The sequence below is a fragment of the Musca vetustissima genome, unplaced genomic scaffold (genome assembly GCF_032173495.1).
Source record: "Musca vetustissima isolate MV318-11 ecotype Yass unplaced genomic scaffold, APGP_CSIRO_Mvet_v1 utg4859, whole genome shotgun sequence".
In the NCBI taxonomy this organism is placed as follows: domain Eukaryota; kingdom Metazoa; phylum Arthropoda; class Insecta; order Diptera; family Muscidae; genus Musca; species Musca vetustissima.
This window is the reverse complement of record NW_026881021.1, coordinates 44,919-106,583: the sequence shown is the minus strand read 5'-3', so window position 1 is coordinate 106,583 and position 61,665 is coordinate 44,919. Positions and strand designations below refer to the sequence as shown.

The 61,665-nt window shown below is 34.5% G+C and overlaps 7 protein-coding genes across 7 annotated transcripts in view; 2 read left to right on the top strand and 5 right to left on the bottom strand.

The window, feature by feature from the left end:
* The first annotated feature begins 2,145 nt into the window (after nucleotides 1-2,145).
* LOC133327081 (mitochondrial uncoupling protein 4) lies at nucleotides 2,146-9,357 on the top strand. Its single transcript, XM_061535658.1, has 5 exons — nucleotides 2,146-2,430; nucleotides 4,973-5,082; nucleotides 5,178-5,494; nucleotides 5,561-5,741; nucleotides 9,183-9,357. The coding sequence occupies exons 1-5, from the start codon at nucleotides 2,146-2,148 to the stop codon at nucleotides 9,355-9,357; spliced, it is 1,068 nt and encodes a 355-aa protein (XP_061391642.1).
* A 4,154-nt stretch (nucleotides 9,358-13,511) lies between these two features.
* Nucleotides 13,512-16,346, bottom strand: LOC133327080 (E3 ubiquitin ligase Rnf121). Its single transcript, XM_061535657.1, has 7 exons — nucleotides 16,285-16,346; nucleotides 16,165-16,199; nucleotides 15,919-16,060; nucleotides 14,353-14,507; nucleotides 14,052-14,280; nucleotides 13,745-13,980; nucleotides 13,512-13,667 (listed from the first exon to the last, which is right to left on the bottom strand). The coding sequence occupies exons 1-7, from the start codon at nucleotides 16,324-16,326 to the stop codon at nucleotides 13,547-13,549; spliced, it is 960 nt and encodes a 319-aa protein (XP_061391641.1). The 5' UTR covers nucleotides 16,327-16,346; the 3' UTR covers nucleotides 13,512-13,546.
* Nucleotides 16,347-18,110: 1,764 nt separating this feature from the next.
* LOC133327088 (uncharacterized) lies at nucleotides 18,111-18,899 on the bottom strand. Its single transcript, XM_061535664.1, has 2 exons — nucleotides 18,730-18,899; nucleotides 18,111-18,649 (listed from the first exon to the last, which is right to left on the bottom strand). The coding sequence occupies exons 1-2, from the start codon at nucleotides 18,890-18,892 to the stop codon at nucleotides 18,111-18,113; spliced, it is 702 nt and encodes a 233-aa protein (XP_061391648.1). The 5' UTR covers nucleotides 18,893-18,899.
* Nucleotides 18,900-21,203: 2,304 nt separating this feature from the next.
* Nucleotides 21,204-21,795, bottom strand: LOC133327084 (gametocyte-specific factor 1 homolog). The gene is made up of 3 exons (XM_061535661.1): nucleotides 21,707-21,795; nucleotides 21,546-21,641; nucleotides 21,204-21,470 (listed from the first exon to the last, which is right to left on the bottom strand). Exons 1-3 carry the CDS (start codon nucleotides 21,782-21,784, stop codon nucleotides 21,204-21,206), a joined length of 441 nt encoding a protein of 146 aa, XP_061391645.1. The 5' UTR covers nucleotides 21,785-21,795.
* Nucleotides 21,796-24,686: 2,891 nt separating this feature from the next.
* LOC133327086 (ankyrin repeat and LEM domain-containing protein 2 homolog) lies at nucleotides 24,687-36,117 on the top strand. The gene is made up of 10 exons (XM_061535663.1): nucleotides 24,687-24,789; nucleotides 30,779-30,937; nucleotides 32,326-32,804; nucleotides 32,873-33,022; nucleotides 33,099-33,176; nucleotides 33,238-34,537; nucleotides 34,606-34,880; nucleotides 34,950-35,077; nucleotides 35,143-35,274; nucleotides 35,454-36,117. The coding sequence occupies exons 1-10, from the start codon at nucleotides 24,687-24,689 to the stop codon at nucleotides 36,115-36,117; spliced, it is 3,468 nt and encodes a 1,155-aa protein (XP_061391647.1).
* Nucleotides 36,118-43,141: 7,024 nt separating this feature from the next.
* On the bottom strand, nucleotides 43,142-48,193 carry LOC133327085 (uncharacterized). The gene is made up of 7 exons (XM_061535662.1): nucleotides 47,950-48,193; nucleotides 46,554-46,705; nucleotides 46,314-46,496; nucleotides 45,857-46,243; nucleotides 43,793-44,085; nucleotides 43,592-43,737; nucleotides 43,142-43,506 (listed from the first exon to the last, which is right to left on the bottom strand). The coding sequence occupies exons 1-7, from the start codon at nucleotides 48,191-48,193 to the stop codon at nucleotides 43,142-43,144; spliced, it is 1,770 nt and encodes a 589-aa protein (XP_061391646.1).
* Nucleotides 48,194-56,568: 8,375 nt separating this feature from the next.
* LOC133327082 (uncharacterized) overlaps nucleotides 56,569-61,665 on the bottom strand; it is a 7,873-nt gene continuing 2,776 nt past the window's right edge. The window contains exons 2-4 of the mRNA XM_061535659.1: nucleotides 59,180-60,342; nucleotides 56,766-56,945; nucleotides 56,569-56,686 (exon numbers count right to left, since the gene is read on the bottom strand). Of these exons, the coding sequence (XP_061391643.1) occupies nucleotides 56,576-56,686; nucleotides 56,766-56,945; nucleotides 59,180-60,342 (1,454 nt within the window). The 3' untranslated portion in view covers nucleotides 56,569-56,575. The remainder of the gene's footprint in view (nucleotides 56,687-56,765; nucleotides 56,946-59,179; nucleotides 60,343-61,665) is intronic.

Here is a 61,665-nt window from a genome sequence, read left to right as displayed (position 1 = left end):
ACAACAGCTGTAAATTAAAATAGGGCTACCAACTGGCTAAGTATGTAAAATCTTAAGGTAAGGTCACATCAGGCAAATTTTGACAAAAAGTGTCAAATATTTCTTTGCCACAATCTGACCATGACCAGCAATGGCAAACAAAAAATCAGCTGAAAACAAAAGTAATGTGAACAACTAAAGGCAAATATTTGCTGTTTTTCGGGCAAACATTCGGTTCGTTCGTTTACTTTCCCAGTAACATTTTCTCAGTACGAAATTCTCGTTCTCAGGAAAGGAAAATTTGCAAAAAGTAAACGAACATCTAGTCAAAAAACTGGGGTTTGGTCCCCGATTTTTTTGAAAACTGCCTAAAAGTAGAACTTGGGTCCATTATGGTCCCTCTCCAATCCTGAATCAAATGATAGACCACAAATTGCCCTTTTCCAAAATGGTGCAATATGTGGCTGTATTTGTTTTAGATCAAAAGATATGGGTCTTAAAAGCCTACAAAAACAAGGAAATTCTGTCCCGTAGCCGGTGTTGATATCTTTCCATAAGATAAAGTGTTAAAACCCCGGCCGAAGGCCGGCCACCCCGAGGACTATTCTATTTGAAAGAAGATACTGTAGCGTAGGCGCTGTAGGTATGTGTCCATAGGAGAAAGTCTTAAAAAACCGGCCGCACCGGCCATCAAAAGAAAAAAAAAACATTTTGATTAAAGGAGATTCTGTCATGTAGAAAAAATTCCTTGTTTTTATAGGGTTCTAAGGCCCATATATTTTGATCGACAACATATATTGCCACATATCGCACCATTTTGGAAAGGAAAAATTGTAATCTGTCATCGGGATCCAAAACCCAGTTCTTTGACTGCATATTTAAAACGGTTTAAGATAAGCCCATCATAGTCCATCACCACTCAATGGAAAGGTATTTTTTAAGCATTAAAATGATAGCCATTTTATATTAACCGGATATAAATAAATTATTTATTTTGTCATTTAATTTTTTCTTCAGTGTATATTGAAAAAATCTTCCCATATTTTTACAACCCGACAACAAATCAGGTGTTCGCTCAAAAACAGCTGTTGTGTCGGTCTTTTTTTCATTGTTCATTTGTTATTGTTGTGTTTTTTATTGAACTGATAAGACGTACGAAATATTCGCCAACCAAAATACCAATACGAGGAGGAAATTATAACGCGCATTATTCCGACGATTCCGACAAAGATCATAATAACGCGGCGGCACACCAACAATCGAATGCAGAAGCGAGTGAACAAATTGTAGTTAAAAAAATAGACCCGAAAGTTATGTAAAACGTTTGAGAGACGGGAAACGAACGAACGCGATGGCAACATAAAAGGACAACAACAAATGCGAAAAGAAATTGCTTAAAAAATTGAAATATAAAAAATATTTGGAAAATTGCATGCATCCAACAATTTATTTATCGTGAGTGAGTGTTGTGATAAAAACAATGAAAGCGAAAGTTTTTTGTTTGTAATAACTATGCATTTGGCAGCGTCACAGTGTGTTTGTGTGGGTGATTGTGCATAGCATGTCGAGTTGTGTTATATTTTGCAATGATTTCAATCAAATAGTGTCTGATGTCTGACGAACCAAAGGATATTGTATGCAATTGATGTGATCCATTCCATAATCCTTTATATCGAGAGAGATAAATGCCATGATTTCATCAAGAAGAACTAGTGTAATAATCATCAGCCAATTAAATGACATAAATGACATAGGCTATCTATATCTTCTATGCCAAATTTTTTAAGTGATTTGTGAAATTATTCAATACTTGGCGCGTTTTTGTTTTGTTTGGTATTTCATTTTTTGTTGTTCAATTTTGTGATTATTTTTGGGAATTTCTTCTCAGGCTAAACAAAAAAAAATATTGTCTCATGACCACTCACTACTGCCTTTTTTGTAATCACTATTACCAACGTGTCGTCGTCGTAATCGCCACATGAATGCCGAGCCAAAGGCCAAACATAAACACAAAGAACTAGTTTTTCTTTTTTTTTTGGTTTTGTTTCCTTCCTATCTCTTCCTTTCGTTTGTTTGTTTTGTTTATAACCAAAAACAGCAGCAAAGTGAACTTAAAGGCCATTCACCAATACCGCACCAACTATCGTCGTCACCGCCGCCACAACAATGCAAAAGCAAGCGGTGCCAAAGACTTCGGCAGCAACAGCTGCGACCGCTGCATCAGCAGCAGCTGATGATCCTAATGTAGTTCCTCCACCCGGCGGTACCCGCAATCAATTACGTCCTGTCATTTCATTTGCCGATAGTTTCGCCTGTACATACATTGTGTCAGTGGTTGGAGCGGCAAATGCCGAACTTGTTACATATCCATTGGATTTGACAAAAACCCGCCTACAAATACAAGGAGAAGCAACGAGTAAAAATGTTGTTGCTGGAAAAGGTCAGGCGCCGGTAAGTAGTGAACTTTGTACTGAAATATTTATACCCATATGCATTGGTACATAATACATATGTATACACATACATTCATTCATCTTGCTATTGTTTTGTTTGTTTGTAATTATTTTTAGAAGCTACACTAGACAACAATTTTTTACACAAGACAACAATACAGGTTATTATATATTTGTGGTTATGATTGAAAGGCACAGAAAGATAGGCCCATAGTATACATCACAAATATCCAAAAAAATCCCCGCCTATTGCTAGTTGAACACATCAAAAAAATACACGCCTGTGAATCTTGAAAAAAAGAAAAAAAAAAAACAGTAAGGATAGAAGTAAAGTCGGATTGAGCCGACTATATGATACCCTTCACCACTTTGGGTATATTCTACATATGTCTCCTAACAGACGTCGCCTTTTCGAAAGAACATTGTCATGAAATTGAACGAACTTGAATATGTGCGTTTCTGGAACCTATGCTAAATTTCATTTCAATTGGAGTCTTTCGCGTACAAAGGGACACATTTATGTAAATCGATTTAGATCAAATTTTATACACGCTATTCGATTGGCTGCACTCTTCAAAATTTAATCTCAATCAGAAGCCCGTTTGAAATATATATGAAAGTTGTATCTGCATATGTCTAAATTCAATACGTTGTGCACAATTTCGTGTCAATCGTTGCAACATTTACCTAAAATCAAACAAATATATATATCGATTTATCAAATTTTATACCCGCTATTCGATTGGCTGCACTCTTCAAAATTTAATCTCAATCTATATATGAAAGCTGTATCAATTTTCAATACGTTGTGCAATATTTCGTGTCAATCGTTGCAACATTTACCTAAAATGCTACTTTTGTTAGTTTTCGTTCTGATAATTAGTGTTTAATTAATAAGTCAATTTTAAAATGTAGATTATTAATTTCTTCAATGTGGTCTGCAGAAAAATAAAAAAAGCAAAAAATCAACAATGTCAAACAAAAATATATATCGAGTGAGTGGCTGAACCAATTTCAAAAAAAAAAAAAAAAAAATTGCCAGAAATTATTCTATATTAACTGTGACTAAATTATATTAACAAAATTTGTGTCATATTTTTAATGTTTGTAAGTGCACAATTTACATAAAGTCATGTATATATTGAAAAAGGTAAACCAAAGACGAAGAATTTGTTCCTTTAATTGTGCTTACGTAAAGGCAAAAAATAAAAAGAAAGACCACATTTGTTATTTTTTCTTTTGTGGCTTTTATGCAAAATCAAAAGTCCTTCGCAAATAAAGAATAGTAAGTGCAATAATAATGCTTGGTATCTCTTATTCATGTAAATAATATTAAAAGTTTAAAATATTCACACAATTCGCAGTACTCCTAATAGTTGTCTACAAAAAAACCGTCTTTTATGGCTTTTAAAAAGTTAAGAATTCTCTACTCCTAAAGTTCTAAAAAATTTTTGTTTTATTTAATATTTAAATTTTGATTTTGTCTCTGAAAGTCGTGTAAGCGACTGCGGAAGTGGCCATATGTGAGTTATATATAAATCTGAACCGATTTTCACGAAACTTAACACACATCATTTCAGACTTAATTCATTACGCTATGCCAAATTTCGTGTACATTGAAGGATATAAAAAGACTTTGGTGCACTATCTACCTAAATCGGACTATATCTAAATCTGAACCGATTTTCACAAAATTTAAAACAAGTCTTTCTAGACTCAATTCATCATACTATGCCAAATTTCGTGTACATCGAAGGATATAAAGGGACTTTGGTGAACTATTTACCTAGCATCGGACGAAAATATATGTATATGGGAGTTATATAAATCTGAACCGATTTTCACGAAACTTAAGACACATCATTCTAGACTCAATTCATTACGCTATTCCAAATTTCGTGCAAATCGAAGGATATAAGGTGCACTATTTACCTAAAATCGGACGAAAATATATATGGGAGCTATATCTAAATCTGAACCGATTTACCCAATTTCAATATGGTTCGTCCTTGGGCAAAATAAATGAGCTGTGCTAAATTTCATCCAATTGGGATCAAAAATGCGACCTGTACAACCCATACAGTTTTATTCTAATCGATAATATCTACTTTTTAGAGATTATTTCGAAATAAAGCATTATAAAAATATTCTTTCATCGAAATAATCCTCATTTTCCGTATTCATTAGATCAAGTCCCTGACGACTATTTCCTGCTCCAAGATATCAAAAGAATGGAATCTAAAAATGTTGGAGGTTCGGTTCGCTATAACCATTGTATCAGGATATTATTTTGAATAAAAAGCCATTTTGCCAATAATTGAGTTTTATAGGTTAGAAACACTGTATTGTAAATTTCCCAAGAAAAAAAAACCAATTTGTAAATTTTTAATTGTCACCATCGAGTGACTGACGTACATTGGTCGAATGTTGTCCATTCATTTGCCTCTTCATTCAGTTATTAACAATTAACTTGCATCTATATTTCGTTGAGTATAACTTTTTATAATAATAACAACAAATATAAAAAAATATGTCTGTAGGTTCAATATCGTGGTATGATGGCAACAGCGGCTGGCATTGTCAAAGAAGAAGGCCCCCTCAAGTTATGGCAAGGTGTTACTCCAGCCTTATATAGACACATTGTATATAGGTAAGTACCCAAACAAAAGAAAACCTAACTAACATTTCAAATACCATTTCATATATGTAATGAGATTTTATTTTCTCTTGTAATTTATATTGCAGTGGTGTACGAATATGTACTTACGATTTTTTACGCAAAGAATTGGGCAAAAACGATAAAGGCCAAAATGTAGCACTACCCCTGTGGAAATCAGCACTGTGTGGTGTTTCCTCTGGCGGTCTGGCACAGTGGCTGGCCTCTCCAGCCGATTTAGTTAAAGTACAAATACAAATGGAAGGTAAACGTCGCCTCATGGGTGAGCCACCAAGAGTTCATGGTGCTGCTCATGCCTTCCGCGAGATTGTTCGTCGTGGTGGTATCAAGGGTCTGTGGAAAGGCAGTATACCGAATGTACAGCGTGCCGCTTTAGTTAATTTAGGTAAATAAAGAAAAATTTTATTTTTTATTTGTTTATTTATTTGATTTGCATTTTTTCGCCTGCCAGGTGATCTAACCACTTATGATACAATTAAACATATGATTATGAATAAATTACACATGCCCGATTGTCATACGGTTCACGTATTGGCATCAATATGTGCCGGCTTTGTTGCAGCATTTTTGGGCACACCTGCCGATGTGGTCAAAACAAGAGTTATGAATCAGCCGACAGATGAAAAGGGCAGGTATGTATTTTGCGACCAGCAAATATTTTTAATTGTATTTGCATATAGTCTGGTTCATTAACTTTGTATAAATTGTTAATTTTTACATCGTCTCGATATACATTAACAACTTAAATGGACGCTTTATATTTGGTATAAATTGTTTATAAATAATGTGAATAATTTAAGAATCGGAAAACACTAGTAATGTGAATAATTTAATAATCGGAAAACACTAGTTGACAAAATTTCAAAGAAAATCTTTTCATGTTCGTGCTGTTGTTAATGATATGGGAGCCATATCTAAATCTGAACCGATTTTCAGGAACCTTGCGCACTTCATTTTAGGCTTAATTCAGTACGATGTGCGAAATTGCGTGCAAATATACATAGGAAAGAATATATAGGATCTATGGAGCATAATTTACCTTAAATCGTACGAACCGATTTTCAAGAAATATATTGTCTATAATATCGAGAAATATATCGAGTCTATATTGTTCAGGATTATATATATACGCCATAGAATACAAATTTTGAAATTTTTCACACTAAAGTCATTTGACCCGCTAAATATTGACCAAATCAAAACAAGCACGCTTATTCTTTAGCCCGATCCCCTTCTCCATGTAAAAATTCGTGATGTTCGGGCCATAATTGCAGCCTCTGGAGCGACCAGAAAATCAGACAAAAATCATTGGCCAGAATCCACCCTACATGCAAAATTTCGTGAATAATTGTGGCCTGTATCGTGTTTACAAATTATAATGGACAGACGGACGGACGGACACACATGTCTAGATCGCTAGTGGATATATGACGATCAGTATAAAGGAGAGGGGGGCACCTTTGAACGTGGGGCGCCTTTGAACAGCGCTCATAAAATCTTGGTTTAATATTTTTCCGACCCGCAACCACATTTTTGTATATTGCAATCTTGTTCTCAATATGCGTAAACCACTTTGGCTTGCTTTTTCAGTTGTCGAAAAATTGTGCATGGGTGACCATGTTTTCTCAGTGTCATTGTAAACTTTTATTCACTTGGTTGTAAGGGCGCAGGAAGAATTTTGTGATTGTTTTCTCTCGTCAAACAATTTTTTTGCATTCCAACAATCGTTTCAAACATAACAAATGTAATTTTTTTCATATATATTTATTACAAAAAAGTTATTTTAAATTTCCGTAAAACGCCATGGGTGGGGCACCTTTGAACATGCCCATTAAACTCGAGTAAAAAAATGAGTTTTTAACTTTTGGCTTCGATTTCTCAAAATTTCAAATGGGCCAATAAGATTACGAAATTAACTGTATTTTTCACCATATTAATTTTTGTTTTTAAGTCATTTAATGTTTTAATAACTTTTGATCTAAATTTTTTAAATTTTGAACATTTTTTATATATTTTTTAATGAATTAATGTATTTATGATATATATGAATAAAATACATACATATTTGAACATAAACACTGTAAAAAACATGTCGTTCAAAAATGTCAACCTTTGTTCAAACCTGCCCCCCTGGGGGGCAGTTTTGAACACTTTGAGTTCGTCCATTAAAACAGTAATAAAATATATTTATCAAGCTTATAGTATATCATATGAATATTCATTTTAAAGGTTACATATGTACCTATTAGTTAAAATTTATAAGAAACCAAAAATTATAAAATAAAAAATTTTATAAGGCTTGAAAGCAAAAAGTGTTCAAAGGAGAGGGGGGCCCCTACTTAAAGGCGGGTCTAGGACCAATATTTCGCGGCGTTACAAACTCTCGGGGCTTCACAAAGCAATAATACCCTGACAATATTGTTGTGTAGGGTATAAAAATCGGTTCAGATTTAGACATAGCTCCTATATATATATTTTGGTCCGATTTAAGGTAAATGGTGCCCCAAAGTCCTATATATCCTTCTCCCTATTCGTTCAGAATAAGGCGAGAAACTGAAAGCGAAAATTGTTCACAAGAGAGATCTCTCACTAGCGGACATCCAGAATAAGGCTGTAATCACAGATTTTTTCTTATATTATCTATCCCAAAAAATTAAAATAAAAATTCCACATTACTTCGTAGTGAATAATAAACATTCCATATGTGAAATGAAACCTTCCCATCATTGTTTTGAATTCTTATCACCGATAAATAATGATCTACGCAAAAAAAAGAAAACGTAACAGATTATAAATTTGGCTATTTATTATCAAATGTTTGAAAAAAGTAAATAATTTATATATATTTGTCAAGATTAATAAACGCCACTACTGCGGTAATTAGCACTTTTTACCTCTTCTTCTTCTGGTTAATGTTTGGCTTATCACAACAATATGTTTTTCTCTTTGTCTAATAATGGAGGCACGGTTTGTTTTCGTTGCCAAAAACATCTCTATGATTTGATTGATTGCTAATCAGTAAAAAAATCTTTGATAAAAAACCAAACAAAAATTGGCAAAAACAACAAGAAAAACATGATTATTTTTATAAACTTTTAACAGTCGGCAGGCAACATGTCGGTCAAATTGATGTTGTATTTATGACAAATAATGACCCATTATTATTTTGTTCTGGAAAAGAATAAGGAAAATTTTAACTTGTCAACAACTATCGGTAGGCAGACCAGACCTAACGACAGACAGTATGTTTGCATGCGAAACTATATAGCAAAAAAAAGAGTAATTGAAATGTTAGCTCATAATTTTGATTATCGTCTGGGCTATAAAATTTATTATTGTGTGTGAGTTAATAAAACCACGCGACACTCTTTTTCCATTATTTGCCACTATTTTCAATGTGTTATTTTAGTTGTATTAAAAATAATAACTGTATACGATTTTTTTTTTTTTTTGTGAACAATTGTTTTGGGAATACAAGGTTAGGTAATCTCACACCTCATGTGTCTCAAATGTATGCCTAAGAAAATATTATCTAATCTTTTACAATAGTCTGGGATTTTTTGAAATTTCCTTTTGGAAAGTTACTATTTTTCTGTTTAAATTAAACGCAAATAAATTGATGACAATAAACTTCAATTTTTTATGATTTATTTTTGACGGGCTTTCAGAGCATTTTTCTTAAATTTATTTTTAAAGTTAATCGAAGCGAAATAACAGTATTTTTTAAGAATATTGTAAAGGGACTATGTGGAATTTTTAAGAATTCTTTTGATAGCTAATAAGGTCAGATTTTTAAAGAGCGTAGATATTTCATACAAATTTTTGAGGACCATCAGAGCAATAACAATGGTTAATTCAGAACTATTTTCTAAAGCAATAAATGTGGGCATTTTAAAACAATTTCTAAAGAAACTATCAGGACAAAAAGATTGGATTTTTAATTTAATGTAAATGGTGCACCAAAGTCCCTATATATTCTTTGATTTGCACGACATTTGGCTCCCATATATATTTTCCTGTTTTTTATTTCCATTTTACTTTAATACTATCCAATTTGTTTATTACTCTTGCAGAGGACTATTGTATAAGGGTTCCATAGACTGTCTACGCCAAACTGTCAACAAAGAAGGTTTTACGGCGCTCTATAAAGGTTTCTTGCCCTGTTGGATTCGCATGGCCCCTTGGTCTCTGACATTCTGGCTGTCGTTCGAACAAATACGCACAATGATCGGAGCTTCTAGTTATTAAGTTCCCTTTTTTGTTATTTTTATTCCTTTTGATTTTTGTTTTCTTTATTTTTAAATATTAGAATTTGTTTTTACAGAACTATTGCTGAGCATCACTGAAATTATAAATACTTAACTGTTCTAAAACAGCAACAGAGAAATTGTAAAAAATATATGACATAAATATTATTATTACTTATATTCTGTATGTACTATGCTTTGTATAATTTGCTGCAACCAACTCCTATTTTTATTACTATTTTTAAATTTCTGAAACACACACAATATTTCATAAATTTTCAGTGCCTCTATATACATATAGATATTTATAAAGACTACTATATATAAAAGTATGATGTGTATAAACATTACATTGTTGATATTCCTGCGAAATAAAAATTAAGTTCATTGTTGCTGCACACAACGCTTTAACAAAAACATAAAAAAAAGAAAGCCAATAACAAATACCCCCGTTGTGATTATTTGTTTTATTTTTCCTACTTCTATTCCCTCGAACTGAGTTCATGCTATATATTAAAAAAAGTAAAAATTAGCCCATTTTAATTGTTTTTATTTTATATATATATTTTTTGTTTTGTAGCAATTATTTAAAAATAAAATGACTGTTATTTGTTAATTTATAATTAAAAAAAGAAAAATGTTAGACATATACATATATATTTCGAAAATAAAAAAGAGATACAGTGAAACTTTAAAAGCAATTTTGAAATGTGAGCTAATGACAATATATCAATATATACTACATACATATTTATTTATAATACCAAATAAAAATCAGCGCATAATTGTACAAAATGGAAAAAATGCAGAAAATCGTATATTATTTTGACATGCATTAGTTAAAAAGTTTGAAGGAATTTTTCATCGCTGTTTCGAATGCAAAAATATTCGTTGACTTTTTAAATATTTTAAAAGAAGTATTGTATTGTTTTTTTCTCTAATCCTTTACCTCTGATGATTTTTTTTTTGGGTCCCGACGATTTTTTTTCATAGAAAAAAAGGACCTTGGGTCTCGACGATTTTTTTCTATATAAAAAACGGACCTAGCGTCCCGGCGAATGTTTTTCTATAGGAAAAAACGGACCTAGAGTCCCGACGAGTTTTTTTTTCTACAGAAAAAACGGACCTAGGGTCCCGACGAATTTTTTTCTGAACTTTTTATAACATCCTCTATTTGTTGTATTTTAAAAATTCATAAAAAAGTTCGGGACATTTATAGAGACCATGATCTTAGAAAATTAAGTACCAAATTATAGACATCTAAGTTGGAAAACTAGGCTAGGAACCGAAAATTCGGCAAACATGATTTATTTTTTTTTAATCCGAAAGCTACTTTGGTGGGAAAATGCGCTTTAAAACCTAAAAACTCGGAATGTGGGTTGGGACTTTTATATAGATGTCAGCCTCAAAAAATCCAGACTGCCAAATTTCACAGTACCTATGTGGAGCCTATATGAAAATAGAGATCTCTATTGATAATTTTCTGCCTAGATGTATTGCAGCCTCTAAAATTCCGCAATGCCAAATTACAGTTCATTGGGTGCGGAAATGTGGCTAATGCCATTAAAATATCAAAAATGTGGCAGGACATCGAAAATTCTTTAAAAAATCTCGCATTTACGCGGTATATAACTTTAAAAATATTCTTCCGAAAATCATCGCTTATGGCTGGTACAGTACCTCAAAAAGATTCCTTTAAAATCAATGTTTTATAACCTAAAAATATTCGCATTTACGCGGTATATAACTTATAAAAATATTCTTCCGAAAATCACGCCTATAGATTTGATATAATCTCAGAATATTCTTTAAAAAATCCACTTTAAAATCAATGTTTTATAACCTAAAAATATTAGTTAAAATGTTTTTTAATCGGTATATAATATATAATATTCTATTAGAAATTCACGCTTTTAGCCGTATTATATATTTGATTTGATATAATCTCAAAAGAATATTCTTTAAAAAATCCACGCCTATAGATTTGATATAATCTCAAAAGAATATTCTTTAAAAAATCCACGCCTATAGATTTGATATAATCTCAAAAGAATATTCTTTAAAAAATCTACGCCTATAGATTTGATATAACCTCAAAAAATATTCTTTAAAAAATCCACACCTATAGATTTGATATAACCTCAAAAAATATTGTTTATATAACCTCAAAAAAATATTCTTAAAAAAATCCACGCGTATAGATTTGATATAACCTCAAAAAATATTCTTTAAAAAATCCACGCGTATAGATTTGATATAACCTCAAAAAAATATTCTTTAAAAAATCCACGCGTATAGATTTGATATAACCTCAAAAAAATATTCTTTAAAAAATCCACGCGTATAGATTTGATATAACCTCAAAAAAATATTCTTTAAAAAATCCACGCCTATAGATTTGATATAACCTCAAAAAAATATTCTTTAAAAAATCCACGCGTATAGATTTGATATAACCTCAAAAAATATTCTTTAAAAAATCCACGCCTATAGATTTGATAAAACCTCAAAAAATATTCTTTGAAAAATCCACGCCTATAGATTTGATATAACCTCAAAAAAATATTCTTAAAAAAACACGCCTATAGATTTGATATAACCTCAAAAAATATTCTTTAAAAAATCCACGCCTATGGATTTGATATAACCTCAAAAAATATTCTTTAAAGAATCCACGCCTATAGATTTGATATAACCTCAAAAAAATATTCTTTAAAAAATCCACGCCTATAGATTTGATATAACCTCAAAAAAATATTCTTTAAAAACTCCACGCCTATAGATTTGAATAACCTCAAAAAAATATTCTTTAAAAAATCCACGCCTATAGATTTGATATAACCTCAAAAAAATATTCTTTAAAAAATCCACGCCTATAGATTTGATATAACCTCAAAAAATATTCTTTAAAAAATCCACGCCTATAGATTTGATATAACCTCAAAAAATATTCTTTAAAAAATCCACGCCTATAGATTTGATATAACCTCAAAAAATATTCTTTAAAAAATCCACGCCTATAGATTTGATATAACCTCAAAAAAATATTCTTTAAAAAATCCACGCCCATAGATTTGATATTACCTCAAAAAAATATTCTTTAAAAACTCCACGCCTATAGATTTGATATAACCTCGAAAAAATATTCTTTAAAAAATCCACGCCTATAGATTTGATATAACCTATAAAAATATTCTTTAAAAAATCCACGCCTATAGATTTGATATAACCTAAAAAAAAAATCTTTAAAAAATCCACGCCTATAGATTTGATATAACCTCAAAAAAATATTCTTTAAAAACTCCACGCCTATAGATTTGATATAACCTCAAAAAAATATTCTTTAAAAAATACACGCCTATAGATTTGATATAACCTCAAAAAAATATTCTTTAAAAAATTCACGCCTATAGATTTGATATAACCTAAAAAAAAATAATCTTTAAAAAATCCACGCCTATAGATTTGATATAACCTCAAAAAAATATTCTTTAAAAAATTCACGCCTGTAATTTGATATAACCTCAATAACATTCTTTAAAAAATCCACGATTATAGACATGATTTAACCTCAAAAATATACTTTAAAAAAACCCACGCTTATATATTTCATATTACCTCAAAAATATTCTTCAAAAAATGCACACTTTTAGCCGGTATATGACCTCAAAAACATTCTCTAAAAATCCACGTTTATATTTCTGATATCACCTCAAAAATTTTATTTAAAAAATCGTATATATATTTTCTTTAAACTTCTTTCTTTGTATTGATGACTTTATGCTAAGGTCCTGATGGCATATGAAAGTACATCGTAACATCCGACATAAATTCTAAGGAAATTTGAAGAATGTAAAGTTTCACGAATTTATTAAGACAATAAATTTTTTTCGAAAGGCATTGTTTTATTTTATTTGTTTTTTATTTTGTTTGTATAAAATTAAATTATACACACTTTCTGTTGACTTTATACCTTATCTAAATAACTTATAAAAGAAAAAAGTTTGCATTTGTTTTTTTGGTGGGAACAAAAATAAATAATGGACAAACAAAAATTAATCAAAACGAGAAAAAAATGGCATGTAAAAATATTTTCTATTTTTTATATATATAAATGTATATAATTATAGGTATGAGTTGGTGTGTGTGTGTACAACTACAGCTTGACTAGAATTTTAGGGAATTGATTACTATTCTAAGCCTAAAGCATAATTGATTCCCTGAACAATGAAAAATATTAATGGTTGCCATGCCACCAAAAAGCGTATCCAATCCAATAAACGGCCATAGAGGACATGAGGGCGTTCCCAGCTAAAAAGAAAACAAAAGGAAGTACAATAATTAAAATCAAGTTTCGATACGTTTAAATTTGTTGTTTTTTAACTTACGGATTACAAAACATTTTCTTAAGATCAACTTTCTCCTTGCAATAAGGACACGTTTGTTTTTTACCCACAATACACCAGCCACGTATACAGAATTCATGAAATACATGATTACATGACAGCTTGTAGGTATTCTCGATTATGCCTTCTTCTTTTTCACTAACCAACAACTGATTACCACACACGGCACAAACATTTTCCTCCAAATGTCTAGTGGGGATTCCTTGGGGGGTGTAGTACTGCAAAAGGGAAAATTATAAAAAAAATAAAATTACATTTATAAAATTATTGTTGATATTTATTTACATACCCCCACTAACGATGCCATTCTTTCGGAACAAATCTCTGAAATATCTCTACCCAAGACACCAATATAAAGGCCATAGAATACAAACATTAGGCCAACATCCATCCAAACATTCGGAGCCTGATTAAATATGAAATTAAAGCCCAAAAATGTGGCCATCATTATCAGATAGCCGACAATACCCAAACCATAACTTAATTTATAGATGAAATAAAACCATTTGTAGACCAATCTGAAATAAGAACAAAACATAAACAAATTAGTAAAAAAATTATAAGATTATTTAATTTTAATATATTTTTACCTTGGCGTTGATCCTTCAATTGGTTTACTTATAGCTTTTCTTATTACTACGGCTGTAATAATCGAAAATATCGACCAAATAATTATAAAACGTATGAAACCATAGAAGAATGATATGCCTAATGGTATAATCCACATTGCCAGCAATGTGACAGCCTGAAAAGAAATAAACAACATATTTTAATTAATATATTCTATATTAAAATAGGTCCTAAACTACATATCCTTAAACAATCTGGTTAATAGCGTTGATACTCCATCAAAAATTCCTGATAAACCTTAACGAATTCTTAAAATATGTATGTCTTTAATATGTTCAAAATATCGATACTTGATTACCTCTCGAAAACTACGCTTTAAAGTTCAGATATCTGCTCAAAAATATTTCCAAAATATTTACACTTTTAGTTTATAGTCCCTTGAACATTTTTCTTAAAACAACCATAAAATTATTCTCAAAAATATTCTAGTTTACGATTTGATATAACCTCAAAAATATTCTTAAAAATCCACTCTTAAAGATCCACTCAAAAATATTCTTTAAAAAATCTTTTTATCTTTTTATGCCCTCCACTATGAGGATGACAATCAAAATATCTAAAATTAATGGGAGCTCTTTGGAGAAAGCTCATGTCATTAAAGGAAAAATACGTGACAAAAATATGATTGAAATTGTCAAAATATCTAATAGGGGGACTACCGTTATATGGGACTATAATAAAACGTAGATCAATATTGATATTTTTGGGGTGTACCGTTATATGGGAGCTACCCTGAAATTTGGGTCAATATTTATAGTTTTTGGTACAGTTATTCAATGAGAAACCAAAATGCCAAATTACAACCAATTCGATTGAAACCCCTGTTCAAATCCCAAAAGTGGGGACCACCGATATATCTTATTTGCAATACCAAAATCCTAGGAGTGCAAAATTTCAGAGCACTATCATATCTATATCGTGATTTCAACAGACGGGCATGTGTAAATCGACATACAATTTTATTGTGATCAAAAATATATAATTTGTGGGGTCTCCACCTTATGGTGGATGGTATAAAAATACAGGTGGTCCCTTGGACTTTTTAATATATTACCCTTTATAGTCCTGACAGAACCTCAAAAATTATTCCTAAAATATCCATTATTCACAGCTCTGATTGCAGCTCAAAAATGATGCATTAGTGTTTTCTTTTTTAAATACTATTCCATATATAGGCTATCGACATATCCCAATTTAAGTAGGATCAAACGTTTGAATTAACTAATTTTTAGATCTAAAAATTATTTTTAAATTAATGGAATATTTATTCCGGCCATTAGGAATTTTAAGTTCCATTTCCCGAACTATCTACATTAAAAATGTATCACTTTATACAAAATAAAATATCCAAATTAAAAGTATAGTTTCCGCACACTCTTGCTGTGCTGAATTTCGTTTCAATATAAACAAATACCTTGACGGTTGAAGTCTTCTTATCTTATCTCCTGAATCGTGACAACGAATTTTGTTACCAAAATTAAAAACCCCAAACACACACACGCATTTGTTTCCAAAAACCAACTTACCGAATATGATCTATAATGTTTCGTTTTCCATTGTACTAAAGCGATTTGTGCTATAATTAATGTTACAAATAAAATTAGCACAATTTCCGAGTGCATTGCTTCATGACCCTTGTGTTTTTCGTGCATCATCTGGTGATCATATCTAATCAAAGGAAACAATGAAAAAACAAAAAGAAAACATTACATTTTTGTATGTTTCTTGGCTGACCCAGTTTATGGGCAGCATAATTTGTTTGTTAATTATACCTTAGTTTCTCCTCTGGTGTCATCTCATCGATGGACTAAAAATAAAAAGAAAACACAAATGTTGGGGTAGTTTTTCTTCATTCCAAAGAAATATTGTAAAGGTGTTGTGTTGGGCCTTACCTTATTAAAGTCGACAGGAGCATGCAGACTCCTGTGATCCATTTTTGTTCACTTTCACTCTAACTACTTGACGGCTGAGGGGATATGCGACAATAAATTTATTAACATTTATTTAATTAAATGTTTAAAACTAACAAATTAGCGTTTCCTTTCTAAATGTAATTCATGAAGATTAGAAAATTTACCAATCACAATAGACATTCGATGACAGTTCATTTGTTTACGCTGACGTTGATGTTTGTGTAAAAAAAGTTGAAATTAGTCAATGTCGTAACGTACGTTGTATTAAACAGCTGATTGTTGATAGGGGTTATTGTGAATGCAGTTGTACATTTTTTCTATGTTTATTGTGAATGAATTAATTTAGAAATAAATATATTTTGAAGGCCTATCTTATTTATTAATAAATTTGAATGGACTTTTAGAAGTGCTTTCGTTATATGACTAATAAAGCTGTGAGCGTGAATACTTAAAGAATGTTTTCAAGGCAACTGGACAGCATTTATATTTATTCAGAATTTACAATTTAATAAATAATAATAATATCGGCGCAATAGGATTTGAAAAGTATTCTCTAAGGGTAGTTAGCGTGATTTTTTATATATTCTTTTTTGAGGAACTATCAGCACAATAAGCGTGGATTTGAAAAGAACATTTCTGAGGGACTATCTGACCAATAAGAATAGCCGTTTTAAGAGCATATCTGAGTGACTATAAGAACAATAAGCGTAACTTTTTTGACATATTTCTGAGGGACTTAATCTGGGTTTATACATGCAACTTTTATAAGCAACTCTGCTGAGTTCTTAGAAGTGAGAGGTATAAAAAGTGACAAGGAGAAGATATTAAAAAAAAATCGCAGAGAGCAGCAGCAGAGTTGCTTAAAAAAGTTGCATGTATAAACCTAGACTTAATAATCGTAGATTTTTTGAAACAAAAATTTAACTGTGCATATTTTGTTTACAATAACAAAAAAAAACTCCCGATCAAATACCCGATAATCTTCCAAATTTCAGATCAAATTCTGATATTTTTTTTTAACTTTTGAAAGCGTATCCGAAAATCGTCATATTTTCTGCCCATTTTCGAATGTCCCTTTAGAGTTTTTTTTCGAATTTGTTAAGAATATCGAAAATTCCCCGTTTTTTTTCTTCGAGTTCGTTAAGAAACTCGAATAATCCTTTCGATTTTTTCGATAAAACTTTCCTAATTCTTGGGCACCTTTACACAATTTTGTTCTGATTTGTGCAGAGTTTCGAAAAAATAGGAAGAAATTGTTAGCTGGGCATTTACATTTAATAATTTGTATTTGTGGAGTTTGGCTTTGGTTTTCAATAAAACTGTACACGCCATTTAAGGCCAATTCCTTCTATAGGTATTTTCGTTGTCCTAGGCGCATTTTCCATTTTAGAATTACGTAGTGGCTGTAATTTAAAATTCAGAGACTTTGGTGGTTCTTCAAGTGAACTTTTCTTCATATCAAATGGTCTGTACCCATACTGCAAGAATATACTACTTGTTACTTCGATAATAAATTTTCCTTTATAATAGCGTAGAGAATAGTAAAATATAGTAGATTCTTGCAGTACGGGAACAGGCCAAAAGTTTTACCTTGTTATTTATTCATAAATTTCAATATTTGAAAACAATTGACCTGCTCCTATTTCTTTCTATTTTTTTGAAAGACAAAATCCTTATTTTAGTAAAAAGTTGTAAATTTTTGCAAGTTCTAGAACAGACAATACATTTTCCTACGTTCGACTTGAGTTCTTCTAAACCAATCTAAATGAACTTCCTAAAGAAATCTTTAATAAAATCGCCACATTCTACTTTTTAACAATTTTAAAATCTTTTATTTTATTTTCACTCCAATGATTTTTGCGTCTAATTGGTGTAAATTCATTGACAACTTCTTTGGCATGACAAATATCATTTGCCCCCAAGCGATAATGAAATATTTTATCTTTTCGCTCTTTTTTCTTTGCCCAACATTTCATTTCTTTGCCGGACAATATATCATTTCCGTCTATGGCTATTTGTTTAAGACATTCTTCATCATCTGCGTTAGTATTTTCAATTATTCTTCTTTTGATTTCCGGCTTTCGATCAGGACCTTTCGTTTCATATTCAAATTCTTCATAGGGTTTTACATAATCTTCAAATCCATTCAATAGGCGAACACGACTTTTTGTTTTAGTCTTCTTTTTGTTTGATTCTTCCTGTACTACTTCACAGAATTCGTATTTTTCCTTTAAGATATCATTGAATTTTTTAGCCAAATGTTTTTGCATAGATTCGGGTAAATTAAAATCTGTTCCGGTTGTGTCTTCTTCGTCTACAAGGTAACGTTGGGACTTGGGTTTATCTGTAAAGGAAGGTGAATTAATGTACGATCCTTTGTCTAGACGTGTTTTGAACCGTAGTTGCTCAAATTTCCATACGTACCTTCCTCTTTCTTTGTGATCACAACATTTATCCCAACATTTTTATTGTCATTTGTTTCCTCTTCAACTTTGCCCTTAAACATATCATTGTTCAGCAGTGTTGTGTCTGAGGCTTCCAAAAACATTTTCATCTGCTCCTCATCTTCCGAATCACTTGATGACATTTTGAGAATTTTTTAGCTACTGCTACTAATTTAAATTTTGTTATTACACTAAAAATTTTTAAGGCTTTGTTGCACTGCCTGCGCCTTTGCTCAGTTTCCTACAACGAACGATTTGTTTACAAACAAATGCACGTGCACAACTGCTGCTAAGCAGGGTTGCCAAGATATACTTAAAAATATTACTGGACGATCAAGACACAGTGAGTACAGTACAGCGGTTCGAAAATATTTCTACATCCTGAAATTAATATCTATGATATTTTTTTACAGAATTAACATTAGTCATACGGCTTAAACAAGTAAAATTCTATTCCGGGTATTGTGGTACAAAGTGGACTGATTTCAATAAATACTAAATTGTAGCCAATTCGGATAAAAAATATGCCCAAACTCCCAATTCTTATATTGGGGCTATATTCAAAAGTGGACCAAAAATCATTTTTAGTAGAGATTTGCTACCAAATTGCAGACACTTCGGTTTAAAAGCGTGCAAAAAATCCCCAAAATATAGAATGTTTGGCGGTAAAGTGGCCCTCACACGTCAAACATGTGCGTTCGATCGGTGTGAATCGAAGCAATGCTTGACGTGTGTGGTACGGTGTTCACACCGATTTGCCGGTGCGCACACCGATCGAAAGAAATTAAAAATTTTTAATTTTTCGTTGTGCGACGCGCACATGTTTGACGTCTGTGGCCTGGTGTGTGGATATTTTCTCATTTGTTGCGAAATTTCGTGGAGTGCGGATCAGCGGACAATGTCAAACATATGAAAAAAACGTTTTGGAAAATTTTTTGATGTTTTTTTACACATATTCTACTGTGTGGAAAATAAAAATGTTTTTCTGGAATAAAATAAAAATATTTAATACATTTATATTAAATAAAAATATTTGGTCTTTTTTCCGTCATCACTATCGCTGTCCATCTTAACGCTTCAAAAATAAATAATAAATGAAGTTTTGTGGATCCGTTTGACGTGTGTGGGCTAGGAGCTTCACACCGATCGAACGCACATGTTTGACGTGTGTGGCCCACTTAAAGCACAGGGGAATCGATTTCAATAATGTTCGGTAGGGAGATTTGCTCCCAATGGGTACTTATACCACAAAATTACAGACATTTTGGTTGAAAAACACGTCAAAAATTCTCAAATTATCGAATAATTGAGGTACCGTTATATTGGGAATATCCTCAAAAGTAAACCGATATCGAGAATATATATTCCTTTTGAGAATATACATAGAATCACTTACTAAGTCGATTTATGCATGTCCGTCCGTCTGTCTGTCCATGTTAAATTGTAAACAAAGTACAGATCGCATTTATGATTCGAATTGGATGAAATTTGGCACAGCTCATTTATTTGACTCAAGGACGAAATGGGAAAAAATCGGTTCAGCTTTAAATATAGCTCCCATATCTATTTTCGTCCGATTTAAGGTAAATGATGCAACAAAGTCCCTAAATATCTTTCGATTTGCAATAAATTTGGCACAGCGTACTGAATTGAGTCTAGAATGATGCGTGCTATGTTTCTGAAAAAATTTTTCTATACATATTTCGTCCGGGTATCATATAGTCAGCCTAGTCTACGTTACTATCTTCCTTACTGGTTATTTATTTCTAAACTGTGTCGTTTTTACAAAAGGGCCAGGCAGACTGTGCTTTATATTCTAAGTGATTCTTTTGTGGAGAATGTACCCGATTATGGAAAGGGTACATTTTCACACATGATTATGTTCGAGAATAGGAATGTAATAAAAATATTACGATCACGTACAGGAGAACTGGTAAAACTTTGTAAAGAAAATTTTCGAGAATGTACCCGATTATGGAAAGGGTACATTTTCACACATGATTAGGTTCGAGAATAGGAATGTAATAAAAATATTACGATCACGTACATGAGAACTGGTAAAACTTTGTAAAGAAAAATTTCGAAAATATCTTATCTACCTTGCTTTATTGTAAACTGCGTTAGCCCAAGAAATCAAGATTTCAACTATATAAAATATCAATACAATATTTAAAAATGTATAAAAGCGTCTGTTTATTTTAGTTTTGTTGGTACTTAATATAACAAAATTACGAACAAACATTTCTTAATTTACAAATATAATCGTCACAATATAAACTTTCTGAAATATATAAAAACACTTTCAAATTCTAAAAAAATTAACATTTATAAGATGATTGTAAGTAAATTATCGAACATTGAATAATAAACAAAATAGAAACATTGTTAAAACATCATTCATCAGTATGTCACTTACAACATATAAACATACAAATAAACATATGTATACAAACACTAATTATTATCAATCCCTAAAAGACGTAAACGTTCTTGTTTACGAAATGCTTTTCTTTGGGATGGTGGTGCTCCCTGAATGGAGCGTAAAACATCAGCATTTGCCGCATATGCTTGCGGGTTGTAAGAAGGTACATTTTCATCATCCCAATTCTCTTCACTTTCATATTTGGGCATTGGTGGTGGCACTGTTCGACTTATTGGAACCTCTACAGTGTTACGGAAATGTTCAAATGATGTTCGTCCGGGACAGGAACTTATGTGAAACTTTAATAAAAAGAACAACAACAAATACACAAAATGAATATCATTTTACGATGTTTGAATTGTGAAATAACTTACCTCTAATTCTGGCTCATTGAGGATATGCGTTACATTAAAAGGACATGTAACTTTCTTTACATTCGTGTGATTTTTACGGCAACGTGTCAAATGTACCTTAAGCAATAAGAAAGGATAATGTAAGTAAGACTTCTTTATAATTACAATCAATTTGTATTTACCTGCATTCGTGATCTTAAAATTTGATGATGTTTTTCATAGGGACATTCCATTATATCTTGCATATGAACGTTTTCCATATTTGTAGAGATTCCAATACACCAGGATTTACACAAAATGTAATAAATAATTTCCAAACTAAAATAAAAAGTCTCTTCTTTGTTCTAAGTGGCCGATATTTATCGTTTGGCGTTATTAAGCTGAGTAATCGATCCGAAATAACGCAATGGTGTGCTACTAAATGAATGCGTTCAACGTCAAGCGTTTAGAAAAAAATTCGAGCAATATGTGAGGGTTTTTTGCATTGAACCTTTTCTTTCAACTTCTAATCGAATACTATTAGTTTTTCTTTATTTTTTCGAGATCAGTTAAAATTTTGAGAATCTTTAATACAATCTAGAACTACCTATATTTAAAATCTTATTGCATTTTTTAAAGAAGGTATCTTTTTACAACACATTTTTTAGGGTAGGTATCCCGTGGTGCACCACTTGAGCAGCATAAATATTTTTCTCGGTCCCACACATTAGTGTAACATGCATGTTGTGTAGGTAGAAGATATGTCCGGCTGTTTTTATTTGGACACAAAAAAAAAAACTATATTGAAAATATGTATCTGTATACATAATGTGGTATCAGAAAATCCTTTTCCATGTTTGCAACACGATTTTTGGGTATGTAACGAATTTGATCAGTACTTTTTGTCACGTACAATCAAGATAACATAATAACTTGTACTTCAATAATCCAGCCTGAAATGTGACTCTAAGTAGACGATCAGAAGCAAAGTCAAAATCTCTTATAACTGGTCGCCATAAGCGATTCCAAATACTGTTGTTGTATCCGACAGCTCGTCAGAGAAGGTTTCAGATATAATTATGGGCGTAATTTCTCTTTGTCAGAGAAAAAAGTTCAAACGTGATTGCTAGCAAAGTCCATCTCTTCTTGAAAACCCCTACAGCATTGTACAATAACAAAAACGTTTTGCTTAAACAATGCCTTCAATTTGCACCATGCTTATATTGGGCTACATGACCAGAAATACGGTCGAAATCGAAATGTCCCGAAACTTTGTTCGGGACATTTGGATATCGTCGTTATAAACGACATTTCGTTAAAAATGGTTTGAGATATATTTTACCAAAGTCCAAAGAAATAAGCATCGAAAGTTACAGCTACCGAAATACAATCTAGCACCTCTTGCTGTAAAAAAAACAATGCCCTCAATTTATATATGAATAGGTAAAAGGATGCTCTTCTCGCGGAGATACATATATAGTTCATTGTGATTATCCTAAAGACTTTGTAGAGAATAGAACAAAAGGGAAAGTGTGAAGGAAAAGTAGAGGGTTAGGACTGACAACTCAACCAAGACATGACAAATTTTTGTCATAGTTGTAGATGAATTTGGGGTGTAATTTGGAGAAAAAGGTTAAAGTATCTATCTCACATCTCCCAAACATTTGATGACTTCTGTTGCAAAGATTTGGTGGTGTATTGTTCGATTGTTGCCGTCTCCTCTTTATCAACCTCTAAAATATCTCACTTTGAAAAGAGAGGCTTTTTCTTAAATTGACCTGTCATGATCCTTACAGTTACCTTTAACTCTTTCCTGCTTATAGAAATCAATGTTATAATATCAATAAATTCCATCTTCTGGCTATAAATATTCTGGACCTTACGAAAGTAGTAACTAATTATAGTCCAGTGTGAAGTACTTTTAATCAAAAGTTCCTACAATATTGAAAACAATGGAATTAGTCGAAAGCTATGTAAAAGTAAGATAGGACCAGTGCAATGGCGATATGGACTCTCTCTCTCAAATGCATAGCATTGCTAATGTAAAACTGAACTCTTCAAATGTCTCTCAATATGGACAACTATAACATGATCTCATTCACATTTGATGTAAGCGTGCTGGGATTTGTTTATTCTAGTTAAATATAGAGATTTTCATTTTTTTCATATTTTTCTTATATTCATAACATAACATATAGATTTTGTTTTGTTGCGGAATCGGCAGGAATAATCCTTGCTTACTTACTTAGCTGGCTTGTGACAGAACTTTCGTTCCATATGCCAGGCGCATCGGTCTTTTGAACAGTTTTTCCAATTTGAAAGACCATGTTCGGCAATGTTGTCTTCCACTTGATCTTTCCATCTAATTTGTGGCCTTCCACTTCTGTGTGAACCATCAGCTGGTTCGCTTTTATATGCCTTTTGAGGTGGGGCATCTTCATCCATTCCCACAACATAACCTATCCAACTTAGCCGCTGCATCTCGATACGTCTAACAATCAGCCTGAGAACAATTTTGTTGTTTACAAAAAAATAACAAAACAGTTGATTAAATATCAGCTGATGGAAAATTCTTACAAGAAAATTCTTACTGAGTAAATTTTCCCTGCAAGAATAGGCAAATTTGCTCTATCAATTCACAACATTTTTTACAAATTATTGAGTAAACGAACGAACCTATTGTATCCTGACTGAAAAGTCGACACAATCGACTTCTATTGGCAATAAAATGTCGATTTCCATTCGCTGCATAAAAATTAATCGATTAATAATTATTCTAACATCGACCAAGATATTATCGTATTATCGCGAAACGCGATGAGAGTGGACGGCAAAAAAATATTTCAACGTATTGAATAAAAGCTTGCAAATAAACAATTTAATTTCTTTAAACAAATGTTTCTTAACAAATCAAATGGATTAAAAAGGAAAACACTCAGTTGTTAACGTCATACAATCAATTGAAAAATAATACAAATCAATTTAATGAAAAATTTCATTTGTTGTTGGTGGCTTTGTGAAGAAAAGAAACAAAATAACGAAAAAATAGCTCAGCTCGAGCAGACAAACAAACGATTTGGGAAAAAAGAAGAAACCGTCGTTTTGTTGTTGTTTAGCTGCGAAAACTAAGAATCACAATAGTGAAAAGATTTTGAAGAATTTCTTTCAAGATTTAAAAATAAAATGCCCTTTTATGGTCTATATATACCCGTTAAGGGCGGAGGTACTACAACAGCGTCTGGATCGGGAACAGCCAATGTTGCATCTGCCAACGACAATGAAACCGGTAAGTTTTGCAACAAGCTTCAATTGCAATATGAATGTCCGATTAAGTGGAATGGAATATTGTTGGCTACAGATGACAATGAAAAATACGGAAAAAATGGAAACGTAATAGAATTTCTTTCTTTATTAATGTTTTATTGTTGTTGTTGTATTTTAAAGGTTAGGAATTTTATTTTCCCTTTCATTTTATCCGTTTTGGCTTTTGTTGCTGTTGTTGTGTTTGATGGGCTGTTACTGTTGCCATTTGTTGTTGTTGTTTTTATTTTTGTTTTTAAGTATTCCCCACATCAATATTGCGTTTCATTGTTGTTGTTGCTGTTGTTTTCATCGTGGCATCGTACGACTTCGTGTTGACGGTGGAGATGATGATGTTAAAGAAATCAATGTATTTGTTTGTGTGTGTGCGTGTTTTGTTTGTGCTTGAATTGTTCACAGCCAGACAAACACACAAAAACCATATGAATTGCATTGACTGCTGGTTGTAACAGTGATGTATGAAAGTTGTGTGCATTGTGAAATTAATGGTTTATTGTAGAAAATTTTGATTCTCTATGATTTTAAGTTATTGTTTTTTGTGGTTTGAAGAAAAAGGCAAGAAATATAATTTAGTGGGTAAAACGGGGTATTTTTTTATTAGTAGGTGATTTGCATCCACTCGTCATTCTCTTCAGCAAACTACTGCATGATTAATTGTGATTTAAGGCATCTTATTGGGCAAAAATTCGCGATGTTTGATATTAAAAAACACTGAAATATGTAGTCCCATAATACATCTCCGACCTGTTCCATAAATAGAATTGGTATTAGGTTAGATGTCAAGAGCTTCTCTTTCTTATACTGATAACTATTCCGGAATATACATTTACTTCATAAGATGCAAATTTTGTCACCTTTTACGCAACAGTGTTGGTTCCTTTGACCCATTAAAAGCTCAACAATGTCAGCATTGACATACTAGAAGTAAATTTTATTTAAAATATTAACATAGACCTATTATATACAAAATCCATTACTAGTCATTCATCTCCATCTGCAAACTATACAGGATTTCATTTCGGGCTGCTATTTCTTTCAACTACATTCAACATTCTGATGCCAAAAATGTGCATTGCAGTTCTGCCGCCAATTCATTTTGCATCCATCTTCGCTGAATAGGATCAACCGAGCAGTTATCCGGAGATCCATGAATATTAAAAGAGACTTGCAGTCCATATCATTTACTTAGAGTGAGGTAGAGACAGTTATTTCCAAATCCAAGCCACCCAAAGCCCTTGGTTCAGATGGTATATCCACGTTCATGTTAAAGAAGCTTGGTGCAATAGGGCTGGGTTATCTGACTAAAGTTATATATGTCACAGTTGTTAAATCCGCTACTTAAGGGGAAACCTACCGCCCGATTTCACTTCTTTCACCAGTAGCTAAGGTTTTAGAGTTTCTATTTCATCCGTCTCTGAAACAGCATTTCGCTCTTGCTGCCCATCAACATGGTTTCAGGGAAACATATAGAACAACAAGATTGCGAATGGCCTCAAACAGCGACGACCACCTGAACGGACCATTGTGGCAGCCTTAGATCTGTCCAATGGGTTTGATACGGTCGATCATTCCTATTTGATATTCGACATCACAAATTCACCCCTCCGAGTGATATCAAGCTAGCCAACTACCTTAATGGACGGAAAGCCTTCGCAGAGTTCCGTAGTAAAAAATTCAAACATTCAGATCTACCTCCGTGACACATCCGTCAGGACTTCAGGCGCTATCATGATGGTATTCAAGACGTCATTCCATCGGAATTGTCGATAGCGAACGCGATGAAATCCGTGCATCAACTTGCGGTCTCCGAAGACATAAATGGCTACAGATGTAATAAAGTCCTCAATTCGTAAGGAGAGCGCATTGTCCCGGAGCCCTAAATAGGTGTCCCTCCTGCCAGCAAAGCCATCACGACACACACCACCTCCTATTCAATTGTCCGTCAGAGCCTAAAAGTATATTGCCTATAGACTTATGGTTGTGACGTATGTGATCTATTTTCCATACGATTTTTTTGTACATCGATCATCGCCGAAATATTTTGTGAATTTTGGTGTTTAATATTCATCAAAAAATTAGGTTTTGGCACAACCTTGCGCCATTTTGGCCCCTTTATTAATCTTATTCAATATATTTCATTACTTTTACTTTAAAATGTCATTCCACAATTACCAATCGTGCATGCAAATTAAATTATCCTATTAAGGTTAGAGTATTGTTGTTGTTTCACAAAAAATTCACACACCTATATTGTTTTTAAATGAATGAGGCATCAACAAGTAATTATTGTTTCTAATTAACGCTACAATGCCTCATTGGATGAGTAACTATTTCTATTTTTTAAGAACAGGGTGCTGTAATATGCTTTTATTTAATTATGCAAAAAAGATATTTAAAATAAATAAATTTTTTTCCCTTAACCTAGATAAAGTCTGAGATTTTTGTCTTCAAAATCTAAAATTTAACCTAGATAAAGTCTGAGATTTTTGTCTTCAAAATCTAAAATTTAATTTTAAAACTTACGTATTTTAATAATAAATAAATATTTTTGAATAACATTTTGTTTTAGCATGAAACTAGGAGAGTATGTAACAAGACAAAACAACAAAATAAAATAATTCATAGAAATTCATTGAGATAACGGTAGTTTTCTAAAAGTGCTATTGCCATTTTTGGTGTTATTATAAAAGGACGGTGGCGTTAAATGAGTTAGTAAATTTGAAAAGTTATACCGTTTTATAAATTTTTCTAAATAGTCGACTTTAGGTCAGGGCTCCCTATACCAATATTTTTAGTTTTCAAATGGATGTTGGGGGAGAGTGTTTTATAATCAAACAAAAATGCTATAGTGAGAAATAATGATCCTTATCAATTCAACCAAAATTCGAATTGTACGAAATTTAGTACCCAGAAGTATGAATTTCCAAATTTCAAGATTCCAGCTCTATCGATTCACCCAGATCTATATTTGGTACCATTTACTATACAATTTTACACAACCAAACGACTTTTGGAATTGTTTTCGATTCGTATTATTTATTTTCCATACATATTGGTAAAAATGAATGAGAACACAAAATCTTCTAAAAAATTCAAGGATTGCAAAATTTTTTTAAAAAAACTACTACTGTGTGTGTTTTTTAATTTAAAATAATTCGCAGCGCATAAATTTTCGGCAAATGATGTGGGTTACGATTTTGATTCCAGCTAGTGAAACAAACAATGTTGAAAATAGTTTATAAGAACTGACCCTCATAAAGATTATTTTTTTAACAGCTTTAGTTCAAATATACTCCAAATTAACTTCTTATCATGAGTGTTTAAATGCTAATTTTTATTTCCGATTAACTTTTATACATTTTTTCTTTACATATTGCTATTTTGTGTACATACCATTGTTGATATCATGATTTTTTATATCATAAAAAGTGTTTGCATTTGTTAACTAAAAAATTAGGTCAATGAACTTTAGAGAATTTTATTATTTACGTTGTCGTGACGTCGTAATGTTTTGACGACGACGACGACATGCACCACATGCACAAATTTTATAATATAGGTTATCGCTGCAGTCCATTCAAACCCACCTATATTTTTGGGTGAATGAAATATATATTTTATAGCATTTTCCATAATTTTTAATTCCACCTTTATTTAATACTTTTCTTAACTTCTAACATAATTTGGCAACAATCCGTCACCAGACAGCCCAGTCTGCTGTCAGATTGATTATTTTAAAACGGCTATTTTAACACTACATATCTTTATTTTAATGATATAAAAAAACAAGCATGCCCCAATTTTTGGCAATATATCTATATGTTCACGTTTTGTTTTTTTTTTTTTTTCTAAAAGAGAAATACAAGGCAATTTATCAACACCCTCCGTCTTGAACAGACCACTGAACCGACCCCCTATTGCCTATTCTATGGGGGAGCTCCCACGACGATGTGTATATGTTTGTGTGATATGCCACCATTTGGCGCGGTGCGGGATGTGACAACAAAACAAAATGCCAAATAACGTATTTTTTGTTTGTTTATCAACCTTTCTTTGTTTTGCTCATTTCATTTTTTGTTTACATTTTACTTTTCTGCTAATTTGAAATTTTATTTTCATTGCTTTTTTATTGGGTTTTGTTGTGATGTTGTGTAGTAAGGTGACTGCTAGCTGGACGATTAAGGCATCGAAGGTCTACGTATACAAATATGAATTCGAAAACGTTGTTTTTAATGGCTAATTCAAAAGAATTTGAATATGTATGTCCATTGTGTTTTATATATGGCATTTTAAAAATAAAAAGTACGTTACGCGTGACAAATTAGCTTAACCTGTAATTATTGTTAAAATCTTGTTTCTGGTTATTTTAATTTTATTATTGGGAAATCTCAGGACTTCATGTGTTATCGTGAAGACATCCCAGACGATATTATTTTATATTTTTTAAGAATATTTTTCAAGACCAGAGAGAGGCGTGGATTTTCAAAGAATATTTAATAAAATATTTTTTTCGAGGTCTTACATAGGCTTTTTTAGGAATATTTTTTGAGTCCTTACAGGGACCATCTAAGGCCTGAATTTTTTAAAGAATATTTTTTCAATTTTTTAAAATCGGTTCAGGGCCGGTTCCCTCTCAATGGTCCTCCAAAGATTCTATATCTACCCTTTCTACATGATATTGTAGATATTAACATCTCGTGTATGTACCCAAGTGGTGAAGGGTATCATATAGTCGGCCCCGTCCGACTTTTTGAACTTTCCTTACTGATTTAGGAATATTTTTGCGATACTAACAAAAACCAAAAAATGTTTTTGGGGACTTACAGAGGTGTAAAATTTTCAAATAATATTATTTTCAAGCCTTACAGAGGCTTGAATCCGTCTTTTTGAACTTTCCTTACTGGTTTATGAATATTTTTCCGATAACTTACAAAAACCAAAAAATATTTTTGGGGACTTACAGAGGTGTAAAATTTTAAAATAATATTTTTTTCAGGCTTTACAGAGGCTTGAATTTTTAAAAAAAATATTTTTTGAAGCTTTACAGAGCCGTTGATGTTCTATCAAATCTATTTTCTTTGAGGCCTTACAGATTCCTTATAGAGCCATGGATCTTTTTAAGATTACAGAGGCATGGAGGTTTTAACAAATATTTTTTCGAGGCCTTATAGAGCTATGGAGGCTTGGATTTTTCAAGAATATTTCTTACGAATCAACCGAAATGCTCTGAGTCTAGCTTGGCCAACAACTGTCTCTTTAGCCCATTTTGTACACTGTGTCTGCTTATTAATACGTGTTTATGTTCCCAACCTCCGACAAGGATTTAAACTCAAGTCAAAATCCTTTAAGAACTCCCCGAATATTGTAGAATATCATTTATATTCCCTTGATTGTTTTTGCTAGTTTTTATTAACAAAAATATATTAACCGACAATGAAAATAAAATTTTCCGCGCTACCATTTTTATGTGCTACGAAAACATCAACAGAATATATCGTACATAAAACATATATATTTATTTTCTCTTAGTCATTTTTAGTCAATTTCCTTAATGTAGATTTGTAAAGATTTCCCAATATAAAAGTGGCACACCGTCCGGTGACATATTATTGCAGACAATAAATTGCATGTGACATTTTTGTACAAGTGCCAAATTATTTAATACTTTATTTGTAATGTACATACATATATATACACACATGTATATAATACAAATATAATATATTATTAAGCAATATTTATATTAGTATATTAAAATATTTTCAGCTAGACGCCACGTCTGCTGCATGACAATTACACACACACATAATGCATAATTGTATGTTTTACTTTGAAATGCAGGTGTAATGACCGACCCACATATTTATGCATTGATAAATAATATTTTACAAAAATAATAATTTTAATATTTATTTTTAAATTAATTCATTTAATTTTTTTCTTTTTTTTTTCAGCCGAATCTCAATTTGTTTTCAGTACCAAAGCTGAAGCATTAAAAGTCTTGAAAAAACACAAAGATGCCAGGCTCAAGGAATTCAATGATGAAGATGAAGCCATGAAATATGCCCAAACTGGTTTCGAAATTGTTCAACAAAAATATAATGACGTTAGAAGTAAGTTGTGAATGTATTTTCAGTATTTTAAATATTTATTGAAGAAAAGAACAAATATTAAATTAACGATTTTTTAAACAAAGAAATTCATTGTTGTTGCGAAATAAGAGAAAGAAACCACACAATTAAGAAATTGTGTTTTTTCTTATTTGCTGTGTAAATAATAATGCCAAATTTTATATGGTCACGTTTTGGAGGTGACTGGTTTTTTTTTCGAAGAATGATGTTTTTACCAAAAAATATATATGCGCAGTAGAGTAGAAATTTGAAAGGAAATACAATTTTTTCTTATTGAATAAATGCTATATTGAACAAGTGAGAAAGCGTAAAGTTCGGCCGGGCCGAAATTTTTATATCCTCCACCATAGATATACTGATAGGTACTTGCAATTAAAATACAGGGAAAATACCAAAAAGTGGACCTATACCGACATTTTTACAAACCCATTATGTAAACCGTAATACAAATTTCAGAAATTTTTAATGGATAATTATACCCTCATCTATATGACTAATGAGGGGGTATATACTTTGACACGGTGAAAGTGTGCCTCATTGAAATATTGGTTCTAGACCCCATGTTTCTTTGGACCAAATCCGTTTCAGAAAGTTTTTATTTCATCCAAACGTTGGCCATCTTATTATTTCTTTCAAACATAGTTCATGCACCGTTATATGGGACCTATGCCTAAACGTGGACCGATATATCCCATCTTCGAACTTGACCTGCTTGCAGACAAAACACAAACCTATGCAAAATTTTAGCACCATATCTCAATTCCTTCAGAAGATAGCGTGATTACAACAGACGGTCGGACGGACGGACATTGCTATATCGTCTTAGAATTTTACCCTGATCAAGAATATATATACTTTATAGGAACGGAAATGAATATTTCGATGAGTTACAAACGGAATGACAAAATTAATATACCCACCCTCCATACTATGGTGGAGGCTATAAAAAGAAGGGTATTTTAAAAAAGGATATCAAGGAGTATCCTTATGTAGTCGACAATTAAATAATATTCCTATGTGATATTTATCTTTTTTGTTTACTACGAAGTGGATTCCCGTGTTGAAATATTAGAAGTTCCTGTCATCATCTTTTCGGTTGTACTCAGACTACTCACAGACAACTCCATCTTTGGAGGGGGACAGAGGTCGCTCGTCGAAGTTGGGATCATAGAAACTCCGCCAAAACCCGCTGATTATCCGCGCGAATGTTTATTTAAATTTGCAGTTACCAAATGTTTTTTGTATTGGTCCATGGTCAGAAATATGGTCCATATAACGATCATACCCACAGAAGAAAACTATCTCCTTTAAAACTTTCCCTTAACTGACTTGTTTACTATAATATGATTTTCATTTCCTATTATTTCCAGCGTCAACGACAGCATTGGAAACACCAGCATTTCGAGGACCGACCAAACAAGAATTGGCACGTTTTCGTAAATGCATCGAAGCGGATGAATATGAACGTGTCAAACAAATAATATGGGATAATCCGCGTTACCTTGTCAGTTCGGGTGATACACCGACCTCGTTGAAAGAAGGCTGCCGTTATAATGCTATGCATATCTGTGCAATTTCAAATCGTCCACAAATTGCAAAACTTATACTCAATACGGTGTCCGATACGAAATTTGTTGACCTTCTGACGGGTAAAAAGAACGATCAGAAAATGTGTCAAGAATTGTGTGCAAATCTATTGGACTATTATTTGAATATACCGGAGAAGGGCCGGAGTGAGACGCCCTTACATTTTGCTGCCAAATATGGTTTTCCTAAAATGGTTGAACTGCTGACTTCATATCCAGAATGTAAAATTAAACCAAACATTGATGGTAGTTTACCACAAGACGTGAGTTTGTTTTGTTCTAAGATAATTCGATTTATAAATTTTGAAAATTGTCTTATTTTTTCTTTTAGATAATTTGCATGCGTGGCACACCGTCAAATGATGTTTATGATAAAATCAAAAGCCTTTTCGAGGAGAGATTTTATGTGCCTGTATTACGTTGTAGTGATGCCTCAATTCCAGCCCAAATTGGAGAACCATTTTCTGTGAATAACCCACCAGTGAGTATAACAATTATAACTCAAGAGATCATTTTGTTGAAAATTCTTTAAAATATTTCTTTTTGCTTTCTTGCAGAAACTAAACTGTGATCCTTTAAGTCCCGAAGTGGAAATAAAAGCATTAGCTGGTCCCATGACTAAAGATCAGGCAAAGGTAAATTTGTAAGATAGACGTCTCGAAGGAACACATTTTGTAAAGGCTATTTTCTTTATAGAAATTTTTCAAACGCTGGAAAACACCACCACGTTTGGGCAGCAATGTCTCCTCACCCATTGCCAATAGTCCATTTATATCACCCATGAAATCACGCCGCAGTCTACCAATAACTCCAGGAGGAGGTGGAGGTGGCGGCAGTGCAACAAATTCACCCACTGCCATGTTACAAAGACGTTCCCTTTTCAATTCAACGCCACAGCGTAAAGATCATCGGAGTGTGGCAAACGATTCAAATGGTTTCTCAGATCATTCCATTATTTTAGATGATTCCTTTGAAGATCATCAAAATGGCAATGGCGGTGATAATGATAAAGAAAATGGCCAAAAATCATTAAACAAAATTGAAACAAATAACAATCATGGCCGCTTGGTGCCAAAATTAAAGACTGGCCTCTGTCCCGGTACACCTTTGTTTAAAATCAAAAGAGATGCCTTCTTTACATATCGTGAACAACAAATGGCTTCACCGATGCCAGCCTGTTTGGATGTGCAAAATGAGACTGCAGATTTGTTCAATTGTTCCGACATCTATGATAGTCCTGGCTTTAAAGAACGCCACGTCAAGAATACCGATCCTGAGAAGGGCATTGAATGTATTGGTCGTAACCTGGCCAAAGAACAAAATGTCGAATGGCGTGAATATTGGGATTTTCTGGAAGAATTTATAGATATTGCCTCGGAACAGGGTATGAAGACACTGGAAAGTTATTTGGCTCAAAAGCAGGCTGAATATGAGGCAGAACAGAACAAGAAAAAACGTAATAACTCGGAAATGTTGGAAGAAGTTTGTTCGGCTTTGGAGAAATTTGGTTTTGGTGCCACTACCGCATCGGATAGTCATGGTCGAAATGGTATTAATCAAAATGGTTATCGTAGCACAGGAACCGGATCGGGTACTGCTAATTTAAATGCCTCCACTGCACATCAGTCATCAACACCCTATACCTATGTGGAGAAATCATTACAGGTGCATGCACGGCGCATGACAAAGACCATTGTCCACAACATTGATAATGTTGTGTCCATAAATGATGCTCTGCTATTGGAATTGAGACGAGTGAAATCACTGATTTACAGTTTCAAAGAGGATGTCAGTTTTGTCAATGTTAGCTTTGAAAAAGTCCATTCGCGTATTGGTAATTTGGTATCGACATTTTTGGAAAATTCCCAAGAAATCAGCATTGAAATGAAGGCGAAAATATTGAAAATTTTACAAAACCTGTTGCTGACACCGGGTGAGCGACGGGAACACATTGAATGTGTGTGCTCACGTATTCTATATAAATTGGAAAATCCAGGTTTGTGGTACAGATGGAAAAAACTTATTGTTCCATATATCAATTAAATATTTGTCTTTCTTTTTTAGTTGAACAAATTTTACCCGAAAATCTCAAAACCGAAGAAATGTGTTCGAAATTATGGTCTCAGGAAAACTCCTGTGATTGCCAATGGGAAAGTAATTTGAGTCGCAAAACTAGCCATCGCAATCGCATGGAGGCACGCTATAAAAATCATCAACGCATGAAACAACAGGAACGAGCTGTAAAAGAGGCTCAGAAACAGGAACATAATAATCGTGAATATCGCAATCCCAGAGATGATAACGATTCATCAGATGACAATAATGAGGATGTGTTTTGGGTAAATTCCCCATTTGAATTTAAATATTTATAAAATAGTTTAATGTTCTTTCTTTATGTTATCTTACAGTCTGATTTTGGTTCTGATAGCGAAGAAGATGAAATATTTCAAACACCTCCCGAAAGTCCATCACGTTTAAGTTTAACGGCAGAAGCGGATAATGATGATGATGGTGGCTACAAAATATTTATTTATGGGTATGATGTGAATAGAAGAGAAGGGGAGTAAATTTTTTGAATTAATTTTTTTGTTTTCCTTTTAGAAATGAACCAACAAAACGTGATTTGGATGTTTTAAATGCTATTTTCCATGTTGAGCTCGATAAAAATATATATCCAACAGTTCATTCCTGGAAGGCAGCATTGATGCGTTACACCAATGAAGAAATGGACTTGTAAGTATTTATAACCCTAAATTCAGGTGTAAGACATTTTTATATAACCTTTATTAAAAGGTGTAGCGTATATTAAATATATCATTTGTATTTTGAATGTCCATCACCTCATGGCGGAAGTTATAAAATTTTCCGCCCCCATTTTCAATTCAAAATAAAATACATTTCCTTATTTTCAGCTTCCCATCACCAAGAATTGTCAAGAAGACTCATACATTCTCAGTTCTTAATAAAACGGATTCATCCATACCGGCGACACATATTTCATCACCAGCAGCAACAGCACCATCTATAGATAATAAGACGTCACAATCATTTATGCGTTTAAATATAAATGCTTCACTGAATATGGGTTCGCCGAGACAAACCAAACCACAGCAGCCTACATTACAGTCAGGTTCACAGGCTACCATTATACGAGAGCCAATACTACAACTGCCCACAGCAAAACGTCTATTTGCATCGCCGGGAAGACCAACAAAATCAGGAACTGCCACAAAATTAGCCGTAAATGAAACAAATAACTCAGCAGCATTAACAAATTCCTCCAGCTCGAACTTGACCAGCAACACAACACCACCCCCGACCACCACCGACACGGCGAATGCAAATGTTGAGCCGAAAAATAAGTTGACGCCAGAAAATAATATTGCTGCCCCACGTTCACTGGTTAGTGAATTCCAAAGGCCATTGACTCCATTGAATAAAATTCGTGGACTCTTTAGTGCCTATCGTGATCGTTTCGAAAGTAGTCCATTGCCATCCCCGATGACGGAACGCAACAACAGAGAAAGTGCCAATAGTCTGTCGTTGTTAAATATATCAAGTACGACAGATTATTGAGAAATACGAGCAAAAGGAGCCTCCCTTCTCCGCCCCCGCCACACACAGAGCTGGTGACTAACAATACTTGATATATAACAAAAAAGAAAATTGATAGAATAACACGATTAAAAAAATAAATATTTTTTAAATGCTTTTATGTTGAACAACACACAACAATACATTGTTCCATTACATTCAATCATTTCATGTCCAATTTTCACTTGAGTATTAATAATTCTTATTTTATTATTTTTTAATTGTTTACCTTTTTGCCGTTATTACTTACTTGTCGATTGTTGTCTTTCATCAAAGAAAAAAAACACACACATATAATTTTTCTTTATAAACATTATATAATTAACAATTAACAATTTTAGTGTTCACAATTTAGCTATGCTATATTTTCAATTGTAATCTCCTAATTCCATGCTCTCCCTTTAATCCCCCACTCTCTCTCTTTCTATTTGTATGTTTGTTTATATTATTCTTTTGATATGAAGCCAAATATATTCATGCGGAATTGCGATTATAATATGAATTAAAAAGAAATACAGTGTTTTTACTTAACCACGGATTGTTATACTACTACTCGGTTTGAAAATATTTGTCATTTTTAAAGATCTCAGTGGATTGAGAATTTCAAAAAAGAAAAATTTAATTACATGATTTCCAATGAATTTTTAAAAATACATAATTTTATATTGATAGTAGAAATCTCTAAACAAATAGGCATATTTCAGCTCGTCTATAAACACCCCCATATCATTCAGCTCGTCTATAAAGTTTGTGAAGACTCCCTACAGCTCGTCTATAAGGGCTCTCTTCATTCAGTTCGCCTATAAAAACACCCTGGCCTTTACCTCGTCTATAACGGCGCCCTGACTTCCAGCTCGCCTATATAGATTCCATGACTTTCAGCTTGACTATAAAGACCTATAGGCTCCCTGCCTTCAACAACCTTTATAAGGATTTATTATTTGGCCTTCATTTTTACTCATTGTTCATATTGCCGATTTTAATTACTATTAGTTTTAAAAAAATATTGCTTTTTGTATGCAATAAAATTTAAGTATTTATCTCATATATTAATAATTAAAAAACTCATAAGTTCATTATCACTTCAACACACACTTCCCCTTAACTCTTCCTTTATTCTAAAATGAAACTACTCTATGTGACAAACATGAATTATATTAGTTATTATTATTATTACAGCAAAACGTAATCCTAAAAACCTAAATTTAACATCGATGCTGATTTTTTATTTATTTATATATTTTTAATACTATATCATTCTGGAGAGATTTTAAGATATAAATTGAAAAAACTATTAAACTATTTAAAAATAACAACTGATGTTAAACAAAAAAAAAAAATAAAATAAAATCGTATACAATTAATGAGTTATTTCAAAGTTAACCAAGGATACCAGATAGTAAAAAACTGAAAACGTTATATTAAGTGTGCTGAAAGCATTTTTTGTGTGTATTGCCTTTATTTCTTTATTATTAAAAAAATAAAACAAACATTGTTTAAAAATATTACTTATTTTACTTAGCTGGGTCGAGACAGAACATTAGTTCCATAAGCCGAATATATAAAAATATTTCCAGGCGTGTCGATCTTGTGCGTAGTTTTTCCAATTTTAAAGACCATGTTCCTCCTCTTAATCTTTCCATCGAATTTGTGGCCTTCTCCTACTGCGCGAAAAATCAGTAGGCTCGCTTTAAATGCCTTTTTATGCTCATCCATCCAACATGATTTAGCCACAGTAGTCGCTGCAGCTCGATACAACTGACTATGTCGATGTCCGTGTATAGATGATAAAGCTCGTGGTTCATTCGACGCCGATATTTACGCAGATCGGCCCGTAGGTCTTTCGGATAGTTTTTTCTTCTGCTTGCGCAAGTACCCATGCTTCTGATCCATACACCAGCACGGGTAGTATCAGCGTCTTGTGGGGTTGTGAGTTTGGTCTGGCCGACCATAGTAGCATCTGGGGGGAGTTATGTTTCGTAAATTTTTGGATCACCGTAATCGATCGTAATTTATTTTGTCTACTACTTTTTTTTAAATTGCTGTAAACATATGGCAATAAGAAACTGAAATAAATAATTATGGATTCAGTGGCGTTATGGTTAGAAGAAAATGAGAATTACGAACGAATTAAAAGAGATCTATCAAATATACTCTCCCTAAATGACAAAGGGTATGAAAATAGAATTGTGTCACAAACGTTTTCAAATATTTAATTTTTATAGATTTATACAAAATTTTCGTCTCAATAAAGATGCGTTTATGTATGTATTAAACGCTATTGAAATCGACCTCAATATCTGTAAATATGCATACATAGTTAGTTTCACATTTTATATAAAAAATGTAATACATTACTTTTTTCCATCAAGCGACATCTCTTGCAGGAGGTCTATTTGAATTGAGGTCATCAGGCCACAACTTGTTGCCGCGTTGTTTCGCATTTGAACTCAGCAACTGTACCTTTGCCAAATCGCTGTGTTGGTTCATAAAATCTACTAAAGTTTGGAACTGACATTGCTGAGTCTGCAACTTTTTGGCTTTTCCCTAAAATAACTAACAATTTAGGTATAAAAAACCTTTAATTGTGTTTACTTACATGTTCCGCTTCATTTGCGTTTACTATCTTCTTAACGCAAGATATTTGCGCTTAACGAACGAACAAATTAGAGAGTACGAATTACGCGATCCGATAAATTTTTCTTACACATCGCAACGCAGACTAAACCCCCTGATTTCATCAGTTTTATTTATAGCGGTACCCAGATGTATAAAATCGTTGACTACCTCGAAGCTGTCGTTTTCAAGTTTCGAGTCTACTGGACGTCTTGTGTGTTGATACCATACTTGTTCTCGACATTTACTACCAGATCCACTTTGCCAGACTTTTTTTCAATTTGTTCAAAGGTGGCTATTACCGCTCGCAATGTTCGACTCATTATATCGATGTCATCGGCGTAGGAGAGTAACAAGTGTTGTTTGCTGTACAGAGTGTCTGTTCATCTTTTCCTCTCGTATGACCTTTTCCAGCAGGATGTTAAATGGTTCGGTATTGAAGGGCTCCGAGAGGTTCATTCCGACTTTAACTGCTGCCCTTGTGCCAGTTAAAGTTATACTGCATAGCCGTTTTAATTTTGCAGGAATGCGCAGAGTGAAAATCTGGTCTATGGTGGATTTGTCAGGTCTGAAGCTGCATTGGTATGACCCAATAATATCATTGACCATTGGCTTCAGTCGTTCACACTCGCGTTTTTCTTGTTCTTTCTTCTTTTTTTTTTGAAAAAAACGTTTCCCCTCTCTCATTTTCTGCCGATAATTCTCCATCACATTACGTTTTGCTCCTGTATGCAGGGCTTTTTTCACATCAGTAGCATTACGGTCTTTGGTACCCAAGTGTTGCTTTTGTTGCATTTTGCAGGGAGTGGAAAATTATTTGCCATTGTGCGCTTCTAAGATATTATCGGGAAAAGGAGTGCATTCGTCATGCAGGTGGGTAAGTGGAGCGGAGTAGGCTTTCTGCTATCTGTTGTGTTTGCAGCCGTCGTGTTGAGTAAGATCGCACCTTTGCTGTTACATTAAGACGAGTGCTAAACAAGGCTGCTGCAAGGTAATGGTTCGAAACGATATTCGCTCCTCGGTTCGATCTAACGTCTAAAACACTGAACGAAATCCTTCTGGCTATCACAACATGATCAATTTGATTTCTCGTTGCTTGATCAGGAGAAATCCAGGTGGCCATGTGTTGCTGCTAACTACCATTTTTTTTTGCTGCCGCGAAGTCAATCAACCTCATGCCGTTGTCGGATGTTTCTTCATGTAGGCTGAATTTTCCGACGGTGGGACCAAAGAATTTTAATGTCATGACCAGGCAATCTGAGCCGTTGCTTGGCATTTATCCTCCCCTACGCCACTCGGAAAAGTGAAATTTTCCGACGGTGGGACCAAAAATATTTTCCCTTCCGATTTTTGCATTAAAATCTCCTAGCAGATTTTGAATGTCATTACCAGGCAATCAGGGTCGTTGCTTGGCATCTATCCTACGCCACCCGGGAAAGTGAAAACGAGAAAAAAAATCTCTACCAGTTGTTGTTCAGAATAACTTTAAAGGGAAAAGCGAACAAATACACGGGGAATTGATGTTCAGAATAACGCTGATTACTATGTGCAAAGTTTCATTGAAATTGGACATTCCGTTCGTTGATGTTGACAGGCACGGTTATATTACAAACGTTATTTTCAGCAACTAGAAGGAATGCGACAATAAGTCTCATCATTTAAGAATAAATACGCATGATTAAAATATAAGGTTGTGCAAATCGGATAGTTAATTTTCTGCAAAATGTTGACCAATTTGTGAGGGAGGTACCAATAGCAGTGGATCCATATTCTCCATCTTCGAACTTAATTTAAGCTTGAGAGGAATATTACGATGTGCAAAGTTTGGATGAAATCCGTTACTCTCTTCGAGGGTTATCGTCCCCACCAGCCAGTCAGACACTCAGACTGATAGATGTTCGTCTGTTTATCTGGCTGTCTTTGTTTCTGGTTGGATATTTGTAAATCGACTCCAAATTGTAGGAAACGTGTTTGGTCCAACGAAACATGGCGTCTAAAACCAATAACATAGATCCACCATCACCCCCTTTTTTTCTTAATCTAATTCACCCTTGCACAAAATAGTACGATAGCGGTGATGGCTAAACACGTATTTTCTTTTTTTCTCCTTTTGTCAGTCATTTCTTAATGATCATCTCTCAGTTACGCTCTTACACACTTACTCTCAATTTAGTTCTGTTCAACACTGATCTAATTACATTGATGAGGGCAACTCTACAATTATGTTCTCTTCAGTTGTTTTGTGTTCTCAAGAAAGCCGGGCGCGATTGGTTTGTTGTCGGCAATTTCGCGAGTCGTGTTTTCTTTAATTTCGGCAAATAATTTACTGATCAATCATGTGCAAATTGTTATAATTAATTAATTTAACCAATTAAGTGAATCCTAGTTATTGTTATTAAAACTATTAAAACTGTTAATTTTATTGCGTTTGTTGTGTTATATAAAATTGGGCTACCATTTTTTCTTCTTTGTTTAGGTAAGTGGTCATTTTGCGAATTCTTCTGTTTACGTTTTTCGTGTCTCAGCCTCGGTCGTCGTCGGAACAATCGTTGTCGTAGCAATCGCCGTCGTCGTTAGATCTCCATTGTTGTCGTGTGCTTAGGAGAAAAAAGGAAATGGTGGATTATGGGCTTTTCTTCAAGGTAAGAATTTTATATTAAGGTTTGCTTTCTAATATCAAACACTTGTGTGGTTGGCAGAGATGGGAATGTTGATTTTGTGATTCAAAAGAGTTTTGATACCTCCGTCACAAAGTTCTCACAATGTTGCTGAAAATTAATTTTATAATATCATGCGAACGGATTATCCGATTTGAATTAACCCTACTTGTTCAATGTTGGAAGATGGGCCTTATAGGTCCGTTCCTTCTAGTACTCCTCAAAATCGGTGAAAATTTTGAAAACTTTTTAAATCTCATATCAATCGAACAGAATGCCCAATTTCATAGACACTTTTTCATATTCCATTTATAAATGATGAAAATTTTGATGGAACATGTGGGAGAGGTCAGGAAGTCTATATAGACGAGCTGAAGTTCAGGGAGTCGTTTTAGGCGAGCAGAAAATCAAGGGGTCCGTATAAACGAACTTAAGATCAAGGAGTCTTCATGGGCGAGATGAAGGTCAGTAAGTCTTTTTGGACAAGAAGGTCAGGAAGTCTTTATAGTCGAACTGAAGTTCAGGGACTTTCTACCCTGATCTTCAGCTCGGGTCTTTATAGCCGAGCTGAAGATCAGACTCCTGAAGGTCAAGGAGTCTTGATAGACGAGCTGAAGATCATGGAGTTTTTTTTTACACGAGCAGAAGGTTAGGGAGCTGAAGGTCAAGGAGTCTTTGTAGACAAGCTTAAGGTCAGGAGGTCTTTATAGACGAGCTGAATTAGGAGTTTTTTCGACGAACTGAAGGGAATCTTTATATGTGAGTTGCTGGTCAGGGAGTCTTTGCAGGCGAGCTGAAGATCAGTGGGTCTTTTTAGGCGAGCTGAAGATCAGTGAGTCTTTGCAGACGATCTGAAGATAAGAGAGTTTTTTTAGACGAGTTGTAGGTCAAGTTGTAGTCTTTATAGACGAGCTGGAGATCAGAATCTTTTAAGACGAACTAAAGATCAGAGAGTCTTTTTATACGAGTTGAAGATCAGGGAATCTTTACAGAGGAGCTGAAGATCATGGAATCTTTAAAGATGAGCTGAAGATCAGGGAGTAATTTTAGATGAGCTGAATCAGAATCTTTTTAGACGAACTGAAGATTCGGGAGTCTTTTTATGCGATTTGAAGATCAGGTAATCTTTACAGATGAACTGAAGATAAGGGAGTCATTTTAGACGAGCTGAAGATCATGGAGTCTTTTTAGAGGTTATGGATATAAAACGGCGTTTACATTAGAACTTTTTACCGGGTTAATCTACTTTATGAGGATTTATTTGACATATATACAATGGATTTGACAATTGAAACCCACTGGGTTAACGAAATCCGGTTAAATGTAAACGTACTTTAAGGTAGGGTTTTTGGACGAGCTGAAGATAAGGGAGTTTTTTGTTCGAGCTGAAGGGAGTCTTAATAGACGACTTAAATGGGATTCTATAGACGAGCAGATGATCAAGGATCGTCTCTATAGACGAGTTGAAATCAAAAGGCCTTTATATACGAGCGGAAGTCTTTATAGACGAGCTGAAAGTCAGGGAACCTTTTTAGACAAGCTTATGAGAACGAAGTCTGTATAGATGAGCCACTTAAAAATATATATGTTTTTTTTTAAAATTATCCAAAAACAAATTTAGCATTATTTATTTCCAGAAATTTAAAAATGTTAATATATCCCGTCGTACATTTGATTTAAGATACATTGAATCGAAATTTCCGATATTTTGCCATATCATTCGATTTCAGTATTTACATGCCATCGCCAGCACCACCATCTGATGCCCCACCTCCAGCGACCGATGATGAAGGTGCATTATCTTCGGTACTATTTTTCGATTGCATCGAATAACGACTACCCAACGAGACACGACTACGACGTTTGCGTACCGATTCCAATGATTGAGAGCGTTTCTTTAAGGCGATCTCTTCTTCATTGATGGCCAGACAAAATTCAATAAAAGAACAGAGGCGGGCGTTATGTAAACGTTGAGCAACCGATAATGCCTCCTCTAGGGCCTCTTTGCCACGTTCGATTTTGTGTAGGGCGGCGTGAGCTTTAACAATGAGCATTATGCTGACAAATTGCCAGATAATGCTATTGCAGATTTTCGATTCTAAAGTTGATGAGAAGAAGAAGAAGAAGAGAGTGATGGCGAAGAGTTATTATTATGAAAGTTCTTCTGATTATCCCAATCTTACCCTCAATGGCTTTACGTGCCCACGAACAACATTCATCAAAATGACTCTGTTTCAAATGGGCCCGGGCAATTTCATGCAGCAAATAACATTTCTCTATCGAATATCGGGCAAAAATCATACGCTTCTCCAGACGGGGTAAAAATTTCCTAAAAAATGATTATCGAAATTAATTACAGGTTATGTCTCATGTATGTATCTTACTTATAGGCAATCAAACTATAGTCTGGGGCATCGGGTTCTCGATATGTGGACTTATCACCAAACACAAATTGCACAATGTCTTTATATTTGTCGGTGGGCATTCGTAACAGACGCAGAAGTCGTTCCTTGCCATGTGTCTCTAAAATATCATCCATTAGGGTATAACCATCGGCATGGGCCAGAGCCAGGATGTTGTATACCTCATTGATAAATTCAAATTTCCAAGGCATTACACGTTGAGTCTTGAGGACGACATAATCGCCCATTACTTCTTCAACATATTTGGAGAGTTTCTGAAAAAGGTTGGAAGAAGGCTTACGTTGGGAAGGCTTTAATTTTTAGGGAGTCTGTGTGGACAATTTGAAGTTTTTTTTTTAGCGAACTGAAGGCCGGGGTACTGCCGGAAGTCAGAGAGTCTTTGTTGGCGAGCTCATGGTCAGGGAGTCTTTATAGAGGTGCTGAAGGTTAGGGGTTTTTATGACCGAGCTGGTCAGTGGGTCCTTATATCTGAGCTGAAGATCAAGGAGTCTTTATAGACGAACTAAAGTTCAGGGTGTCTCTATAGACGAGCTGAAGGTCACAGAGTCTTTATATATGAGCTGAAGTTCAGGGAGTTTTTATAGACGAGCTGAAGATCAGGAGTCGAGGGAGACTTTATGGCCGAGATGAATAAGGAAGCCTTTATATACGTGCTGATATTCAGGTGGTCTTTTTAGACGAGCTAAAGGTCAGATAGTCTTTGTCGACGAGCTGAAGATCAGGGAGTCTTTACCGACGATCTGAAGTTTTAGGAGCCTTTATAGGTGAGCTGAAGGTCAGGGAGTGAGGTGAAGGCCAGGGAGTCTCCCTGAATATTAGAAAGTCGTTTAAAAGAGCTGAAGGTTAGGGTGTCTTTATAGACGAGCGGAAGGCCAGGAAGTCTTTATAGCCAAGCAGAATGCCACGGAATCTATATAGACGAGGAGAGGGTTTTGGAGTCTTTATAGACGATTTGAAAGTCAGGGAGTCTTTGTAGTCAATCTGTAGGTCAGTGAGTCTTTATAGACGAGGTGGAGGCCAGGTAGTCTTTATAGACGATGTGAAGGCCAGGGAATCTTTACAGACGAGCTGGAGATTAAGGAGTCTTTTAAATGAGCTGAATGCCAGGGTATCCTTACAGACGAGGTAAAGGTCAGGGAGTCTCTATAGGCGAGCTCAAGTTCACGGAGACTTTTAAATGACCTGAAGGTCAAGGTGTCTTTACAGACGACCTGAAGTTCAGAGAGACTTTAGAAGCCAGCTGCAGGTCGGGGTGCCTTTAAAGGCGAGCTGAAGTTTGGGGAGTCTTTATATACGAGCTGAAGGTCAGAGAGTTCTTATCGACAAACTGAAGCCCAGGAAAGCCTTATTAACGAGCGGGAGGGAGTCTTAAAAACTGATAGCCAGGGAATGTGAAGGGAATTAGGTAGTCCAGCGAAAGGTCAGGGAGTGTATATGGACGATCTGAAGGTCAGGAAGTGTATATGGGCGAGCTGAAGGTTAGGGAGTCTTTATGGTTGAGCTGAAGATCAGGGAATCCAGCGGAAGGTCAGGGTGTATGTGGACGATCTGAAGGGAGTCTTTATAGCCGAGCTGAAGAGCTGGGAATCCAGCGGAAGGTAAGGGTGTATGTGGACGATCTGAAGGTCAGGGAGTGTATATGGACGATCTGAAAGTTAGGGCGTCTTTAAAGACCAGATGAAGGGAGTCTCTAAAGACAAGCTGTAGCTCAGAAAGTTCTTATAGACAAACTAAAGGCCAGGGATGCTTTATGAGTCTTCATCATCGGACTGAGTTTAGTATGTATCGCCTATCTGAAGTCCAGAGTGACTTTCTTTGCCAACTGCAAACCTGAAAACTAGAAACTGAAGACGGAGAACTATACATATGATCAGTTAAGGGAATCTTTAAAATACCGTCTGAAAATGAAATTTTTTGGGACAATTAGGATTGGGACGTCTCCGCAGATTTAAGAAATATTGCTATCACAAAGGATAACCTATTATACGAATTAAATGTAACAAACATTTCCCAAAAAAACCTTACATCAATATCTCCCTCCTCCCGGAGACGACGTATTGCACGCAACTGTGAAAACATAGTGCGCCTAGTTTGATATTGGACACGATTCAAGTGTTCTTCCTTCCTCTTCGAACCGATACGTTTATTGGGACATTTACGCCATTGTTCTGTATAGAGGGGACTGCGAGCTTGTAACATTTTCAAAAACTTCTTCAGCACATCGTATTTCGTATTGCATAGGTCACGTAGAAACGGGGTGGACACCTTCGATTGAGGCCAGAGAAGATTTTTATTCTCACGCAGCTGTTTCAGAAACAACACGTCTATCCAACTTTTATTGAAATAGATTTGATTGAAAACTTTGAAGGCACGATGACGCCTAGCCAATTCACGGGGTGACAATAGAATTTCCTATAAAAATTGATATTATAATGAGAAATATTCCGTATTCCAAAATGAGAAATATTTCTTTTGAACTAACCTCCTTCTCCAAAATACTCAGGACATCACATTTCTCGTCTTCCTTCATTCGTTTCCATAGCGGACGTGTATCGACATGCTGTGATCGTTTATATGCCTCCAATACCTCATCGAAATATTTGCCATTTTTTATAATAAACGGACCCAAAGTGTCGCCGAGATTATCTTTGAAATTTTCATCGACCTGTAGACCTTTTTATTGAAGTAATATATTCCATTTTTTTAAACCATGCGTACGTACCACTGTCAGCCGATTCAGAAATGCGGTAACTTTTTTGTTACAATACTTCCGTGTGTTGTCGTGCAATTCCACTTTACAACTTTCAAATCGATTTAATTCGTACAAGGCATCACAGATCTCCAAATTTAGCGGGGCATTATAATCATCCAAAGCTGAAAGAATGACAATTTTAAAAATGTGGAAAATGAGATCAGGCATAAAAATGCTAATCTCTTAGCTTATGGGCTAAGCTATAGGTGACCAGCAAAATCACGAATGTTATAGGTAAGCGGCTAATGGGATCAGCTATAGGAGAGCTCATTTATGGGTGAACTCCTAATGAGATCAGTTCAGGGAGTCTTTATATACTAGCTGAAGGTCAGGGTGTCTTTATAGACGAGCTGAAGTGCAGAATGTCTTTATAGACGATCGGGTCTATATTGATGAGCTGGAAGTTCTTTAAAGACAAACTGAAGGTCAAGGAGTTTTATAAACGAACAGAAGGCCAGGAAGTCTTTATAGAGGAGCTGCAGACCGAGCTCCTAATGCGCTCATGTATAGGAGAGCTGCTAACGAGCTCAGCTTTAAGAGAGCTACTAATGAACTCGCAGGTGAGCACCTAGTGAGCTCAGCCATAGTTGAGCTACTAATGAGATCTGCTATAAGTTCGCTCCTAACGAGCTATATGTGAGCTTCTAAAGAGCTCAGCTATAGGTGAGCTGCTAACGAGCTCACTAATATGTGAGCTCCCGATAAGCTGGACAATATGTGAGCTCTATATCTATTGGAGTGCTTATTTATAAGAGAGCTTCTAATGAGGTCAGCTATACGTGAGCTCCTGATGAGCTCAGCTATAGGAGAGCTCCTAATAAGTTCAACTATAGATGAACTCCTATTGAGCTCAGTTATAGATGTGCTCCTAATGAGCTATAGGTGAGCTCCTTATTAGTTCAGCTATAGGTGAGCTATTTATTAGCTCAGCTATAGGTGAGCTCCTTATTAGCTCAGCTATAGGTGAGCTCCTTATTAGCTCAGCTATAGGTGAGCTCCTTATTAGCTCAGCTATAGGTGAGCTCCTTATTAGCTCAGCTATAGGTGAGCTCCTTATTAGCTCAGCTATAGGTGAGCTCCTTATTAGTTCAGCTATAGGTGAGCTCCTTATTAGCTCAGCTATAGGTGGTTTCCTAACGAGGTTAACTATAGGTGAGCTTCTAATGAGCTCAGCTACATGTTAGCTCCAAATGAGCTCAGCAATATATGGGGTCCTAATGAGCTCAGCTATAGGAGAGCTCCAACGAACTCAGCCAGACGTGAGCTCCTAACGAACTTCCAACTTAGCTCTGCTAAGATAAATACATATATCGGCTCCGAAATATCGAACTATTTTTGCGACTTTGTCAGATTTTGCTTTTCATACCCAATGCTGCTCGGCCATCATCCAATGCTCCTTCGGTTTGGGCTATATTTCGCTTGCAACGACTTCGAAAATATAGCGCTTTCGGATCATCCGATTGCAGTTCCAACGACTTGTCATAATAATGTACAGCTTTGTCCAATTGTTGTTTGTGTGTGTAAAATAGGCCCCAATCACGATATATAACCTGTTCCTGTTCCGGTGTCCAGGCTATGCGTTCCCATGGTTGTAAAGCCGCTTCCACCATTATATCGTTGTATATATAAAAAAAAATCGAATAAAAAATAAATGCAATATTGAATACGAAAAATATGGAAAATTATTTGAAATATTTCAGTTTAAAATTTCCTGAAAGTATATCGAACACTAGAGTGGGTTGGAAGTACGTATAACCAAGGCAGTCTTGATGGACGAGTTGAAGGGTTGGAAATATTTAAAAGCAATCTGAAGTTTTTATACACAAACTAAAGAACAGGTGTTTATAGCCGAGCTGAATAACAGTTCTTATAGGCCACCCGAAGACCGAGAGTCTTTATTTAAAGGCCGTTGAGTTTTAAAAAAAGCGATCAGATAGTATTTACAGACGACCTGAGATTGTATCATTTGTATACTCAACGATCTACTTTCCACATCCTAGTCTTGATCACAATGGGCTATATTCCACATAAATGGATTTTGAAAAATCTATATTTAGATTTTGAAGAGCTAAATGCATGGCGAGTATGTATAGACCGCATATATTCAATTCTAGGAGGATTTATAGGCGAGCTGAAGGTTTAATAATTAAATAAAAAAACCTATTTTTTGATATTTCTCTTTCCCATAATTAAAACAATTAACATTTAATAATTTAGTTCTTTTAAAAGATTTATTTTATTTTTATAATTTTTTATTATGGGAAAGATGTCTTGTGATGTGATTCCTTATTTGAATTATTATCCTTTTTTTTAATTTTCTGTTACTAATATTAATTTATATTATCGTTTTTTTTTGTTTCTTTTTTTTTCTTACAAAAACTAATTCACAAATCGAATATTCGTTAAAATGTTATCGTTTGTTTTATTTTTAAACGAAATAATATTTAACAACTAAAATAGCTAATAATAAAATATCGAATAATTCAACATTGTTTTATAACAGTTATTTTTTAAATTGTTTAATAAATATTAAAATCCACTTTGCAATTATTAGTTTAAATATATATTAAACGAATAATTTTAAATGAAAATAATTTTGTAATATTTGTTTTTGTACAATTGAGTTTTATTTTTTTATTATACATTAATGACAATTGATTTTTTTTTTATTTTTAAAACTTGTATTATTTTGGGATGGGGCATGTAGAATTGTTGCATGTGTTCTTTTAACATTTATATTTCAAAAAAAGATACAACTTTTTCGTGATCCTTGCAAGACATGTCATTCTCTTTTACATTAATCCCAAGCCGAATTCTATACGCGATAAACAGCCACCCGTAGGAAAACTCTAAATATTTAGGTTAGTTTCACGTATCTAGCGGACACTGGCAGCCACGTTGCTGAAAATCTTCATAGCCTTTCAACTACAACTAAGTCTGTTTTTACACCGCAGATTGGTTCCAGAAGAAGCCATGTAAAAAAAGACATTGATCGTATACAAACTTATACGGCATTTACATTAGAACTTTTTACCGGGTTAACCTACTTTATTAGGATTTATTTGGCATATATTCAAAGGAATTGAAAATTTAAACCCACTGGGTTAACCAAATCCGGTTAAATGTAAACGACTTTTTATATAGCTAGTGTTCGCAAACTATCGATACTATCGATGGTTTCAGACTTTTTTCTTTCATAAATACTTTTTTGTGATATGAACATGCTTCGCAAAAATTAAATTTGACAAAAAAATTTAAGTACATAAAATTTCAAATCGTGCTGAATGGAATAAAATCGTGTAAAAAAAATTAAAAATATTCAATTTTCAAACCGTGTATAAAAAGACGGTGTAAAAACAGACTTAGGTGTATTCCCAGTTCGGAGCCGAAACCATTCCCAGTAGAACCCTAAACAGCTCGGGACTGGTCAAACACATTCTATAGCTTTTGCTCAGCATCATAGCCGCAGCTGCTACCATTAAAACTAATAACTGCAGGCCCTGTTTAATGGAACAATCATTGAACAGGGAAAAAGTGACTACCAACATCTTACGAATTCGCTTCCAGGCACCCGTCGAGCGTAATACAAGCCTGCTTTTTCGGGAAATGATGACCCACAGAATACACCAGCCTAGGGAATCTTATAGCGTCTTTATGGACGACATACTACCATCAGAACTAATAATTATTATCGTACTACGGGGATAACATACGACATTCACAGCCACGCATCTATTGTACCTTAGCGGAATAGTGTCTTTATGGATTGATGCTGATGGTGGTCTTTGAGAAATTGCTGATCAGAAGTTTGTACGTACGAGCTGAAGGTAGTATTTCCGGAACTGACGGCAATCCTCAGGGGCAGGCTGGAGGTCAGAGCGTGTACACTTTTCAAAAACTTCCTTTTCTTCTTAAAAACCAGAGGAGACTTTTATTTTCACACATCTGTTTTTAGAAAAATTTATAATTAACATTTTTGTTAAAATATCTCAAAATTAAATACCAGACATTAAAAAGTACCGCTTATTTACCTGGAGGGTGAAAAAAAATATTATTTAAAAGGGTTAATGTGGGATCTTTTTTGATATAGCCATTATATGAGGGCAGAAAATCAGGGCCTGCCTGATTTTCTGTTTTTTTACGATTTCAACCGGGATTTCCAAGGTTCCAGTGTTTAAATAACCCTCATACAAGGCCTTGCTTTATTTTCGGTATATTGAAGTTCTTAGTCCAGTGGGGCAAATTATGACAGTCGATATCGATCGGATGGTGTCATACAGAAGGCGTGATCGTATCGAAATTCATGTCAAATTAAAACTTACTCGAAATCGACTGTCATAATTTTTCACAATTTTCCAGTCTATTCTATATGCAGAAGATCTGTAGAATAGCTCTAGAAATGTTATTTAAGGGAACCCCCCCATTCTCGATTTTAATTTTTCAAGATTTTCAATGGGCTGGTAAATCAATACCAATGCTTGTAACTTTGCACATATATAATTGAAGATTTAAAAGAGAAGAACAATAATTTACAAAAAAATTTTGTTATTGTTTTGTTGTTGTTTTTTGTAATTAAAGAAAAGTCCTTATTTTCGATGGCGGGCGTGATAACTCCTCACTGCAACATCGGAATCCGAAAATTCCAACGGTGTTAGAAAGAGTACATGTCTGGCTCTCGTATGAACTAGGATTATTGACTTCGCTCTAATATTAACAAAATGGCGGACCTTTGAAAAAATATTTTTGGAAAATCGCCGATTTTTGACCAAAAACCATGTTAAAAAATAAGGAAGATCTTCACCGATTGGCTTTATCCTAGTTCATACGATAGCTACACACTCACAGAGAAATGTGTAAAAATTTGGGTTATTAGTTTTTGAGTTATCGTGCCCGCCATTCCCAAAAAAATGTTTAGAGAAAAACGCGTTTAAAGTTTGAGAAGCCCTTCAGCCGTCACTTGATGCTGACACAATAAATCGGCTATATCTTCAAGACTTCTTGAGATATTAATTTGAAATTTTGTAGGGAAATTCTTTAATTAGTGTAGATTCGAATTATGTCAACAACAGTTTTGACCCGAGAATGGGGGTCCCCTTAATTGAAAAACCTCTAAAGTCGTCTGGTGCTCCATTTTTTAAAATACATGTCGGCTGTTTTTTATCATAGAAATAAAGATTTCTATTTTAAATATCTTCGAAAAAATATCTGTAGAAGTTATGTAGATCATATTTTATCTACAGACCACATAAAATACTCAGTTGAATGCAATCGGAGCTATCAACAGGTTATAGTGGATAGATCTATATAATTCAATATGTAGCTGCAAATCAGATAAGCATGGCGGACAGTCGTCAAGTTTTGGGGTAGAGAACCAAGATCGTCGAGGGTGAGGCATTACGTCAATGCTCCCATAAACCTTTAAGGAGGTCGGTTTAGGTACTAGACGACCTCGTGCCCAAGCTGTTTTATCGAGACCTTGTTAATACCTGGGTGTCTTGTTGGGTGTTTTCCAGGCCAACTCATCTTTGCATGTACAGGTCGCAACTTTTTGAATCCTGGCTTACATGCATAACCAGATTAAGCTGAAAAAACCCACAGTAAAAGCTGCTACAACACCAACGAAGTGTGCAAAGGTCAATGAAGCGTCCTAATAAAATTTATATTCAATTTCTGCAATCGGATTGTTGAACGGGATATGAATACCATTACGGACAATGAATTATTTTTAATCCACTGTGAGTAGCCCAATTATAGTTGGGAAAATATTGTCAGGGATGTCCACTTAACCAGAACCTTCGAGTAGCCTCTGGGTGAAAAGATATCCGTGATACCATCGGGCAGTGTGAAAAAAACAGGGGCGTTTTCAGGTCGTTCTGAAAAAGAACTCTTGAAATACGACCACGTAACAAACTCCTTCGAAAAACAAATCATCAACTCTACTGAAACAACTGCTGGCATAGTTTTTATTTTTAGAGAAGGATGATTTTTTTTATTAGACGAAAAGTATAATAGCAACATATCCTTGAACTTAATGGGAAAGCGTTGGGGGCTGACATGTAGTACGCTTTCAAGTAACCAGAATTACGTTTATGTTGAAGATGGCAGGGACGTGGCTCTTTTCAGACTCTGAACATGGAAATGCCATAAAATTGACCGGCAATCTTGAATTTTTTTTCAAGCGATTGTATGTCCCCCTAATTCGACTTTGAGGATTTTAAAAATAAAGTTCTGGCCGTATAGGCTTCCTCTTCTAGAAGGTCTGTCCATTTATACAGAAAGTGGAAGAAATTTCAATTAAGAACTCTCAAACTAAACGCCGATGGGAGTCGGTACACCGAATGCGTCGAGCAGTGGACCGTAGGGGAGGGGTGTATAAATAGCATAGTGTGCCGTGAAAGTAAAAAAGAATAAAGAAAACACAGAGGTTTCTTTGTGATAGAATTCAATAGTTTATTGGTAGGTTGAGTAAATCGTAACGAAATTACCTTTGGCAACGATATGCCTATGCGCAACAATATGCGTGTTGTCTGCCAGAGTGACAGAAAGTAGCAGAGTTAGTCAAGAAATTATGTAATAGTGACGAAGAACCGGTGACTATCTGAGGATAAAGAGGTAACGGCTTCATTTACAGTTTTGCCAAAAATTTGTCATGGTTAAACCCTAACCTCTACGTTCACATTTTAATACCCTCCAGTATAAGGAGGAGTGTATATAAAATTTGCCATTCCGTTTACTACACCTCCAAATATTCGCCGGAGATCCCATAAGGAATATATATATATTCTTGATCAGAATAAAATTCTATGTCGATGTGTGCCTGTCCGTCCGCCTGTCTATTGAAATGACTATAGAGCTCGAGTTGGAAATTTTGCACATACATTATTATACCTCCTATGGTCTGTTCCAGTACTTTTTTAATAATAAAGCTAGTAAAAGGGAAACTTTTCAAAATCGCTCTCAGAGTAGAAAATAATTTGAAAAGTTGGGGAACGCAAATCTGGTAAATATGCTAAAATTAGATGGCAATACTTCAAAATCAACATAACAGCCAATCATTCCTGTTTACCATTTTTACTCGACCAAATTTCTCGAGTAAAAAGTTCACAAAGAGATCGCCATTTTGTTTTGTGCTCTCTTAAATTTGATTCAATGTTTTAGCAGTTTTGTGGGTTCAGGAACGGGTTTCGAGTAAAAAGTTGCAAAACTTGTAAAATTAGTAGATTCTTTTGGGTTCTGGAACGGAACTCTAGTATGTTAGGAATTCAAAATAGGATATAACGGTCCACGTCTTAGTGCATTCGTTTCGGGATTTTTGACACGTCTTTCAATTAAATTGTCTGTAATTTGATATTTTGAGAGTTTATGCATGAAAATCTTCATATTGAACCACCGGGCTCGCGAAATAAAATTCTGCACACGTTGGTGCCCACTGTATCCGTTCCTCTCACTTCACTATTTTATGGAATTTGAGTAGATTTTTCAAAGAAAAAAAAAAAAAAAATTGTAGTCTGTATGGAAAAAACGACCGTCACTACAAGAAAAATCTGCTCTGAAAAGGAATATTCTGGTGTGATGCCAAATGTCCGAACCTTGGCACGGTTGAATTTAATTCGTAGATGCAATTTCGCAACAATAGTCGACATAAATACAACTTATCAAGTAAAGACATTTGTAAGCCACATTGCCCAATATGCCTGATGAGCGGCTTAACCAACGGCGAAACGCGTCGCATGATTTGATTTGAACCCTGGTTCCCATGGCATCTGTTGATGTCCGGTGCCTAAGGGGTTAAAGCCACCTGCTTATTTCCCTAAGGTTGCACAATATGCGGTTGCATGCCATTGAAGAAAAATTTTGTAGTCCATATGAAAAAAAAGTCCGTCACTACAAGAAAAATCTGCTCTGAAAAGGAATATTCTGGTGTGATGCCAAATGTCCGAACCATGGCACGGTTGAATTTAATTCGTAGATGCATTTTCGCAACAATAGCCGATATAAATACAACTTATCAAGTAAAGACATTTGTAAGCCACATTGCCCAATATGCCTGATGAGCGGCTTAACCAACGGCGAAACGCGTCGCATAGTGGTGGAAATTTAGTATATCTCTGGCTTTCCTTTTCATTGCAACTCCGATCATGTAGCTCATCACGAAAAAGAAATTACCAAAAAACATTTACATAAATGATCCTTCGCCCTAAAAAGGCATAAAAACAAAATTAAAAAAAAATCAGCTTGTGCCCTGATTTGAACCCTGGTTCCCATGGCATCTGTTGATGTCCGGTGCCTTAGCGGTTAAAGCCACCTGCTTATTTTCCTAAGGTTGCACAATATGCAGTTGCATACCATTGAAGAAAAATATTGTAGTCCATATGGAAAAAAAGTCCGTCACTACAAGAAAAATCTGCTCTGAAAAGGAATATTCTGGTGTAATGCCAAATGTCCGAACCTTGGCACGGTTGAATTTAATTCGTAGATGCAATTTCGCAACAATAGTCGACATAAATACAACTTATCAAGACATTTGTAAGTCACATTGCCCAATATGCCTGATGAGCGGCTTAACCAACGGCGAAACGCGTCGCATAGTGGTGGAAATGTAGTATATCTCTGGCCTTCCTTTTCATTGCAACTCAACATCACGAAAGAGAAATTACCAAAAATTATCTTTTTTTTATTTTTTTATTTTTATTTTATTTATTTATTTCTTGGTCCACTTTTTAGGAGAGGGCCAATTATTCGGTTATGGATAGTTTGGGCAAGTTTTCTAAACGAATTGGCTGTAATTTAATTCTCATTGGGATTCAAAGCTTACTACCAAAAATTTACCAGGGAATAATCCGAAGGTCTTCTGACTATAGAAGACCTGTAGAAGGTCTTCTGACTATAGAAGACCTATAGAAGGTCTTCTGACTATAGAAGACCTATAGAAGGTCTTCTGCCTATGGATGACGAAAATATAAGGGAATATCTTCTGACTATAAATAAACATCTAGAAGATCTTTTGGCTATAGAAGACCTGTAGAAGGTCTTCTATCTATAAGACGCATGTGGAACGTCTTCTGAGTATAGGAGACCTTTAGAAGAACTTTTTTCTATAAAATACCTGTAGAAGGACTTCTGACTATAGAAGACCTGTAGAAGATTTTCTGATTATAGGGGACCTGTAGAAGGTCTTTTGGTAATAGGTCCTGAACGATTACATGTATTTTAAATGTTCAACTCATGGTGGAGGGAATAAAAAGTTTGTCCATGCCCAACTTAACGACAGTTTTCTATTTATGTTTTTATTTTTCCTTTTTTTAGGGTCGATGTCTACACGACATTCAAAAGTTTTAAAATTTGTGATTTGTTCATTCTTGTTTCTTTTTATCGATTTCTTTATTAATTAATAACTTGTTTCTTTGTTGTTGTATTTGTTCTCATACAATGATTTCTTAAATCCTTATTAATAATAATTTATTATTATTTTTTTTAATTTTTAAATTTCTCTTTATTTCATAATGCCTTTCAAAATGTTTTGTGTTTGTGTGGAAGGAATGGTTTAATTTCATTTTTGTAACTTATAATTTAAAAAATAACTTTTTCTTATTTAAACAATTTGTTTCTTTTTGTGTTTGTATCATTTTTTTTAATAAGAAATAAATTAATAAGAAATATTTCAACTATGATTATGTTTTTTTGTTTTGTTTTGTGTTAATTGTATTTTTGTGTATGCGTGTGTATTTTTATTGTGTAAGTGTAGATGTGTGTTAAGTGTAAGTATTTATTGTATTAGTATCACTACATACATTAAGTAAGTATCCTAAACTATAGTTTTTTTAATAATAATAATAATAATAATTTTTTTTTTCAAAGTTAAAGAGAAAACCTAGTAAAAATATACTAAGTTTTACAAAAAGGAAACGTAAAATTAATTCTAAAAATCTAAGGAAACAATTTGGGGGGGGGGGGGGGTGGAAATTTGTTATAGGTTAGGGGGATATTAGTAATTAAAGCTTTGTATGTTTAACAGTATCGGTCCAATAGTTTTGTATTGTCATGGCCTCCAATGAATTCAAAAACGAATCATTATCCAAGCTATACATTTCATCTGAATTATCCTGCAAGTAGAAGAAAGAGAGAGAGATGGGTGAGGTGTGAAATTTTTATTTTCAAAAATAGATTTTTTTGGATACTCACACTAACACGCATCGTGCTATCGTCGATATAAACACTGGAGTCCGGCTCACTTAATGCCTGTGGCTTATTTAAGAATCGACGACGATATAAAACCATACCTATGGTACCCACTGTACAGCAAATACCGAATACTGTAAAACAGATTGCTGATATTGCACCGACATCCATGAAATAGGCGCGCTGAAAAAAAGTAAGAAAGTTTTGAAACATATTTTAAGGGATATTCTTTAAGGCGGAAATGTTTATTGGCGGGAAGAGCTCCGGAAGATTTGTAGAAGGGCTTATGTGGCTATTATGAACCTATATATATTGCCTCTAGAGGTTCTGCTGCTTATAGGAAGCTTGTACAAGGTCCTCAGTCAATAGGAGATCAATACCATGGTATCAAGAAGTTTTCCTGATTATAGGACTTCGTCTACAATCTGGTGTAGAGGGCTTTCTGCCACTGGAAGACCTTTTTCCTATAAAAGTCCTGTTCAAGGACAGGTCTGTTGACCATAGTCTCTAGTCAATTGGAGACTTGTAGAAGGTCTTTTACACCTGCTGAAGGTCTTCTGACTATAGAAGACCTGTAGAAGGTCTTCTTACTATAGAAGACATATAGAAGGTCTTCTGACTATAGAAGACCTGTGGATGGTCTTCTGCCTATGGAAGACCTGTAGAAGATCTTCTGACTATAAAATGACATTTAGAAGGTTTTCTGGTTATAGAAGACCGGTAGACCATAGTCTCTAGTCAATTGTAGACTTGTAGAAGGTCTTTTAAACCTGATGAAGGTCTTCTGACTATAGAAGACATGCAGAAGGTCTTCTTACTATAGAAGACCTATAGAAGGTCTTCTGACTATAGAAGGCCTGTAGAAGGTATTTTGACTATAGAAGACCTATAGAAGGTCTTCTGCCTATGGATGACGAAAATATAAGGGAATATCTTCTGACTATAAATAAACATCTAGAAGATCTTTTGGCTATAGAAGACCTGTAGAAGGTCTTCTACCTATAAGACGCATGTGGAACGTCTTCTGAGTATAGGAGACCTTTAGAAGAACTTTTTTCTATAAAATACCTGTAGAAGGACTTCTGACTATAGAAGAACTGTAGAAGGTCTTCTGCCTATGGAAGACGTGTAGAAGATTTTCTGATTATAGAGGACCTGGAGAAGGTCTTCTGGCAATAAAATACCTGTAGAAGACCCTCTGACTATAGAAGACCTGAGTATAGGAGACCTTAAGAGAACTTTTTTCTATAAAATACCTGTAGAAGGACTTCTAACTATAGAAAACCTGTAGAAGGTCTTCTGCCTATGGAAGACGTGTAGAAGATTTTCTGATTATAGAGGACCTGTAGAATGTCTTCTGGCTATAAAATACCTGTAGAAGACCCTCTGACTATAGAAGACCTGTAGAAGGCCCTCTGGATATAGAAGACCTGAAGAGGTCTTTTGGCTATAGAAGACCTGTAGAATGTCTTCTGGCTATAGAATACCTGTATAAGATCTTCTGGCTATAGAAGAGCTGTAGAAGGTTTCCTGACTATAGAAGACCTGTAGAAGGTCTCCTGACTATAGAAGACCTATAGAAGGTCTTTTGACTATAGAAGACCTGCAGAAGGTCTTCTGCCTATAAAAGGATATGTGGAAGGTATTGTCTAAAGAAGACCTGTAGAAGGTCTGCGGAAAATATGAGACTTGTAGAAGGTCTTCTGGCTAAAGTAATCCTGTAGATAATCTTTTGGCTATAAAACACACGTAGAACGTCTTCTAGCTATAGAAGACCTTTTGAGGGACTTCTGGCTATAGAAGACCTGTAGAAGGTCTTCTGACTGTAGAAGATCTTTTGAGGGACATCTGGCTATAGAAGACCTGTAGAAGGTCTTCTGCCAATTGAAAATCTGTAGAAGGTCCCCTAAGTAAAGAAATCCTTTAACCCATCGAAAACCTACAAAAGCACATCTGTATTTAGAAGACATGCCGAAGATATAAGGACCTGGGGATAATCTGCTGTCTATTAAAGAAGAAGCTATAAGAAAACCTACTGTCTGTGGAAGGCCTGATATTCTGACAATAGGCGACCTATAAAAGGTTCTCCTTCTATAAAAGTCATGCAAAATTTAACTGTATTCGGAAGACTTACTGAAGATCTTGTTCTGCTGGTTACAGAAGATCTGTTGAAGGCCTCCTGTTATGGGTGGCTCGTAGAAGGTGTTCTATATATTGAAGAATTCCTGCAGAAGAAGGCCTGCAGAAGATCTACTTTGTGTAGAAGTCTTGACAAATTCTTATTTCTTTAGAAGTCTTGAGAATTTATTATTGTCTTTCAAGGTCTTGAGAACTTCTGCTCATTGAAGTACTACAATTTGCCTTCAGTTAAATCCCCTCCCCTCTCTCAAAAAAAAAAAAAAAAAAGAATCACTCACCTGTACAGACAACGCTTCCGACGATATATTACTCTCTTCGCTGTCATAATCATTGACAGTCGTCGAGGCCGAACGTGTCAGCAAATTTTTCGATTCCGGCGAATAATTGATATAACCGGGCGGTTTATAATCAGCCGATAGGCCCTTCGATTGTCTGCGTCGTGGTTCGTTTTCATCGCGACGCAAATCTTCAGATTTGTGAACATTTTCCAAAGTGAATGGGAATTTGTCATCGGTAACTTCGGTGGTGGTGCCGGTGGCTGTTACACTTAAGGGTGGCGGTGAAACGGCCGCAACAGCAGCATCCATACTTCGCAGCCAATCGCCTGGTGGTGATGATGGCCTTGTGATTTTTGGTGTCCCCGGCGGCAGTTGTGTAACATTATTGGCAATGAGGGCCGATAAAGAATTAACCGAGGTGGCCAAAATTGAGGCTGAGGCCATCATTATGTTGGCCTTTAGCCGACTATCTGAGGAGGGATTATTGAAGTCTTCCGTTTGTGACATTGTGTTGTTGGAACCATCACTGGCATGGAATGGTTCTGTAAAATTTGTGTAATTATTATGATTACGCACACCACTGGAATGAGATGAGCTGTTGTTGCCGCCGTTCACATTGGTTGTGGGTGTACTGGTCATGGTTGTCGACAGGGTAGCTGTATTCATGTTGCTCATATCCTCTGCCGATCTTTTCATTTCATTTTGTTTTCCATCATTTTGCTGGTTTGTTTCTTGTTCCTCCTCCTCCACCTCTACATCTTCCAGATGCAGAGGTTTCACTTTATCTGAAATATCCGTATCGGCATTATTATCATCTTCATCATCATAGTAATAATAATCTTCAAAACCATCGGCAAGTTTTTTGTTATTATTTTTCAAGTTTGACATTTCCGTTTCGGGTGTTAGAGGTGTGGTATTTGACATCGGTTGTTGCGTTGTGGCACTAACACTTTGTAATCGGGTCTTTTCGTCGCCACCATATGTGGTGGTTGCCGCCCTAGCCGCTGAGGCTACTGTGGAGGCATCACCGAACCATGTCAGTGTTGTCGAGGCCTGATACAACTTTGTCACCATTTTCTTTTCCTGTTCATGTCGATTACGTTCCAGTGAACTATCCAAACTTGGATATGCGTGTACAATCATAATGTGGGACATCAAGAGATCTGGAAGGAGGAGAGAGAGAGTGAAAGATGAATTAATATAAAATCACTGGTGAAGAATTAAATCTATAAAAGAGATCTTGTATACCAACAAAATACACCGAGAAAAAAATACCTTCTGTAGAATACCAGCTTGTCGATCTTCTATAGATGTTCTACAACCCTCCTATAAAAAGTAATCTGTGTATATCATGAATGGGCAAAAACATGCACAGATCTTCTTCATTAAATACTTCCAAGGGGTTTTCTATAGAGAACATACCTTTTAAAGGTCTTCTATAAACAAGTCTCCTATGAACAGAAGACCAGCTGTCTTCTGTAGTTAGAAAACCTTTTTCAGATCTAAATACATAAGCACTTCCACAGGTGTTCTATAAAGACTTCCTATAACTCTTCTATAGACCGTAAGGTCCTATGCAGGTCTTCTGCAGGCTAATCGTCGTCTATAGACACCTTCCAAAGTTCGAGCGCAAGATCTTCTATAGGAACGAGACCTTCTACAAGACAGAAGACCTATAGACAGAAGACCTAGTAGAGGTTTTAGTCAGCAGACCCTCCACAGACTTTATATTGTCTGTTGATTTTTTCATTTATTTTACAAAATAAACGGAAGACATTCAATGGGTAGATCAAAAGTGTTATATGGAAGAACATCTTCTACAGGTCTTCTATGGTCAGACCTTGCATAGATCTGTAGTCGAAGATATATTAGGAAATTACCTTCAGTAGTTTTGCTATAAATGGAAGGTCTTTACAGGTCTTCTTAAGACCGTAAACTTTCTCTTCGAAGCTCTTCAGACTTTTACAGGTCTTCTACAGTCAGAAGGTTTGTATTCTATAGACCTCTTGCAGGTCTTTTGTAGACAGAAAATAATCAACAGGTCTGCTATATACCGTAGACATTCTGCAGTTTCTCTATGAAAAAAGAACTTCTATAAGTATTCTATTGACAGAAGTCCGTCTACAGGTCTTTTATATACAGAAAAACTTCGACCGGCCCTTTAGAGACTGAAAGCCTTTTAAAAGTTTTCAATTGGTATACACCCATAATTAGGTTTTCTAAGGACATTATTGAGACAGAATCTATTGTAATGGTCCTTTGCAGACATGATTTTTTACAGGTATTTTAAAAGCAGAATAGCTTATATAGGCAAAAGTCTTTCTGCAGGTTTTCTATTGACAGGAGATCTTGTAAAAGTCATCTGTAGATGGAACAACGTCTACAGGTCTACTATAGTCGGAAGACTTTCTACAGGTCTTCCGTAGACTGGTATCCAATACTCAGATGAATTGCCACAGAACTTCAGAATATATTCTATAGATCTT

Coding starts and splice junctions, on each gene's coding strand:
- LOC133327084 (XM_061535661.1), bottom strand. CDS start 21,784: ATGGAAAACGTTCATATGCAAGATATAATGGAATGTCCCTATGAAAAA. Junction 21,642..21,706: donor TTTTAAGATCACGAATGCAG/GTAAATACAAAT, acceptor TTATTGCTTAAG/GTACATTTGACACGTTGCCG. Junction 21,471..21,545: donor TCAATGAGCCAGAATTAGAG/GTAAGTTATTTC, acceptor TTTTTATTAAAG/TTTCACATAAGTTCCTGTCC.
- LOC133327086 (XM_061535663.1), top strand. CDS start 24,687: ATGCCCTTTTATGGTCTATATATACCCGTTAAGGGCGGAGGTACTACA. Junction 32,805..32,872: donor ATGGTAGTTTACCACAAGAC/GTGAGTTTGTTT, acceptor TTTTTCTTTTAG/ATAATTTGCATGCGTGGCAC. Junction 34,538..34,605: donor ATATAAATTGGAAAATCCAG/GTTTGTGGTACA, acceptor TTTCTTTTTTAG/TTGAACAAATTTTACCCGAA.
- LOC133327080 (XM_061535657.1), bottom strand. CDS start 16,326: ATGGATCACAGGAGTCTGCATGCTCCTGTCGACTTTAATAAG. Junction 16,200..16,284: donor CTCCTGTCGACTTTAATAAG/GTAAGGCCCAAC, acceptor TTTTATTTTTAG/TCCATCGATGAGATGACACC. Junction 14,281..14,352: donor ATTGAAGGATCAACGCCAAG/GTAAAAATATAT, acceptor TTCTTATTTCAG/ATTGGTCTACAAATGGTTTT.
- LOC133327081 (XM_061535658.1), top strand. CDS start 2,146: ATGCAAAAGCAAGCGGTGCCAAAGACTTCGGCAGCAACAGCTGCGACC. Junction 2,431..4,972: donor CTGGAAAAGGTCAGGCGCCG/GTAAGTAGTGAA, acceptor ATATGTCTGTAG/GTTCAATATCGTGGTATGAT. Junction 5,083..5,177: donor TATAGACACATTGTATATAG/GTAAGTACCCAA, acceptor TTTATATTGCAG/TGGTGTACGAATATGTACTT.
- LOC133327088 (XM_061535664.1), bottom strand. CDS start 18,892: ATGTCATCAAGTGATTCGGAAGATGAGGAGCAGATGAAAATGTTTTTG. Junction 18,650..18,729: donor GATCACAAAGAAAGAGGAAG/GTACGTATGGAA, acceptor CTTCCTTTACAG/ATAAACCCAAGTCCCAACGT.
- LOC133327085 (XM_061535662.1), bottom strand. CDS start 48,193: ATGGTGGAAGCGGCTTTACAACCATGGGAACGCATAGCCTGGACACCG. Junction 46,497..46,553: donor TTCTGAATCGGCTGACAGTG/GTACGTACGCAT, acceptor AAAGGTCTACAG/GTCGATGAAAATTTCAAAGA. Junction 43,738..43,792: donor TATAGTTTGATTGCCTATAA/GTAAGATACATA, acceptor ATCATTTTTTAG/GAAATTTTTACCCCGTCTGG.